This window comes from Dendrobates tinctorius, unplaced genomic scaffold (genome assembly GCF_039654945.1).
Source record: "Dendrobates tinctorius isolate UK_male_01 unplaced genomic scaffold, ASM3965494v1 ptg000103l, whole genome shotgun sequence".
Classification (NCBI taxonomy): domain Eukaryota; kingdom Metazoa; phylum Chordata; class Amphibia; order Anura; family Dendrobatidae; genus Dendrobates; species Dendrobates tinctorius.
This window is the reverse complement of record NW_027361771.1, coordinates 43,640,812-43,712,900: the sequence shown is the minus strand read 5'-3', so window position 1 is coordinate 43,712,900 and position 72,089 is coordinate 43,640,812. Positions and strand designations below refer to the sequence as shown.

Below are 72,089 nucleotides of genomic sequence, written 5' to 3'. Positions count from 1 at the left end.
CACCTCCGGCTCAGCTCCGTACACCTCGTACACAAACGGCTCCGCTCCGTACACCCCGTACACACCCGGCTCTGCTCCACTCCGCACATCTCGTACACATTCGGCTCCCCTCCGTACACCTCGTACACACACGGCTCCGCTCCGTACATCTAGTACACATCCGGCTCTGCTTCTTACACCTCGTACATACACGGCTCCACTCCGTACACTTCGTACACACATGGCTCCGCTCTGTCCACCTCATACACGCTCTGCTCCGTACACACGCGACTCCGCACCATACACCTTGAACACACATGGCTCCGCTATGTACATCTCATACACACATGGCTCCGCTCTGTACAACTCGTACACACGGCTCCACCCCGTACACCTCGTACACATGTGACTCCGCTCTGTACACCTTGTACACACACGGCTCCGCTCCATACACCTCGTACACACACAGCTCCGCACATCTCGTACACATGAGGCTCCGCTCCGTACACCTCATACACACAGGGCTCCGCTCCATACACCTCGCACACACACACAGCTCTGCTACATCCTCCCTATAAACCCCTCCTGACCCCACACGAACTTCCCTCATCCAGCACCATGACAACCAGCACAGCAGAGTCCTACAGACACCAAGAGTCAGGGATGTGCGCACAGGACCTGTGATGAGGTCACAGGAGGGGAGGAGTCAGAGGTCACATGATCAGGGGTCTGGACAGAGGATCCTGATCATGGGATCCCCTGACTCCTCCCCTCCTGTGACCTCATCACAGGTCCTGTTCGCAGAGAAGAGAGCAGCCAAGCGACGCTGTGAGTGGCTGCGGAGGGGGGTCTCTGGAGGGCGGGGATGGGGTGCATGGGGGGGCGTGGCGGCTTATCTCCCTGCTATAACCACCATGCCTGCAGAGGGCCGGCGGCATGAAGAACAGCCAGGCCAGTGGCCGCATCAGCTGGCAAGAGGCCAGATGAGCGGACGCTGCCAACATGCGGCCCACATGACAGCGGCCCAGCAGGAAAGTGCCCGGTTGGGCACATTATCAATCCAGGCCTGTGTATCACCATACCTGTAAGATGCTTCTGACTCCGGATAGTCTGTGCGGTACCTTCTCGGTGAAGAAGGTGGCTCTTTAAAGTGGGGTGGGAGCTGTACCTTCTTTTCAGTGGAACAGTAGCTGTGGTCGACATCTCTGTGCTGGACGTCTCCTCGCCTATGGTAGTGAAGCTTGGGGTTGGATCACTGGTAATCGGCATAGGCTGATCGATATGATGCTCCAGGGCTGTCATCTACGCCGGAATGTTGACAGACGTACTCTGCAACGCATTGCGCTGGATCTTGCTGCTCTAGATCTGGTCCGAGAATGCTGCTGCGTCTCTCAGAATCAGGATTCTTCATAGCTTCTAAATACTCTGCCTTAGCTATTGCAGCTGCTGTTGTCTGCCGCCAGTTTTTCTAGCTCTGCTTGCAAACGTGCAGCTTCTGCTTCTCTCTGTGCCTGCAAACAGTTTCAGCCTCTCTCTCTGCCTCGTGCTCTGCTTGTCTCAGTTTCAGATGCATCTCTCGTTCGTCGAAGGAGGATCTTGCTTTGGCTGCTTCGGCTTTGGTACGAGCAACAACAGCGAGCTCTGCTATTGATGACCTGCTGGAACTTGCTTGTGACCTTGTTTTGAGTGAGGGTGTGCTGTTTCGATACATTGTGAGTTTAGCTGCGTACTGCTGAATATACTGGCAGGAAACTGAGTCTGTTTATGGCAGGCTTCCGCGTGGTGGGAAAGATGTTGCACTTCTTGGTGGGCTGCAGTAGTGTTCTGCGGCTGTATGGCGGCTGCTGTGATACCCGTATGCGGAGCAGTGTGGGTGTTAGCGGTCCCATACAGTCTATGCAATCACCGTGTGCAACCGGCGGTCCTTTACTGATCCCTGGACTCTTATACCTGTGGCTCTATGGCGGCTGCTGTAATACCCGTATGCTGAGCAGTCTGGGTGATAGCGGTCCCGAATAGTCTGCGTAACCACCGCGTGCGACCAGCGGTCTGTTTTTACTGAGCACTGGGCTCTTATCCCCTTCGGCTGTATGGCAGCTGCTGTAGTACCCGTATGCGGAGCAGTCTGGGTGATAGCTGTCCTTTACAGCCTGTGTAACCACCGCCTGCGACCGGCGGATTCTGTTTTTACTGTTCTGCCTTCTTCCACGTATGATGCTGTGGGAATTCCAGCATACGGCTTAACCTTTTATCCACTCCCAGAAACAAGACTGTATGGGTGCTTAAGTCTATATTTATTGGGTTGATATGGACAACAATGGGAGATGATAACAGATGGTATAGTAGAACACAGTAGTAGATGAGATCAGTGGTTGTTGTACAAAGTTGTGGATGATATCAGAGATTGTTGAACACAGTTATGGATGATTCAGTAGGTTGTTGTACAAAATGTGGATGATTCTGGTAAAAACTATTAGAGACAGATAATAGAAGCCTACATAGAATATCGGAGTCAAGCAAACCTAACAAAAACTACTATTCAAAGTCACATCAGTAAAAAATTCATTTTTATTACACATTTCTTACAGAAAATATAAATTAAACAAAATGAGTCAATATCAAGGTGGAGACATATTAGAGAGACAAATCAGGTATAAGGTAAAAACACCAATCAATATTAAACCCCTAACAGAGGGGGAAAAAGATTGTCACACCCTAATTAGGACACAGGAGAGGGTGAAATGGGAGTAGATTTTTATAAACGTTTATGTATAACACACCTTCACTTGTCTGGGAACAACACATACCATGGTCACTAATAAATTCAGAAGTAAGGGCAAAATCATAGCCCAGAGTTGTTCACTCACACAGGAAGGTGAAAAGAGTAATAATCTTGTACCCATGCTCCCATTATAACAAAAACTGCAGTAGAGAGGCTCCTCAGGACCCCACATGGGTAAGGTGATGTAGATTAGTGCACTATCGATAGCACTTTAGCGGTTCCCTGACTATGGATAGCACGTGAGTGGCTTGTTATAATGGGAGCATGGGTACAAGATTATTACTCTTTTCACCTTCCTGTGTGAGTGAACAACTCTGGGCTATGATTTTGCCCTTACTTCTGAATTTATTAGTGACCATGGTATGTGTTGTTCCCAGACAAGTGAAGGTGTGTTATACATAAACGTTTATAAAAATCTACTCCCATTTCACCCTCTCCTGTGTCCTAATTAGGGTGTGACAATTTTTTTCCCCTTCTGTTAGGGGTTTAATATTGATTGGTGTTTTTACCTTATACCTGATTTGTCTCTCTAATATGTCTCCACCTTGATATTGACTCATTTTGTTTAATTTATATTTTCTGTAAGAAATGTGTAATAAAAATGAATTTTTTACTGATGTGACTTTGAATAGTAGTTTTTGTTGGGTTTGCTTGACTCCGATATTCTATGTAGGCTTCCATGTTTATGGGGAGTTACCCATTAATTTTGATGTTCTGAATAACATCACTTTTAGCAGGTATGAGCATAATTGTGTTACTAAGAGACAGATAATGCAGCATGTCAGTACTGGTAGATAATATACAATACACAAATACTGGCAGGTAATCACAGCAAATACAATGTACTATCACAACGGTAGCAATGATACAGGATGCTGTTATCTCAGTAGCATGCATTATATAGAAGCTGAGCAGTATAACATACACAGCAGTAAAGGAGAAAGATATCTAAAACAACTAATGGCTGCCAGCTTGCACTCACTGACAAGAAGATGCATATTCAGAGGATGCATATAACTATGCAGTGGAATAACATTACAGAAGCTGAACATGCATTGCAAACATCATGGGGCGCTGCATTATGGCTGCTAACACAGATGCATAACACAATTGCATTAATCTTACCGGAATCCGCTTGTATAAGCAGTGGTTTGCAGAGAGCTAAGCTGAGCACATGTGAGCTGCTCAGAAGACCGGCTCAAAATGGTTACATGTTGTTGACCAGGGAAGGAAGAAGGGCGGTTCTGAACAGCTAACCATTTAGGAAAACAAGATTCCAAACACATGAATAAGAAAGAGAAGGGCAACTTATGACATCTACTGGCTATAACTGGAACAGCACTTAAAAACATCTTGCTGCACAGAATGGGCAGAACAGCTCCCATTCCCGCAGCATATCCAGTTCAAATTACTAATACTGACCTACAAGGCCATCCATAACCTGTCTCCTCCATATGTCTCTGAACTAATCTCCAGATACTTTCCCTCACGTAATCTCCTGTCCTCCCAAGACCTCCTTCTCTCCTTCACACTTATTCGCTCCTCACCCAACTGCCTCCAAGACTTCTCCCGAATAGCCCCTATCCTCTGGAATTCTATGCCTCAACACGTCGGACTATCAACCACATTCGGATCCTTCAGACAGAACCTCAAAACCCACCTCTTAAAGATGGCTTACAGCCTGCAATGATCCCTGCTGCCTCCTCACCACTACTGGAGATATCGCTTCAACCAACACCGGAGCTGCCGCAACCTCCCAACCTACTGTCTTCTTCCTCACCATCCTGGAGAATGTAAGCCGAAAGGGCAGGGTCCTCTCTTCCCTTTATATCAGTCTGTCATTGTTAGTTTGCTTACTGTAAGTGATATCTGTAATTTGTATGTAACCCCTTCTCATGTGCAGCACCTTTCCATGGTGCTATGTAAATAAATAATAATAAAGGAATCTTTGACGCATTATTTAGTAGTGACACCAGGTGCATTGTTGTCTAACTAACAGAGAATTACTTGGGACGTCATTTCCCTGCATACTACATTGGTTGGTGTCACTGCACAATTTATTATTAGAATAAGAAGCATCTATCTTCCTAAAAAATATCCCCTGCCTATACTACCTGATGGAATGAGTCAGGGAAGAATTCCAATAAAGCTGTTAAGTTGAAATACTTTGTTAGAGGGAATCCTTCAGAAACCACCTGGTCACGGAAACGAACAATGTTCTCAAAAGACAAAACAGCTGACCAGCGTAAGGACCATATGTCTAATGAGGAGGAGGGAGGGGGACAAGAAAAAATGATTTTAAAACAGGTTACTGACCAACTTTTGCAAACTATATCCACTTGCAAAGCCTCTATGACCAGCAAAATAGAGGAAATTCCTTCTGATGTTGGCCTGCATCCGCCAGGACACGTAAGCCATGAGGAACTGTGTTTCTTTGGCTGAGTCAAGGTTGTGAGAATTCGAAGATGAAATGTTCCCTATGGCCGCAAAATTGACTAACGTTGCTCGATATATAAACTCTTGGGGCCAAAAAGCTGATGACCTAGAAAATCGGATGATAAGAAACAACATTCGGATTATAGGTCTACCAGAGCGCACAGAGGGGAAAGCAGCCTAAAATCTTCCTGGAAAATTGGCTAAAATCCACTTTGGGATATGAGGTTGTAAGAAGATGGACCGGACCGGGGGTACCTCTTTAGCGCCTGGTCCGGAACTGTCGGGGCTGTCACCATTGTTGCCCGGGGGAAAGCTTTCCGACCCAGACTGACCTTTGCACTCATCAGTAGTGGGCAGGTCTTCAATAAAAGGCGCTGTGCACGGGAAAGGGGGAGACTTGGTGGGAAGACAGAGCGCGCAGCAGTTGAATTATAGTGCTCCGTCTCTTGAGCATCGTGAGAGCGCTGGCCAGCGCTGTAGATTCCCTGAGTCCAGAGACACAGACTGTGGATAGCGATCTGCCGTGTGCCCGTTATCCCCCGTGACGGCTAGTTGCAGACTCTTCGGATCAGTGGTTGCTGCTCGCGTGCCACCTAAGACTGACCAGGTGACTCAGTTAGAACTGTGTAATTCTTCTCCCGCCTGTTACGGCCGAGCTGAGTCACGCTCTGGCAGTAACACAGACTGCTCTGCAAACCATACAACAAATCGTGGATCAAGGACCCCATTTAGGACAACGAGGACCCTCCGCCATCACTGGGAACCGGACCCCCAACTTCTTCAGGAGACCACGCGCAATTTGCGTGGGCACCACCGTTGGAACCTACAGCTCTGCAGCCAGGAAGCCGACAGACCGATAAGTTAACCCTTTCATGAACAGTTGTTTTACCATATACCTCTCCCTTTACCCATACTGTGCAAACATCACCTTACTTACCCCCCTGCTTAACTCATTATCTCTCTTGCGTGAGTATACCTCTGTTAATAAGTCTGTTAACCCTTGCTTTGCCTCCTGTCCGTCACTGCATCCCGCAACCTGCTCACACTGTGTCACCAGTATTTGCAGGAAAAAGGGCTCACAGAGACCCAGCAAAGCCCTTTCCTCCAGGCACCCGTTCTATGCCATTTCTTGCTAGGCTACTAAATTGCAAGGACAGAGATACCTTACAATTGGCCCAGCAAAAAGGTCCCATCAAGCATAAAAAATAAACGATTTCTATTTTTCTGGATTTTCCAGTGGAACTGCAAAAGCAGAGAGCTCAATGTATGGACATGAAAAGAAACTCAAGGACAGAGCGGTAACATATTCAATGACTTATCCTGCTCATCTCTGAATTGCCTTTGAAGATTCCACCATATTCTTTGCCACTCCGGATGAGGCACTGGATGTCTTCAACTACACCTAGAACCGAGAAAGGATGACTACATTTCTTTATACCGCCCATCTCCTTTTTTACAATAAATATTGGGCTTTAAATAGATATCCATACTTTGACATATGCAGGGTCTTGGATCTTGCATAACCGGAGACACAACCAGACATTGCAATGTGTCCAGTGAAGGTATCCCCTGAAGACAGAGCGATATAAGGAGTGCCGCGTTTCATTGATTTTCTTCGTTACATTGATTGTTATTGTTTTTAAGTTAAATCCTGCCATACAGTAGCTCAAAGGGTGAAAATCCCGTGGAAGCCTGCGGTACCTTGCGAATGGCAAACATCAAGTAGGGCAACAACATGTCCCAATCCCTTCTATCCTTGGAGACTACCTTCTTCAACATGTATTAGAGGGTTTTGTTGAAGCGCTCGACTAACCCATCGGTCTGAGGATGGTACACCGACGTGCGAAACTGTTTTATCTTGAGGAGCTTGCACAGTTCCTTCATCACCTTGGATATAAAAGGAGTCCCCTGATCAGTGAGGATCTCCTTTAGTAGCCCAAGGCGACAGAACATGGTAAACAACTCCCAGGCGATAAGTTTAGCCAAGGTGTGCCGAAGCGGGATGGGCTCCGGGTACCGGGTGACGTAGTCTACTATTAATATGTGCTGGTGGCCCCGGGTGGATTTTACTATTGTCCCTATCCGCTCAAAGGGTACCTCTATTTAGGGCAGAAGCACCAATGGACTCTGGTAGTTCGCGGTGTGTGAGGTTAATTGGCACTCCGGACATGTATCACAGTACCTCTGGACTTCAGCGCAGACACCAGGCCAAAAAAATGATCCAGTATGCGCTCCTGATTTTGCCCCCAAATACCCTCCCAGCATGTGAGTGTGAGCCATGTCGAGCAACTCCCGACGGTAAAATTGGGGCACTACCAGTTGTTCTACCACCTCATCCCAGATTTTATCAACCCTGTACAGTAACTCCGGGTTGATCGCGATCTGTGGGAACACCGTCTCTGGACCCAGATGGTGAGCCACCCCATTTACCTCGATTAGTCTTTCCCGTGCCCGGGTCAGAGTGGGATCCTCGAGCTTAGCTGTCCCAAACTTACCAGGGGACACTTCCAGCTCAGGGATCGTTCTGGTCTCCTCGACCTCTCTTGCTAATACGTCTAAGGGAAACCTATCGGGGTTATACTCTGTCCCTAGGATGGCGACCCCTAAGGCAGGTATCCCTGACTCGAGATCTTCGGAATAACATTTACCCTGGTAGGGTAAACCCTGGTCTCCCACAGGGACCAGAACAGGGGTAAGTCTCTTCCCAATACAGTCCCATACGGAAGAGTCTTTACCACTCCCTCTACATGTTTTATCGCTCCACACGGGGTGGAAAACGTAACCTCCGCGGTCGTGTTCTCTCCATGTATGCACACCACCCCAACCTTCCGTCCATTGGGATTGTCCCCAGCAACCAGGGACCCATGTACTAGAGTAACCTAGCTCACCAAGTCCTACGAGTACCTTGCGCAGCTGGGGGTTCGGTACCAGCAGGGCCTGTATTGGCAGTGCATACTGGCTGGGCAAACATAGACACACAGCGCATAGACCCACAGTCCATGGGTTCTGCTGTTATGGGGCAGTTGGCACCAACAGGTCCGGGCCCTTGTCATCGCCAACAATTAATAACTGCAACACAAGGGGACCTTGGTGCCAATTTAGGGGACATGGGTCTGAGGTCACTCTGCTTTCGGGATACTGCCTCAGTACGGGCTTGGTCCGGATTGGCCCCTGAGGAGGGTTGTGGACTTTTCCCAGGCTCCTGAGCTGGCGGGGCCTTACGTCACAGCCGAAGTGGAGCAGTGTCCTGTATAAAGTCCTGAGTGGCTGTATGCCGCGCAACCAGTCCAATCACCTGGTCCAGAGTGCCCTGGTCCCCTTGTTCCACCCAATGCTGTATGGCTACTGGCAGAGCCCTCACCAACCGGTCGACCTCCACCCTCTATACCATCTGGAAAGTAGTTAAGGTCTTAGGCTGGAGCCATTTTTTTACCAGCTGCAGCAAGTCATAGGTCTGAGACCTGGTGGGACTCCACAGGGCCGCCATCAGGGCACTACTGCCCTGACTGGCGTATTATGGGGCCCGATCAGCAAAGGGGGCCCGATGCCCATCAAGCCCTACGGCAGGATTCTGCCGATCAAGTAACTGAACCGAGACGCAGGTTTAGTTACTCTATTGCCGTGTGGGTCCGCAAAGCAATAAAGCTGCCAGCCAATAGGAGGCTGGCAGCTGACGTCAGCGGGTGCGTCGCCGGCGTCTGACGTCATTGTCATTTGCTGGCGAGTGCACGCTTTCAGCCTTGAGGGAAGATCGCTCGCCGCAGGAGCGCAGCAAGGTAAGGAGAAAGGGTTTTTTTTTTTTTAATTTTTATTGAAAGTGGCAAGCCGCCTGGATGGAGACATTGGGCAGGATTGGAGACACAGAGGGCAGATCATGCAGGATGGATACGATGGAGACAGATGGGCAAGATCATGGGGAAGAATGGATACTCATGAGGGCAGGATGGGAGAACATAAGGCTGGAGCCAGAAATCAGACACACGGGGGCCAGGATGGGGGATGTTATTACCATAGGGGCTAATTAAGGGATATTATTACTGCAGTGATGTATTTATTTTATTTTTTGAGGATTCTGTTTTAAATGGGGGGGGGGGCAGTCCTGTTACTATGCAGAGTGACACTGTATTGCCTTTTTTTTCTTCCTATGGTGTAGTGTAGAAATAAATAAGTCTTGTGTTCTGCAAGCGGAGCTCTAGATAACTGTGTTATTTCCTGCAGAGACGAGTCCAGGCTGGAAGAAGTGGCCGCGGTCTGTTCTGACTGAAGATGAAAGGCTTCACCTAGAGATGTCACTGGTGAGTCACTATGTTACCTGTACACTTATACAGAGGACCTGTGTACAATGTCACCAGTGATCACCGTATTACCTGTACACAGATCTCCTGTGTATAATGGCACATATGGTGATATTAGTATTGTGTTTTTTTATTACTGATGAGTATGGTAGCATTCAGTCACTATGTGGTAGTATTATGTTGTTCAGTGATGGTATTTGTTCCTTGTATGTCATATTATTCGGTCACTGTGGTGGTAATATGTGGTCTGGAGGTAGTTGTTCCTTGTATGTGGTATTATAGGTCACTATGTGTTAGGCATCAGGTTCCTGCCGCTGCACAGGAAGAATCCTGAGCCTTGCCTTCTGTGGTCTCCCATTGAGTCCCAGCCACAGAGGAGGCTGCTCAGCAAAGACATCGTTCCCAGCATCTTGCTCAGGCCAGTGCTGTCGGTTCAGTTGCTGCTGCCATCTCAGGGTCAGCTATAGCAGCCTGCACTGGTCAGCAGCAAGCAGCCCCCTGGGATTAAGCCCTTCTTTCGGGCTACTGAGCATGCCTGCGGGTTGTCCTCCCATTGGAGGCTGGGGTCACATGCTCAGGTCCTGTTGCAGCTCGGATTGGACCATCTGGAAAGTCCCGGAAGGCTGCGCCTATAAAAGGATCACACGACCGCACGCTAATATAGACTTTTGTTGGTAGTTGTCTGTATGATGATGGATGCATGAGACTGGTGACTGACTCATTAAAAACGCCCTCCCTCTGGTTGTGCTTGTATTAGGGAAATAGAGTTGGAGTCAGCACCAACTGGTGGCAATGCTTACGCCATTGTGCTCCTAGTGTCCACACCTACTAGTGTCTGATTGTGCCTACCCATACAGGGCATTTCGTACTGTGCCTAGTAACAGCAACCGCATGTGCAGCGCTGTGCGCAAGTTGTGCGCTATCTTAAGCCAACCCAGGGCAATTACTGGCGTCCGCCAGAGTGGTGCTGCACACTAGGGTGACCGCAAAAAATCGATGTCGGAATTTTGTCCGTCTGGACCCCACAAAACGATTCCCCTTTCCAGATATTGAGAGAGCCAAAATTTGAGCTCGATCAAACGACGTTAACCCGTGCCGCTCGTCGCTCAAAGTTTGAAAAAATCCAAATTGAGGTATTTTAAGATTTAGGTATTTTGCATAGTCTGTTAGACTATAAAGAATGTGACAACAACATTGCAGAAATAGCCCTGACCAAATTTTCGAACCATTTGTGGTATTTGAATGCAGAGTTGGTGGGATTATCGTTTTTTGATCCCACCATTACAGACAATGAAAAGTTGTTAATGGCTAATAAATTGCTCAGTAGCACAGATGAACCATCAGAGCACGCTAGGGTTGTAAATCCAAAAGTTAGGAAAGAAAAATTAAAAGAGGTAGGAAGTAACCGACTTTAACGACCTTCTGACAAAAGATGAAGAACAAAAGCAATATGTCCTGCAAGTTGTAAGCAAATGCCGAGCATTATATGCTGACGTTTCAAAAACTACTTTAACAAAAGCTCTAGAATAGATTAGATAACTATGTAAAATTATCAACTCATGTAGGTTAGCGTGCTCTGATGGTTCATCTGTGCTACTGAGCAATTTATTAGCCATTAACAACTTTTCATTGTCTGTAATGGTGGGATCAAAAAACGATAATCCCACCAACTCTGCATTCAAATACCACAAATGGTTCGAAAATTTGGTCAGGGCTATTTCTGCAATGTTGTTGTCACATTCTTTATAGTCTAACAGACTATGCAAAATACCTAAATCTTAAAATACCTCAATTTGGATTTTTTCAAACTTTGAGCGACGAGCGGCCCGGGTTAACGTCGTTTGATCGAGCTCAAATTTTGGCTCTCTCAATATCTGGAAAGGGGAATCGTTTTGTGGGGTCCAGACGAACAAGATTCTGACATTTTTTCCCCCCCATATGAGATCCGGTCACCCTACTGCGCACACTTGCGCGCTATATCTGTAGTGTATCTACTGCTGGCCTTGCAGTTGAGGCGCTGCGCGCTTTGCAGGTCTAGAAGGACTCTGACCCCGTGTCCGTGGGGCTGAGTTCTGTGACCATTTGCAGAGCGCTCCTCATTGCCGAGCTCTGAGAGCTTGAACAGGCTTCAGCATTTGTTTACCGGTAGTGTGGCTCTGTGAGGTAACAGAGCCCGCTTTTGTACACACCGGGTCAGCGGTTAACCCGCCGGTGTCTAGTTAGTACCACTCCATATGGTCTCCGCCATTACTGAGCAGCAGTTTTCCATCTCTGCACAGTGGACCCCGGGCTGCGAACGCACCTTATACCATCTTTATTATTTGGTGCGTTCCTCCAGCCCCTACCACTATGTGGTGGTAATATGTGGTCTGGTCATGGTACGGCGGTATTTGTCCCTTGTATGTGATTTTATTGGTCATTTTAAAAATTGAAAAATAAATAAAAATATACCTAAATTGTATTGTATATTTTAACAAATATTTAATAGGTTACAGTAGAGTAGGGCCCGGCCAAAAGAGTCTACCTTGTCGTGGTAGCGGCTTAAAAAATCTTTTGTCCAAAGCAAAAGCTGCCAACTATATGTGTGATCTGGTGATGGGAACTGTTAATGTGTGATAGGTAAGAAGTGGAGTTTTTCCAAGAGAGAGCGGTGGGACTGTGGACAGTTCGAGGGGTGGAGCCTGGGCAGGTTCTCAAGGGGGCCCCCGAAATTCCTAGTGACTGGCAGCCCTGGCACTGATAGTGACAGTCTGACAGAGCACTCAGCCCAGGAAGGCTGAGTAAAGCAAAGTTTGTTTTTTATATACAAATTGCACCTGGGAGGGAGGAGGTTCTGAAAAAGAAAAACCCATTTAAATTGTTTTGAGCAGTGTGTACTCCCTGCATACTTTCCTCACTGTACATGACATGGTAGGCCACATTTTGTGTGCCAGTAGCTCATTACCCACAAGTCCACAGGCTCTAAGGCTATGTGCACACGCTGCGGTTTTTGCTGCGGTTCCGCTGCGGTTTTGGCCCTGCGGAACCGCAGCAGTTCCGCAGACATGGTACAGTACCATGTAACCCTATGGGTTTTCAAAACCACTGTGCTCACGCTGCGGTTTTTTTTCCGCAGCATGTCAATTGTTTCTGCGGATTCTGCTGCGGTTTCACACCTTTAACATAGTAGAGGTGTGAAACTGCAGGGCAAAACCGCAGACCAAACCGCAGCAAAACCGCAGGTCACTTTACCTGCGGTTCCGCGTGAAAAAACCCGCAGGTGAATCTGCAGCGTGTGCACACAGCCTTAAGATGGAGCTGGGCCTTAGCTATTGAGCTGCAAAGGTTGCACACGTGGTATGTGCACACATAATGTACTTTCGCTGAACTGTCCACCAGTGAGATATATACAGTATTAGAATTTTCAGAAAAATATGTTTTTGACAACCCATGCGCCCTTTTAGGCCCAATCTGTACGTACATGAACACATTTTATTTAAAAATATAATCCCTCAGATATTGAACACTGGATTTACATAATTTAAACATCTTATTGGGATTTTTCTTGAGTTTGGTGTAATTAAGCATTTGCGTATTGCAACGAAAGTACAAACGATAGTGGCTGCCATGTTGCTGCAGCCTTGCAGCTGCCTCTTCCGACCACTAGAAGGAGCAATGTCCACACACAACGTCATGTGTTTTCGGAAAGCTGAACTGTCCGGTAAGCAGTGAGGAGTGTCGGTGTCTCCGGGTTGTGGTGGGGTGTGAAATGCTAAATCTGTAATTTTCCTGAAGCTTTAGAAGGGACAGCAGTACAACATAGTCATAGCCCCTCTCAACTGACAGTGCCAAAGATCACATGACTCCTCCCAGAATCCTCTGCACCGACTGTTACTTCCGTGTTCTAATCTCACATCTACTGGAGCAAAGGACTGAGCTGAATGGTAACAAAAGGTACAAGAGCCTGTAATATCGTGTATAATGTACACTGCTGAGTAAGAACCAGTAATATAATGTACACTGCTGTGTAATAACCTGTAATATAGTGTATAATGTACACTGCTGTGTAATAACCAGAAATATAGTGTATAATGTACACTGCTGTGTAATAACCTGTAATATAGTGTATAATGTACACTGCTGAGTAATAACCTGTAATATAGTGTACACTGCTGTGTAATAACCTGTAATATCATGTATAATGTACACTGCTGTGTAATAACCTGTAATATAGTGTATAATGTACACTGCTGTGTAATAACCTGTAATATAGTGTACACTGCTGTGTAATAACCTGTAATATCGTGTATAATGTACACTGCTGTGTAATAACCTGTAATATAGTGTATAATGTACACTGCTGAGTAAGAACCAGTAATATAGTGTATAATGTACACTGCTGTGTAAGAACCAGTAATATAATGTACACTGCTGAGTAATAACCAGTAATATAGTGTATAATGTACACTGCTGAGTAAGAACCAGTAATATAGTGTATAATGTACACTGCTGTGTAAGAACCAGTAATATAATGTACACTGCTGAGTAATAACCAGTAATATAGTGTATAATGTACACTGCTGTGTAATAACCTGTAATATAGTGTACACTGCTGTGTAATAACCTGTAATATAGTGTACACTGCTGTGTAATAACCTGTAATATCGTGTATAATGTACACTGCTGTGTAATAACCTGTAATATAGTGTATAATGTACACTGCTGAGTAATAACCAGTAATATAGTGTATAATGTACACTGCTGTGTAATAACCTGTAATGTAGTGTATAATGTACACTGCTGTGTAAGAACCAGTAATATAATGTACACTGCTGAGTAATAACCAGTAATATAGTGTATAATGTACACTGCTGTGTAATAACCTGTAATATAGTGTACACTGCTGTGTAATAACCTGTAATATAGTGTACACTGCTGTGTAATAACCTGTAATATCGTGTATAATGTACACTGCTGTGTAATAACCTGTAATATAGTGTATAATGTACACTGCTGAGTAAGAACCAGTAATATAGTGTATAATGTACACTGCTGTGTAAGAACCAGTAATATAATGTACACTGCTGAGTAATAACCAGTAATATAGTGTATAATGTACACTGCTGTGTAATAACCTGTAATATAGTGTACACTGCTGTGTAATAACCTGTAATATAGTGTACACTGCTGTGTAATAACCTGTAATATCGTGTATAATGTACACTGCTGTGTAATAACCTGTAATATAGTGTATAATGTACACTGCTGAGTAAGAACCAGTAATATAGTGTATAATGTACACTGCTGTGTAAGAACCAGTAATATAATGTACACTGCTGAGTAATAACCAGTAATATAGTGTATAATGTACACTGCTGTGTAATAACCTGTAATGTAGTGTACACTGCTGTGTAATAACCAGTAATATAGTGTATAATGTACACTGCTGTGTAATAACCAGTAATATAGTGTATAATGTACACTGCTGTGTAATAACCTGTAATATAGTGTATAATGTACACTGCTGTGTAATAACCTGTAATATAGTGTACACTGCTGTGTAATAACCAGTAATATCGTGTATAATGTACACTGCTGAGTAAGAACCAGTAATATAGTGTATAATGTACACTGCTGAGTAAGAACCAGTAATATAGTGTATAATGTACACTGCTGTGTAAGAACCAGTAATATAATGTACACTGCTGAGTAATAACCAGTAATATAGTGTATAATGTACACTGCTGAGTAATAACCAGTAATATAGTGTATAATGTACACTGCTGTGTAATAACCTGTAATATAGTGTACACTGCTGTGTAATAACCTGTAATATAGTGTACACTGCTGTGTAATAACCTGTAATATCGTGTATAATGTACACTGCTGTGTAATAACCTGTAATATAGTGTATAATGTACACTGCTGAGTAATAACCAGTAATATAGTGTATAATGTACACTGCTGTGTAATAACCTGTAATGTAGTGTATAATGTACACTGCTGTGTAAGAACCAGTAATATAATGTACACTGCTGAGTAATAACCAGTAATATAGTGTATAATGTACACTGCTGTGTAATAACCTGTAATATAGTGTACACTGCTGTGTAATAACCTGTAATATAGTGTACACTGCTGTGTAATAACCTGTAATATCGTGTATAATGTACACTGCTGTGTAATAACCTGTAATATAGTGTATAATGTACACTGCTGAGTAAGAACCAGTAATATAGTGTATAATGTACACTGCTGTGTAAGAACCAGTAATATAATGTACACTGCTGAGTAATAACCAGTAATATAGTGTATAATGTACACTGCTGTGTAATAACCTGTAATATAGTGTACACTGCTGTGTAATAACCTGTAATATAGTGTACACTGCTGTGTAATAACCTGTAATATCGTGTATAATGTACACTGCTGTGTAATAACCTGTAATATAGTGTATAATGTACACTGCTGAGTAAGAACCAGTAATATAGTGTATAATGTACACTGCTGTGTAAGAACCAGTAATATAATGTACACTGCTGAGTAATAACCAGTAATATAGTGTATAATGTACACTGCTGTGTAATAACCTGTAATATAGTGTACACTGCTGTGTAATAACCAGTAATATAGTGTATAATGTACACTGCTGTGTAATAACCAGTAATATAGTGTATAATGTACACTGCTGTGTAATAACCTGTAATATAGTGTATAATGTACACTGCTGTGTAATAACCTGTAATATAGTGTACACTGCTGTGTAATAACCAGTAATATCGTGTATAATGTACACTGCTGAGTAAGAACCAGTAATATAGTGTATAATGTACACTGCTGAGTAAGAACCAGTAATATAATGTACACTGCTGTGTAATAACCTGTAATATAGTGTATAATGTACACTGCTGTGTAATAACCTGTAATATAGTGTACACTGCTGTGTAATAACCAGTAATATAGTGTATAATGTACACTGCTGTGTAATAACCAGAAATATAGTGTATAATGTACACTGCTGTGTAATAACCAGAAATATAGTGTACACTGCTGTGTAATAACCTGTAATATAGTGTACACTGCTGTGTAATAACCTGTAATATAGTGTACACTGCTGTGTAATAACCTGTAATATCGTGTATAATGTACACTGCTGTGTAATAACCTGTAATATAGTGTATAATGTACACTGCTGAGTAAGAACCAGTAATATAGTGTATAATGTACACTGCTGTGTAAGAACCAGTAATATAATGTACACTGCTGAGTAATAACCAGTAATATAGTGTATAATGTACACTGCTGTGTAATAACCTGTAATATAGTGTACACTGCTGTGTAATAACCAGTAATATAGTGTATAATGTACACTGCTGTGTAATAACCAGTAATATAGTGTATAATGTACACTGCTGTGTAATAACCTGTAATATAGTGTATAATGTACACTGCTGTGTAATAACCTGTAATATAGTGTACACTGCTGTGTAATAACCAGTAATATCGTGTATAATGTACACTGCTGAGTAAGAACCAGTAATATAGTGTATAATGTACACTGCTGAGTAAGAACCAGTAATATAATGTACACTGCTGTGTAATAACCTGTAATATAGTGTATAATGTACACTGCTGTGTAATAACCTGTAATATAGTGTACACTGCTGTGTAATAACCAGTAATATAGTGTATAATGTACACTGCTGTGTAATAACCAGAAATATAGTGTATAATGTACACTGCTGTGTAATAACCTGTAATATAGTGTACACTGCTGTGTAATAACCTGTAATATAGTGTACACTGCTGTGTAATAACCTGTAATATCGTGTATAATGTACACTGCTGTGTAATAACCTGTAATATAGTGTATAATGTACACTGCTGAGTAAGAACCAGTAATATAGTGTATAATGTACACTGCTGAGTAAGAACCAGTAATATAGTGTATAATGTACACTGCTGTGTAAGAACCAGTAATATAATGTACACTGCTGTGTAATAACCAGTAATATAGTGTATAATGTACACTGCTGTGTAATAACCTGTAATATAGTGTACACTGCTGTGTAATAACCAGTAATATAGTGTATAATGTACACTGCTGTGTAATAACCAGAAATATAGTGTATAATGTACACTGCTGTGTAATAACCTGTAATATAGTGTACACTGCTGTGTAATAACCTGTAATATAGTGTACACTGCTGTGTAATAACCTGTAATATCGTGTATAATGTACACTGCTGAGTAAGAACCAGTAATATAGTGTGTAATGTACACTGCTGAGTAAGAACCAGTAATATAGTGTATAATGTACACTGCTGTGTAAGAACCAGTAATATAGTGTATAATGTACACTGCTGTGTAATAACCTGTAATATAGTGTATAATATACACTGCTGTGTAATAACCAGTAATATAGTGTATAATGTACACTGCTGAGTAAGAACCAGTAATATAGTGTATAATGTACACTGCTGTGTAATAACCTGTAATATAGTGTATAATATACACTGCTGTGTAATAACCTGTAATATAGTGTATAATGTACACTGCTGTGTAATAACCAGTAATATAGTGTATAATGTACACTGCTGTGTAAGAACCAGTAATATAGTGTATAATGTACACTGCTGTGTAAGAACCAGTAATATAGTGTATAATGTACACTGCTGTGTAATAACCTGTAATATAGTGTATAATGTACACTGCTGTGTAAGAACCAGTAATATAGTGTATAATGTACACTGCTGTGTAAGAACCAGTAATATAGTGTATAATGTACACTGCTGTGTAAGAACCTGTAATATAGTGTATAATATACACTGCTGTGTAATAACCAGTAATATAGTGTATAATGTACACTGCTGAGTAAGAACCAGTAATATAGTGTATAATGTACACTGCTGTGTAATAACCTGTAATATAGTGTATAATATACACTGCTGTGTAATAACCTGTAATATAGTGTATAATGTACACTGCTGTGTAATAACCTGTAATATAGTGTACACTGCTGTGTAATAACCAGTAATATAGTGTATAATGTACACTGCTGTGTAATAACCAGAAATATAGTGTATAATGTACACTGCTGTGTAATAACCTGTAATATAGTGTACACTGCTGTGTAATAACCTGTAATATAGTGTACACTGCTGTGTAATAACCTGTAATATCGTGTATAATGTACACTGCTGAGTAAGAACCAGTAATATAGTGTATAATGTACACTGCTGAGTAAGAACCAGTAATATAGTGTATAATGTACACTGCTGTGTAAGAACCAGTAATATAGTGTATAATGTACACTGCTGTGTAATAACCAGTAATATAGTGTATAATGTACACTGCTGAGTAAGAACCAGTAATATAGTGTATAATGTACACTGCTGTGTAATAACCTGTAATATAGTGTATAATATACACTGCTGTGTAATAACCTGTAATATAGTGTATAATGTACACTGCTGAGTAAGAACCAGTAATATAGTGTATAATGTACACTGCTGTGTAAGAACCAGAAATATAGTGTACACTGCTGTGTAATAACCTGTAATATCGTGTATAATGTACACTGCTGTGTAAGAACCAGTAATATAATGTACACTGCTGTGTAATAACCTGTAATATAGTGTATAATGTACACTGCTGTGTAATAACCTGTAATATAGTGTATAATGTACACTGCTGTGTAATAACCTGTAATATAGTGTATAATGTACACTGCTGTGTAAGAACCAGTAATATAGTGTATAATGTACACAGGTATGTAATAACCTGCAATATAATGTACACTGCTGTGTAATAACCAGTAATATAGTGTACACTGCTGTGTAATACCCTGTAATATAGTGTATAATGTACACTGCTGTGTAATAACCTGTAATATAGTGTATAATGTACACTGCTGTGTAAGAACCAGAAATATAGTGTACACTGCTGTGTAATAACCTGTAATATCGTGTATAATGTACACTGCTGAGTAAGAACCAGTAATATAGTGTATAATGTACACAGCTATGTAATAACCTGCAATATAATGTACACTGCTGTGTAATAACCAGTAATATAGTGTACACTGCTGTGTAATAACCTGTAATATCGTGTACACTCCTGTGTAATAAACTGTAATATAGTGTATAATGTACACTGCTATGTAATAACCTCCAATATAATGTATAACATACACTGCTGTGTTATTACCAGTAATATAGTGTATAATGTACACTGCTGTGTAATAACCAGTAATATAGTGTACACTGCTGTGTAATAACCTGTAATGTAGTGTATAATGTACACTGCTGTGTAATAACCAGTAATATAGTATACACTGCTGTGTAATAACCTGTAATATAGTGTATAATGTACACTGCTGTGTAATAACCAGTAATATAGTGTACACTTCTGTGTAATAACCTGTAATGTAGTGTATAATGTACACTGCTATGTAATAACCAGTAATATAGTGTACACTCCTGTGTAATAAGCTGTAATATAGTGTATAATGTACACTGCTATGTAATAACCTCCAATATAATGTATAACATACACTGCTGTGTTATAACCAGTAATATAGTGTATAATGTACACTGCTGTGTAATAACCAGTAATATAGTGTACACTGCTGTGTAATAACCTGTAATGTAGTGTATAATGTACACTGCTGTGTAATAACCAGTAATATAGTGTACACTGCTGTGTTATAACCAGTAATATAGTGTATAATGTACACTGCTGTGTAATAACCAGTAATATAGTATACACTGCCGTGTAATAACCTGTAATATAGTGTATAATGTACACTGCTGTGTAATAACCAGTAATATAGTGTACACTTCTGTGTAATAACCTGTAATGTAGTGTATAATGTACACTGCTATGTAATAACCAGTAATATAGTGTACACTCCTGTGTAATAAACTGTAATATAGTGTATAATGTACACTGCTATGTAATAACCTGTAATATAGTGTATAATGTACACTGCTGTGTAATAACCTGTAATATAGTGTATAATGTACACTGCTGTGTAATAACCTGTAATATCGTGTATAATGTACACTGCTGAGTAAGAACCAGTAATATAGTGTATAATGTACACTGCTGTGTAAGAACCAGAAATATAGTGTACACTGCTGTGTAATAACCTGTAATATCGTGTATAATGTACACTGCTGTGTAAGAACCAGTAATATAATGTACACTGCTGTGTAATAACCTGTAATATAGTGTATAATGTACACTGCTGTGTAATAACCTGTAATATAGTGTATAATGTACACTGCTGTGTAATAACCTGTAATATAGTGTATAATGTACACTGCTGTGTAATAACCTGTAATATAGTGTATAATGTACACTGCTGTGTAAGAACCAGTAATATAGTGTATAATGTACACAGGTATGTAATAACCTGCAATATAATGTACACTGCTGTGTAATAACCAGTAATATAGTGTACACTGCTGTGTAATAACCTGTAATATAGTGTATAATGTACACTGCTGTGTAATAACCTGTAATATAGTGTATAATGTACACTGCTGTGTAAGAACCAGAAATATAGTGTACACTGCTGTGTAATAACCTGTAATATCGTGTATAATGTACACTGCTGAGTAAGAACCAGTAATATAGTGTATAATGTACACAGGTATGTAATAACCTGCAATATAATGTACACTGCTGTGTAATAACCAGTAATATAGTGTACACTGCTGTGTAATAACCTGTAATATCGTGTACACTCCTGTGTAACAAACTGTAATATAGTGTATAATGTACACTGCTATGTAATAACCTCCAATATAATGTATAACATACACTGCTGTGTTATTACCAGTAATATAGTGTATAATGTACACTGCTGTGTAATAACCAGTAATATAGTGTACACTGCTGTGTAATAACCTGTAATGTAGTGTATAATGTACACTGCTGTGTAATAACCAGTAATATAGTATACACTGCTGTGTAATAACCTGTAATATAGTGTATAATGTACACTGCTGTGTAATAACCAGTAATATAGTGTACAATTCTGTGTAAGAACCAGTAATATAATGTACACTGCTGTGTAATAACCTGTAATATAGTGTATAATGTACACTGCTGTGTAATAACCTGTAATATAGTGTATAATGTACACTGCTGTGTAATAACCTGTAATATAGTGTATAATGTACACTGCTGTGTAAGAACCAGTAATATAGTGTATAATGTACACAGGTATGTAATAACCTGCAATATAATGTACACTGCTGTGTAATAACCAGTAATATAGTGTACACTGCTGTGTAATAACCTGTAATATAGTGTATAATGTACACTGCTGTGTAATAACCTGTAATATAGTGTATAATGTACACTGCTGTGTAAGAACCAGAAATATAGTGTACACTGCTGTGTAATAACCTGTAATATCGTGTATAATGTACACTACTGTGTAATAACCTGTAATATCGTGTATAATGTACACTGCTGAGTAAGAACCAGTAATATAGTGTATAATGTACACAGCTATGTAATAACCTGCAATATAATGTACACTGCTGTGTAATAACCAGTAATATAGTGTACACTGCTGTGTAATAACCTGTAATATCGTGTACACTCCTGTGTAATAAACTGTAATATAGTGTATAATGTACACTGCTATGTAATAACCTCCAATATAATGTATAACATACACTGCTGTGTTATTACCAGTAATATAGTGTATAATGTACACTGCTGTGTAATAACCAGTAATATAGTGTACACTGCTGTGTAATAACCTGTAATGTAGTGTATAATGTACACTGCTGTGTAATAACCAGTAATATAGTATACACTGCTGTGTAATAACCTGTAATATAGTGTATAATGTACACTGCTGTGTAATAACCAGTAATATAGTGTACACTTCTGTGTAATAACCTGTAATGTAGTGTATAATGTACACTGCTATGTAATAACCAGTAATATAGTGTACACTCCTGTGTAATAAGCTGTAATATAGTGTATAATGTACACTGCTATGTAATAACCTCCAATATAATGTATAACATACACTGCTGTGTTATAACCAGTAATATAGTGTATAATGTACACTGCTGTGTAATAACCAGTAATATAGTGTACACTGCTGTGTAATAACCTGTAATGTAGTGTATAATGTACACTGCTGTGTAATAACCAGTAATATAGTGTACACTGCTGTGTTATAACCAGTAATATAGTGTATAATGTACACTGCTGTGTAATAACCAGTAATATAGTATACACTGCCGTGTAATAACCTGTAATATAGTGTATAATGTACACTGCTGTGTAATAACCAGTAATATAGTGTACACTTCTGTGTAATAACCTGTAATGTAGTGTATAATGTACACTGCTATGTAATAACCAGTAATATAGTGTACACTCCTGTGTAATAAACTGTAATATAGTGTATAATGTACACTGCTATGTAATAACCTCCAATATAATGTATAATATACACTGCTGTGTAATAACCAGTAATATAGTGTATAATGTACACTGCTATGTAATAACCTGCAATATAATGTACACTGCTGTGTAATAACCAGTAATATAGTGTACACTCCTGTGTAATAAACTGTAATGTAGTGTATAATGTAAACTGCTATGTAATAACCTCCAATATAATGTATAACATACGCTGCTGTGTTATATCCAGTAATATAGTGTATAATGTACACTGCTGTGTAATAACCAGTAATATAGTATACACTGCTGTGTAATAACCTGTAATGTAGTGTATAATGTACACTGGTGTGTAATAACCAGTAATATAGTGTACACTGCTGTGTAATAACCTGTAATGTAGTGTATAATGTACACTGCTGTGTAATAACCAGTAATATAGTGTACACTGCTGTGTAATAACCTGTAATGTAGTGTATAATGTACACTGCTGTGTAATAACCAGTTATATAGTGTACACTGCTGTGTAATAGCCTGTAATATAGTGTATAATGTACACTGCTGTGTAATAACCAGTAATATAGTGTACACTGCTGTGTAATAACCTGTAATGTAGTGTATAATGTACACTGCTATGTAATAACCAGTAATATAGTGTACACTCCTGTGTAATAAACTGTAATATAGTGTATAATGTACACTGCTATGTAATAACCTCCAATATAATGTATAATATACACTGCTGTGTAATAACCAGTAATATAGTGTATAATGTACACTGCTATGTAATAACCTGCAATATAATGTACACTGCTGTGTAATAACCAGTAATATAGTGTACACTCCTGTGTAATAAACTGTAATGTAGTGTATAATGTAAACTGCTATGTAATAACCTCCAATATAATGTATAACATACGCTGCTGTGTTATATCCAGTAATATAGTGTATAATGTACACTGCTGTGTAATAACCAGTAATATAGTGTACACTGCTGTGTAATAACCAGTAATATAGTGTACAATGCTGTGTAATAACCTGTAATGTAGTGTATAATGTACACTGCTGTGTAATCAGTATTATAGTGTACACTCTTGTGTAATAAACTGTAATATAGTGTATAATGTAAACTGCTATGGAATAACCTCCAATATAATGTATAATATACACTGCTGTGTAATAACCAGTAATATAGTGTATAATGTACACTGCTATGTAATAACCTGCAATATAATGTACACTGCTGTGTAATAACCAGTAATATAGTGTACACTCCTGTGTAATAACCTGTAATATCGTGTATAATGTACACTGCTGAGTAATAACCAGTAATATAGTGTACACTGCTGTGTAATAACCAGTAATATAGTTTATAATGTACACTGCTATGTAATAACCTGCAATATAATGTATAATGTACACTGCTGTGTAATAACCAGTAATATAGTGTACACTGCTGTGTAATAACCTGTAATGTAGTGTATAATGTACACTGCTGTGTAATAACCGGTAATATAGTGTACACTGCTGTGTAATAACCTGTAATGTAGTGTATAATGTACACTGCTGTGTAATAGTAATATAGTGTACACTGCTGTGTAATAACCTGTAATGTAGTGTATAATGTACACTGCTGTGTAATAACCAGTAATAGTGTACACTCCTGTGTAATAACCTGTAATATCGTGTATAATGTACACTGCTGAGTAATAACCAGTAATATAGTGTACACTGCTGTGTAATAACCAGTAATATAGTGTATAATGTACACTGCTATGTAATAACCTGCAATATAATGTATAATGTACACTGCTGTGTAATAACCAGTAATATAGTGTACACTGCTGTGTAATAACCTGTAATGTAGTGTATAATGTACACTGCTAAGTAATAACCAGTAATATAGTGTACACTGCTGTGTAATAACCAGTAATATAGTTTATAATGTACACTGCTATGTAATAACCTGCAATATAATGTATAATGTACACTGCTGTGTAATAACCAGTAATATAGTGTACACTGCTGTGTAATAACCTGTAATGTAGTGTATAATGTACACTGCTGTGTAATAACCAGTATTATAGTGTACACGCCTGTGTAATAAACTGTAATATAGTGTATAATGTAAACTGCTATGTAATAACCTCCAATATAATGTATAATATCACTGCTGTGTAATAACCAGTAATATAGTGTATAATGTACACTGCTGTGTAATAACCAGTAATATAGTGTTCACTGCTGTGTAATAACCTGTAATGTAGTGTATAATGTACACTGCTGTGTAATAACCAGTATTATAGTGTTCACTGCTGTGTAATAACCTGTAATGTAGTGTATAATGTACACTGCTGTGTAATAACCAGTATTATAGTGTACACTCCTGTGTAATAAACTGTAATATAGTGTATAATGTAAACTGCTAGGTAATAACCTCCAATATAATGTATAATATACACTGCTGTGTAATAACCAGTAATAGTGTATGATGTACACTGCTGTGTAATAACCTGTAATATAGTGTATAATGTACACTCCTGTGTAATAACCTGTAATATAATGTACACTGCTGTGTAATAAACTGTAATATAGTGTATAATGTACACTGCTGTGTAATAACCTGTAATATAGTGTATAATGTACACTGCTGTGTAATAACCTGTAATATAGTGTATAATGTACACTCCTGTGTAATAATCTGTAATATAATGTACACTGCTGTGCAATAAACTGTAATATAGTGTATAATGTACACTGCTATGTAATAACCTGTAATATAGTGTATAATGTACACTGCTGTGTAATAACCTGTAATATAGTGTATAATGTACACTCCTGTGTAATAAACTGTAATATAGTGTATAATGTACACTGCTGTGTAATAACCAGTAATATAGTGTACACTTCTGTGTAATAACCTGTAATATAGTGTACACTGCTGTGTAATAACCTGTAATATAGTGTATACTGTACACTACTGTGTAATAACCAGTAATATAGTGTACATTCCTCTGTAATAACTTGTAATATAGTGTATGATGTACACTGCTGTGTAATAACCTGTAATATAGTGTATAATGTACACTCCTGTGTAATAACCTGTAATATAATGTACACTGCTGTGTAATAAACTGTAATATAGTGTATAATGTACACTGCTGTGTAATAACCTGTAATATAGTGTATAATGTACACTGCTGTGTAATAACCTGTAATATAGTGTATAATGTACACTCCTGTGTAATAATCTGTAATATAATGTACACTGCTGTGCAATAAACTGTAATATAGTGTATAATGTACACTGCTATGTAATAACCTGTAATATAGTGTATAATGTACACTGCTGTGTAATAACCTGTAATATAGTGTATAATGTACACTCCTGTGTAATAAACTGTAATATAGTGTATAATGTACACTGCTGTGTAATAACCAGTAATATAGTGTACACTTCTGTGTAATAACCTGTAATATAGTGTACACTGCTGTGTAATAACCTGTAATATAGTGTATACTGTACACTACTGTGTAATAACCAGTAATATAGTGTACATTCCTCTGTAATAACTTGTAATATAGTGTATAATGTACACTGCTGTGTAATAACCAGTAATATAGTGTACACTGCTGTGTAATAACCAGTAATATAGTGTACACTGCTGTGTAATAAACTGTAATATAGTGTATAATGTACACTGCTGTGTAATAATCTGTAATATAATGTACACTGCTGTGCAATAAACTGTAATATAGTGTATAATGTACACTGCTATGTAATAACCTGTAATATAGTGTATAATGTACACTGCTGTGTAATAACCTGTAATATAGTGTATAATGTACACTCCTGTGTAATAAACTGTAATATAGTGTATAATGTACACTGCTGTGTAATAACCAGTAATATAGTGTACACTTCTGTGTAATAACCTGTAATATAGTGTACACTGCTGTGTAATAACCTGTAATATAGTGTATACTGTACACTACTGTGTAATAACCAGTAATATAGTGTACATTCCTCTGTAATAACTTGTAATATAGTGTATAATGTACACTGCTGTGTAATAACCAGTAATATAGTGTACACTGCTGTGTAATAAACTGTAATATAGTGTATAATGTGCACTGCTATGTAATAACCTGCAATATTATGTATAATATACACTGCTGTGTAATAACCAGTAATATAGTGTACACTGCTGTGTAATAACCAGTAATATAGTGTACACTGCTGTGTAATAAACTGTAATATAGTGTATAATGTAAACTGCTATGTAATAACTTCCAATATAATGTATAAGGCTAAGTGCACACGTAACGGAACTCTCGCGGAAATTACCGCAAGAGTTCCGGAATTCCAGTCCGCGGGAAAATCGCATTTTAAATTCCCGCGATTTTCCCACGGAAAAACTAGCATTTTGCAAGCGGAATTAGCTTGCAGAATGCTAGCGTTTTCCAAGCGATCTGGAGCATCGCTTGGAGAACTGATTGACAGGTTGGTCACACTCGTCAAACACAGTGTTTGACGAGTGTGACCAACTTTTTACTACTGAGGCCGCCTATGCGGCATCAGTAGTAAAAGATAGGATGTAAAAAAAAATAAAAAATAGTGTTATTCTTACCCTCCGACGTCCCGCGCATCCGTTCCCAGTAATCCTTTGCGAAAATGCCCGCGATGACGTCAGTTCTCGCGGGATCGCGACGTCTCGCGGTAATTCGCGATGACGTCGCGCGAATGACCGCGAGAACGGACGTCATCGCGAGCATTTTCGCAAAGGACTACTGGGAACGGATGCGTGGAGAGAAGCGGGAAGGCTGCGCGGGACGTCGGAAGGTGAGAATAACAATATTTTTTATTTTTAAATTCTATTTTTTACAGGAATATGGTACCCAAAGCCCGGAGAACAGTCTCCTCTCCTCCGGACCGTGGGTACCATCCGCAAATGTTCTGCTTACTTTCCGCATGGTGTGCACAGCCACATGCGGAAAATAAGCGGAACAATGCATTCCTATGGGTGCGGGATCGCCGCGATTCCGCAAATTAATGAGCATGCTGCGGTTTTTACCGCGAAGCGATTCCGCCGCGGTAAAAACCGCAGCATTAGCACAGCATTGCGGAATCCCATAGGAATGCATGGGATGCTTATTTTTCGCGTTTTCGCGGCAAAATCGCGCGGTTAAAACCGCCTCGGAAACGCGAAAAAAACGCTACGTGTGAACTCAGCCTAATATACACTGCTGTGTAATAACCAGTAATATAGTGTACACTGCTGTGTAATAACCAGTAATATAGTGTACACTCCTGTGTAATAACCTGTAATATAGTGTATAATGTACACTGCTGTGTAATAACCTGTAATATAGTGTATAATGTACACTGATGTGTAATAACCAGTAATATAGTGTACACTGCTGTGTAATAAACTGTAATATAGTGTATAATGTACACTGCTATGTAATAACCTGCGATATAATGTATAATATACACTGCTGTGTAATAACCAGTAATATAGTGTACACTGCTGTATAATAACCAGTAATATAGTGTACACTGCTGTGTAATAAACTGTAATATAGTGTACACTGCTGTGTAATAACCAGTAACATAGTGTACACTCCTGTGTAATAAACTAATATAGTGTATAGTGTAAACTGCTATGTAATAACCTCCAATATAATGTATAATATACACTGCTGTGTAATAACCAGTAATATAGTGTATAATGTACACTGCTGTGTAATAACCAGTAATATAGTGTACACTGCTGTGTAATAACCTGTAATATAGTGTATAATGTACACTGCTGTGTAATAAACTGTAATATAGTGTATAATGTACACTGCTATATAATAACCAGTAATATAGTGTACACTGCTGTGTAATAACCTGTAATATAGTGTATAATGTGAACTATTGTTGAATAATAACCTGTAATATAGTGTATAATGTACACTCCTGTGTAATAACCTGTAATATAATGTACACTGCTGTGTAATAAACTGTAATATAGTGTATAATGTACACTACTATATAATAACCAGTAAGATAGTATACACTGCTGTGTAATAACCTGTAATATAGTGTATAATGTACACTGCTGTGTTATAACCAGTAATATAGTGTACACTGCTGTGTAATAACCTGTAATATAGTGTATAATGTACACTGCTCTGTAATAACCAGTAAGATAGTGTACAATGCTGTGTAATAAACTGTAATATAGTGTATAATGTACACTGCTATGTAATAACCAGTAATATAGTGTACACTCCTGTGTAATAAACTGTAATATAGTGTATAATGTACACTGCTATGTAATAACCTCCATTATTATGTATAATATACACTGCTGTGTAATAACCAGTAATATCGTGTACACTGCTGTGTAGTAACCTGTAATATAGTGTATAATGTACACTGCTGTGTAATAACCAGTAATATAGTGTACACTGCTGTGTAATAACCTGTAATATAGTGTATAATGTACACTGCTGTGTAATAAACTGTAATATAGTGTATAATGTACACTGCTATATAATAACCAGTAATATAGTGTACACTGCTGTGTAATAACCTGTAATATAGTGTATAATGTGAACTATTGTTGAATAATAACCTGTAATATAGTGTATAATGTACACTCCTGTGTAATAACCTGTAATATAATGTACACTGCTGTGTAATAAACTAATATAGTGTATAATGTACACTACTATGTAATAACCAGTAAGATAGTATACACTGCTGTGTAATAACCTGTAATATAGTGTATAATGTACACTGCTGTGTAATAACCAGTAATATAGTGTAAACTGCTGTGTAATAACCTGTAATATAGTGTATAATGTACACTGCTCTGTAATAACCAGTAAGATAGTGTACACTGCTGTGTAATAAACTGTAATATAGTGTATAATGTACACTGCTATGTAATAACCAGTAATATAGTGTACACTCCTGTGTAATAAACTGTAATATAGTGTATAATGTACACTGCTATGTAATAACCTCCATTATTATGTATAATATACACTGCTGTGTAATAACCAGTAATATAGTGTACACTGCTGTGTAATAACCAGTAATATAGTGTACACTGCTGTGTAATAACCTGTAATATAGTGTACACTGCTGTGTACTAAACTGTAATATAGTGGATAATGTACACTGCTATGTAATAACCTGCAATATAATGTATAATGTACACTGCTGTGTAATAACCAGTAATATAGTGTACACGATTGTGTAATACCCTGTAATATAGTGTACAATGCTGTGTGATAACCTGTAATAGAGTGTACACTGCTGTGTAATAATCTGTATTATGGTGTATAGGGTACTCTGCTGTTTAACAACCTGCAATATAGTATACACTGCTGTGTAATCTGTATTATGGTGTATAGTGTACACTGCTTTGTAATAACCTGTAATATAGTGTACACTGTTCAGTAATAACCTGTAATATAGTGTACACTGATGTGTAAAAACCTGTAATACAGTGTACACTGCTGTGTAATAATATGTAATATAGTGTACAGTGTACACTGCTGTGTAATCTGTAATAGTGTACAGTATACACTGCTGTGTAATAATCTGTAATATAGTGTATAGTGTACACTGCTATGTAATAACCTGTAGTATAGTGTACATTATTGTGTAATAATCGTTAATGTACTGTATAGTGTACACTGCTGTGTAATAACCTGTAGTATAGTGTACATTATTGTGTAATAATCTTTAATGTACTGTATAGTGTACACTGCTGTGTAATAACCTGTAGTATAGTGTACATTATTGTGTAATAATCTTTAATGTACTGTATAGTGTACACTGCTGTGTAATAACCTGTAATATAGTGTACACTCTTCTTTAATAACCTGTAATATATTTTACAGTGATGTGTAAGAACTTGTAATATAGTGTACACTTCTGTGTATTAACGTGTAATAATATAGTGTATAATGTACACTGTTGTGTAATAACCTTTAACAGTGTACACTGCTGTGTAATCTGTAATATAGTGTACACTGCTATGTGATGAATACACTCTATGTAATAACTTGTAAGTAATGTGTAAACTATGATTCTGTGCAATAGTCCCTTCTATGATATCCAGTATATGCCACTGTGTAATAATGCTTATATTACATTGTTCAGTATATGGTATGTGCTATGTGGCATGATAAGTATGTTCTGGTATGTGGTACACGCTGCTGCATAAGAACATGTTGTAGGCCGTATATACCTATGATGCAATGTAATAACCTGCAATGATCCAGTATTCACCATGTGTAATATTAACCCATCATATATGCTAGTACCTTCTGAATTACATAATATATGTGATGTTAGATTCTGGTATATCATATATGCTGCTGTGTAATAACATGTTATATGCTATCAGGGATTCTGGGGGGGGGTTAGTTGCCCCCAGTTGTCAGGGATTTATATATTACTAGCTGAAGAGCCCGGCGCTGCCCGGGCATAGTAACTAACTGTGGTTAGTTGTAGCAAATTAAAATTATCCTCCATCCCATAGTCCCGTGCCCATATACCCATCACACATCCTCCATCCCATAGTCCCATGCCCATATACCCATCACACATCCTCCATTCCATAGTCCCATGCCCATACACCCATCATACATATTCGCCATCCCATAGTCGAGTGCCTATATACCCATCATACATATCCACCATCCCATAGGCCCATGCCCATATACCCATCATACATATTCGCCATCCCATAGTCGAGTGCCCATATACCCATCTGTCACGGGGTCCTTCTCTGGTATCACACAATCAACAGAGCAAGCGAAGAGTGAACAATTCCAAGACCTTTATTCAGGCAAAAATACGAAAAGGTCCATATTCAGTCCACCACACAAAGGATAAGATAGTCCAGAATAAGAATGCAGTCCAGTATCAGGATAAAATGTCCAGGGAAATGAGATTCCAAAACACTCTAGCACCAGAGGATAAAAATGGATCCTTCTCTCTGAAATGCAGCCTTTTCACCATCTTGTCTCTACCGGAACTGACTTGTCCAGCTGTCGTTCTTCCCCCCACCCCCTTCCTTGTCCAGGGGTAGTCAAACAAGTTGCCTCCCCGCGGAGAACAAAAGGCCTTAGGGTACCGTTACACCTAGCGATGCACCAGCGATCCCGACCAGCGATATGACGCGGTCAGGATCGCTGGTGCATCGCTAGGTGGTCGCTAGTGAGCTGCCACACAGGCAGATCTCACCAGCGACATAGCAGGGGTCGGGGGTCGCTACTTACCTGTCACACTAGGTGATCCTGCGTCCTCCCGCCCGCCTCCACGCGTCGCTCGTCGGCGCCACAGGAAGCGCCCAACGAGAAATGGTCCAGCAGCTTCTCGCGCGATCAGCGATAATCAGCGGGGGATCCGGTCGGAGGTAAGTATCATATGCAGCGATATCGCTGCAACGTCACAAAATCGGTGACTTTACAGCGATATTGCTAGCGATATCGCAGTGTGTAACGGGGACTTTAGGGATTAATGCACTACAGGGGGTCATCAAGAGACAGTTACAGTGAGGCTGTAGACTTACAATGTAATAAGAAAAACACTATGAAAATAACTGGAATTGTTAAAAATAGGAATATACAAAAAATGACATCCACATAACATATCACACCATCACAACCTCTCCCCCCCCCATAATAAGTGAGCACGCCATGAGGTCTACACAGACCTCTGGCCTGCTCACTTTAGTCCACATTGCTCAGTTATTTATAATTCCTTGTACAGTGGCAGGGGTAGGTGGGCCTGGGGAGCCTATGGTTCTTCTTGTCGAGACAGTCCATCGGCGTTCTGGTGTTGGCTTCCTCGCTTGTATTGGATGGAGAAGCTGTAGGGTTGTAAGGACAAGCTCCACCGCAGCAATCTTCCATTGTCCCCTGATACGCGATTCAGCCATGTGAGAAGGTTGTGGTCTGTAACAATTGTAAAGTCTCTGCCATACAAGTAGGGCTGCAATTTTTTTAGCGCCCATACGATGGCAAGGCACTCCTTTTCAATAGTGGCATAGGCAACTTCCCGATCCAGTAGTTTCCGACTGGCAAAAGCAACAGGATGTTCTTCTCCGGCGGCGTTCACTTGGCTAAGTACTGCCCCAATCCCAAAGGTGGATGCATCTGTCTGCACGAGGAACCTGCGTTTATAATCCGGGGCAGCCAAGACAGGAGCAGTGACGAGGGCGGTCTTTAACGCTGAAAAGGCATCCTTGCATGCTGTCGTCCACGTCACATTCCTAGGCATGTTCTTGTGGGTCAGGTCGGTTAGGGGCTTGGCCAAGGTGCTGAAATTAGAAACAAATTTGCGATAGTAACCAGCAGTTCCTAAAAAAGCAAGTACCTGCTTTTTAGTCTGGGGTCTACACCAGTTGCTAATGGCTTCCACCTTGGCAGGCTCAGGCCTTAGTGTCCCACCCCCTACTCTATGCCCGAGGTACTGCACCTCAGCCATCCCTATTTGGCACTTATCAGGGCGAATGGTCAGTCCTGCAGTCAGGATACAGTCCAGCACTATGCCCAAGTGTTTAAGATGTTCCTCCCAGGTTGTGCTAAAAATGGTGATGTCGTCTAAGTAAGCACAGGCAAAGTCCTGACATTGTTGTAACAGTCGATCCACCAGTCTCTGGAAAGTAGCGGGGGCAGTTTTCATCCCAAAGGGCATTCCCAGGAACTCATAAAGCCCAAATGGAGTAATGAAGGCTGAGCGCTCACGAGCGTCCTCTGTTAGGGGTATCTGCCAGTATCCCTTGCTCAAGTCTAATGTGGTCACAAATTGGGCACTGGCCAGACGATCCAATACGTCATCAATCCTGGGCATGGGATAAGCAACACTCTTGGTGGCATCATTTAGTCGTCTGTAATCAACGCAGAATCGTGTTGTACCATCCTTCTTGGGGACCAGGACGACAGGAGAGGCCCAAGAACTGTGAGATGGCTGAATAACTCCCAGTTGTTTCATCTTCTCCAGTTCGTTCTTTATCATGCCTTGAACAGCCTCTGGAACCCGGTAGGTAACCTGCTGGATGGGGCGTTGTCCCGGGGTTTCCACATGGTGACTGGTGAGAGTAGTCTTCCCCGGCTTTGAGGAGAAAGCAGCAGCCCTCGGCCTTAGTACGGCGACAATATCGTCCTTTTGTATATCCGATAAATGGGAGCCCAGGGGCACTTGTTCCAGTGATCCTCCCGCTTGGGCAACCTGGAGGAGATCTGGGAGATACTCGTCGGCGGCGGTATCACTAGGGGGGTGGCAGACAGCTAGAACAGGCAGAGATCGGTCGTGGTAGTCTTTCAGCATGTTAATGTGGACGGTTTTCTGTCGTCGACCACTAGAGTCCAGGGCAATAACATAGTTAGTGTCATTAATTTTCTTGACAACCTGATAAGGGCCTTCCCACACTGCTTGAAGCTTGTTGGCAGAGGAAGCAGTAATCATGAGCACTTGCTGTCCTTCCACAAATTCCCGGTTCCTGGCATTACGGTCATACCAGGTTTTTTGTCTGGACTGAGCCATTCGCTGATGTTCTTTAGCGAAGGTAGCTAGCTGGGCGAGACGGTCTCTGAGCTCTAGAACATAGGGAACGATGGGCATTCTGGTATCTGAGATGTCTCCCTCCAAATGTTCTTTCAGAAGAGTGAGAGGCCCACGGACTTTCAGGCTAAACAGTAGTTCGAAGGGAGAGAACCCTGTGGACTCTTGGGGAACCTCCCGATAAGCGAAGAGGAGATGTGGCAGGTACTTTTCCCAGTCTTTTTCAACGTCAACAAAAGCCCTCAGCATATTTTTTAGGGTTCCATTAAAGCGTTCACATAGTCCGTTGGTCTGCGGGTGGTATGGGGTGGTGCGAATGGCTCGAACACCACAGGTATGCCATAGGGACTGGACCAGATCTGACATGAACTGAGTGCCTTGATCCGACAATATTTCACTAGTAAACCCTACCCGGGTAAAGATGGTAACAAGGGCCTCGGCTACCTTTACTGCTGTAATACTGGACAGGGCCACAGCTTCAGGATACCTAGTGGCATAATCCACCACGGTCAGGATATATTTTTTCCCTGACCTGCTGGGGTGGGCCAGAGGACCTAGGATGTCGACGGCTACACGTTGAAATGGTTCCTCAATTATGGGCAGGGATTGCAGGGGTACCTTATGTCGAGCTCCTGGATGCCGCATTCGCTGGCACACATCACAGGTGCGGCAATAATGGGCTACCGACTGCGAGACACCCGGCCAGTAAAAACTTTGGGTGAGTCTCTTTTCAGTCCTTTTTCTCCCTTGATGCCCAGCAAAGGGGATGTCATGGGCAAGTTGAAGTAGCTGTGCCCTGTACTTCTGAGGGACAATGAGTTGCCTGGTCGTTGCGTCAGGATTGCCCTGGTCACTGCCCTTTGTTACACGATAATACAGTCCGTTTTCTCGAGTGAAGCCATCCCCATTATCTTCCAAGTGCCCAGTTTCTGTCTTTCGCTTAAGGGCTGCTTAGGTAGTGTCACCCTCTATTTCTCTCCTAAACTCCTCTCTGTCCCAAGACTCTCCCAATGTAGTAGCAGCGAAAGTATTGCTTACCGACTCTGATGCGGTTCGTGGTGGTTGCTCCCAGGTGGGGTCCGGATGACGTAGTGCTTGAAGGGCCTGTAGTCGGTTGACTGCTCCCACAAATTGGCACTGTAACTCCCCAATGTCATTCCCAAGGAGGATATCTGCAGGAAGTCCTCCCATAACTCCAATCCAACACAGTTTTTCTCCACAACCATAATCCAAACGCACAGAAGCTCGCTGTATATATTTGCGGGCACCGCCCACCAGGACAATGGGAATTCCCGGACCCTGGTAAATTGCCTCGGGTCGAACCACACGGGGGTCAGCGATAGTCAAGAATGCTCCCGTGTCTCTAAATCCTGACACTTTGTATCCATCAATAAAGACATCCTGCAGGTGGCGTTGCCGTTGCTCTGAGTAGCTAAAGGACAGAGGCCGGAGTCCGTACACTCCAGGAGGGGTATCTATGGTGCCGTGGTCGGTGGTCCACTCTGGTGGGGGTGGTGGTAGCTCTTCCTCAGGTGTGGTGGAATGTTCAAGATGCACTGGACGAGGTGGGGCTGCGTGGGGCTCCCTCCGAATCCTGGAGGGACAGCCAGACTGCAAATGTCCAGGTTGCCCACACCCATAACACCTCCTCTCTGTGATACCCCCAGGTCGTGGTCGGAACTGTTGGGGCCTAGGATTGTGAGGCGTGATTGTCATCGCCTTGCGACTAGGTGGAAGGGCAGATATAATTGGAGGGGGACGGGGCGCGGGAGCAGGCCGTGGTTCATTGTCCAGAAGCCTCCTCCATTGCGGCCAGATAGTAAGGGCTTCATCGACCAGGGCTGCAGCTCTATCCACCATACACGGCGTGCGCTCCCAGACCCATTCCCGTACCTCTGCAGGGCACTTGGCAAGAAATTGTTCTATAAGGAACGCCTGTATAACATCTTCCACAGTAAAGGCGTTTTCTGCTTCCAGCCATCTCCGACATGCCTCGGACATCTTATGTGCATACATCCTAAAAGATCTCCCCGTGGTGCATGGCAGGTCTCGGAACTTGGCCCTATATGAGTCTGGGGTGATAGCATGGTAATCCAGGATAGTCCGCTTTACAATGTTATAATCCCGATTCCGCGTGCATCAATGGTTCGGTAAGCCTCCGCCAAACTTCCTTTCAGGAGCCCCACTAACAAACGCATCCAGCTAGAGTGGGGCACCTCCATCACAGCACACTGCTGCTCAAAGTCTTTGAAGAACCCCTCCACATCTCCAGAAGCCTCATCAAATGGCTTAAACTCTGTCCGGGTGATCCGTACAGGCTCCCGGATTGTTGGGGTTACACTCCACATTGCGTTACTCCCTTTTTCAAGCTTCATTGCTTCCTGTCTCCGCTGTGCCCGGCGGGCAGCCTCCTCCTTGTATTCCTGAGAGACGCCGGGGCCCAGAACCGCCATCTCTTCTTCATACCACACCAACCACTGGCTTTTCTGGATGGGGATCCCTGTCTCCAGTGCTCGTCCTTCAGACATCTGGCAGGAGGAGGCCGGGCTAGCGCCCACCAGTAGATCGATTAAGGCCTCTTTAGTCAGTCCCTGGTAGTTCAGGCCCAGGTCTCTGGCTCTCTCCTGTAAACTGCATACAGTCCAATTTCTGTACTCACTCTGTGGGTGGTTCTCCATTGGGTGACGCTCTGTTGATCCCACCGCTGCCACCAGTTGTCACGGGGTCCTTCTCTGGTATCGAGCAAGCGAAGAGTGAACAATTCCAAGACCTTTATTCAGGCAAAAATACGAAAAGGTCCATATTCAGTCCACCACACAAAGGATAAGATAGTCCAGAATAAGAATGCAGTCCAGTATCAGGATAAAATGTCCAGGGAAACGAGATTCCAAAACACTCTAGCACCAGAGGATAAAAATGGATCCTTCTCTCTGAAATGCAGCCTTTTCACCATCTTGTCTCTACCGGAACTGACTTGTCCAGCTGCCGTTCTTCCCCCCACCCCCTTCCTTGTCCAGGGGTAGTCAAACAAGTTGCCTCCCAGAGGAGAACAAAAGGCCTTAGGGATTAATGCACTACAGGGGGTCATCAAGAGACAGATACAGTGAGGCTGTAGACTTACAATGTAATAAGAAAAACACTATGAAAATAAATGGAATTGTTAAAAATAGGAATATACAAAAAATGACATCCACATAACATATCACACCATCACACATCCTTCATCTCATAGTCCCATGCCCATATACCCATCATACATATCCTCCATCCCATAGTCCCGTGCCCATATACCCATCATACATATCCGCCATCTCATAGTCCCGTGCCCATATACCCGTCATACATATCCTCCATCCCATAGTCCAGTGCCCATATACCCATCACACATCCTCCATCCCATAGTCCCGTGCCCATATACATATCCGCCATCCCATAGTCCCGTGCCCATATACCCGTCAAACATATCCTCCATCCCATAGTCAAGTGCCCATATACCCATCACACATCCTCCATCCCATAGTCCCGTGCCCATATACATATCCGCCATCCCATAGTCCCGTGCCTATATACCCGTCCTACATATCCTCCATCCCATAGTCCAGTGCCCATATACCCATCTCACATCCTCCATCCCATAGTCAACTATTATGACATCATAATGAGTGGCGGCGGGGCTTGTGACCTACGATGACATCAGCGTCGCCATGGCAACCGTTGTGACATCATAATGAGGGGCGGGGTTTGATACGCACACACTGCTTCCCCAGTATGCAAATAGGGGCATTATGACATCACAATGAGGGACGGGGCTTGACACGCACACACTTTTTCCCCCAGTATGTAGATAGGGGCAAAATTGGTGAATTGGAACGCGCGGGGTTAAAATTTCGCCTCACAACATAGCTTAGGACGCTCTCGGGGTCCAGACGTGTGACTGTGCCAAATTTTGTGGCTGTAGCTGCGACGGTGCGGATGCCTATCCCGGACATACACAAACACACACACATACATACATACATACATACACACTTTGAGCTTTATATATTAGATATATATGGTCGGGTGATATATAAATTCCCACAACTTATGTTTACCCTTTCAGCTCTCTGACGCCCCCTTACCCTTAGGTCAGTCAGGGAACTGCACCTAGGATAAGTAGTTGCTGGAAAGGCTGCCTTGTCTCGACTGGCTATCGGGCACTCTTCAGTGAGGGCGGTGTGTATATCACCAGTCTCAGGCAGGAAATACACAGATAAACCTCCGATCCGTCACTTAAAGGGTTTCCCAATACCACCAGGATGCTATGCTGCCACGAGTTCCTGGTTTGATACCAAAGACTATATCGGGTCAGAAACCAACCCACAGGTAGCGTGTTTTGGGCAAGGAGTAGTGTTGGTTCGTTTATAGAGCAAGGAAAACTAAACTAGTAACTTTTTAAGTTTATTCCAGAAAAGATGGGCAGTGTTTACAAAAATACAACTATATTACAAAGGGAGACAAAATACAGTATGTACAACAGTTACCAAATAAAAGGGATTAAAATAAGAGACTTACTCTCTCAGTCACAGATATGACATGTTAATAAAGGGGAGGAGAATCTTCCCAGGGCAAAGGGTCCTTCAGCACAGCTTTGTGTAGCTGATTCTCCAGGCATCTGACAACCCCCCAAATGAGCTTCTCGGCTTTTTCTGACATCATTAGGTGGGCAGAGTTAGGGGATGTACGCCCCTTTTTTAAAAGTTATTAAAACTTCTACTTGCCATATCTCCAGTTGGGAAGTTCACAGAGTGACGACAGGAGTATTACCTGTACTATTACGAAATTACCTTTCTTTTGAAACCAAATATGACACGTCCGCGTGCCACTGGGGAGCAGACACTGTTTTCTCGGTTTCTGATGGTGCATAGGTTGCAAACACGTTGCTGGATGTAGCCGAAATTATACTGATTCTGAAAATATGTGTTTCCTGTCTCTAGGATAAATGTTGAGTTTGAACAGACAAAGGACCATGTGGCTGAAACAAAACTGCATTTAACTGGTCAGAAGCCGTAAGGGTATGTGCACATGCTGCGGATTCTGCTGCGGATCCGCTGCGGATTCTGCTGCGGATCCGCAGCGGATTTGGCCCTGCGGATCCGCAGCGGATTTGGCCCTGCGGATCCGCAGCGGATTTGGCCCTGCGGATCCGCAGCGGAATCTGCTGCGTTGTACAGTACCATTATAACCTATGGAAAATGGAAACCGCAGTACACACGGTGCGGTTTCCAATCCGCATAAAGAATTGACGTCATTCTTTTCTGCGGATTCCGCTGCGGTTTGCCATCTCCTCCATTGTAGAGGTGATAAACCGCAGGTCAAACCCGCAGGCTAATCCGCAGGTAAACCGCAGGTCTTCTGACCGTCGGATTTACCTGCGGATTTTGCAAAATCTGCGCGGAAAAATCCGCAAACCAATCCACAGCTTGTGCACAATAGCCTAAAAGTAACCAGCAGCTGAAAAGGAGGGGGAAGGTGGATAGCATTTCACACTGGCAGAGAAGGGGGGGGAAGCTGCGAGGGGGAATTGTTTGTGAAGCTTGTCATTCACAAACCAAGGAAAGGCAACAGGCAGCTCTGGATGGGTACTTTGGTTATTTAGGAATTACCGTACACTGTGTTCCAAATTATTATGCAAAACATATTTCCTCAAATTTTCTCTAAATTACCTATATGAATTGCAGTCATTGTTATTTTCCAGTCATCTAATATTCTAGTATAATTGCAATGTTTTTGAACAAACTGCCTATGAAAACAGTATATTTTTCAAAATAAGAAACACTCAAAATGCATGTTCCAAATTATTATGCACAGCAGAGTTTTCAACCTTTTTATTTTTCTTTTGAACAAAAAAAATGGTCAATTGTGAAATTCTAAGCATTATCAGCTTATTACAAAATGAAATCAAACAGTTTTCAAGTCAAAACTTTATTCTAGGTGATGTTACATTTGCACATAGGACCCCTTGTTGGAAAGAAGCTTCTGAACTCTCTCATCCATTGAATTTGTCAGTTTTTGGATCGTTTGTGCATCAATTGTTTTGCATGTGGACAGAATACCCTCCCAGAGCTGTTGCTTAGATGTGAACTGCCTCCCGCCATCATAGACACTCCTTTTGATGATGCTCCAGAGGTTCTCAATGGGGTTGAGGTCAGGGGAAGATGGTAGCCACACCATAAGTTTGTCCTCTTTTATGCCCATAGCAGCCAGAGATGCAGATGTGTTATTTACAGCATGAGACGGTGCATTATCATGCATGAAAATGATCTTGCTGCGGAAAGCACGGTTCTTCCTCTTGAACCATGGCAGGAAGTTCTGTTTTAGAAACTCCACATAGATTATGGAGTTCATCTTTACCCCTTCAGGGATCCTAAAGGGGCCGACAATCTCTCTCCCCATGATTCCAGCCCAAAACATTACTCCACCTCCTCCTTGTTGGCGCCTTAGTCGTGTTTTCATGGGGTGTCCATCAACCAGCCATCCTCCCCTCCATCCATCTGGACCATCGAGAATTGCACGGCACTCATCGGTGAACAAAACAGTTTGGAAGTCAGTCTTCATGTATCGTTTGGCCGTTTCTGCTTGTGTGCAGTGGATAGAGGTGGTCGACAGGATGGCTTACGCACAGCTGCAAACCTCTGAAGGACCCTGCATCTTGTTGTTCGGGGGACGTTGGAGGCACCAGCAGCTTCAAAAACTTGTCTGCTGCTATGACAAGGCATTTTTGCAGCTGCTCTTTTAACCTGACGCAATTGCCTGTTGGAAAGAGTCCTCAATTTTTCCTTATCAGCACGCACACGTGTGTGCTGGGAATCAGCTACATACTTCTTGATTGTGCGATGATCACGATGAAGTGTCTTGGCAATATTGATTGTAGTTATGCCTTGACCTACATACTCCACAATTTGTTGCTTCTCAGCATCCGACACATCCTTTTTCTTTCCCATTTTGGCAAAAAATGTAGGCTGCTTAATAATGTGGAACAGCCTTCTTAAGTAGTCTTGCCTTTATTTGGACACACCGGCCAAACTAATTTGCACAGGTATCTGCAATTGCTTTCAGTGATATAAAGAGCCCTGACACACATCACCATCAATGAGTTTAAATGACAAACAAAAAAATTCTAACCTTATCACTCCTAAACTCTTTTTGCATAATAATTTGGAACACAATGTATATACTCGTGTATAAGCCGAGATTTTCACCTATTTTGTGTGCTGAAAACGCCCCCCTTGGCTTATACACGAGTCATTGTCCAGAAAGCTGGGAGCAGCGGTAGGAACCTGTGGTTGTGGCACAGTGACTTCTGCAGCTGTCGGCTTCCAGAAGACATCATACTCAGCCTCCTCACGCCGTCGCTGCATCTCCGTTCCTGCATCTCTGTCCTGGCGCCGGCAGCTCTTCCTGTGCTGAGTGGTCACTTGGTATCGCTCATTAAGGTAATTACGCATAGCAGGACAGGGATGAAGGGACAATAGATACCTGGCTTATACTCGAGTCAATAAGCTTATCCAGTTTTCCGTGGCAAAATTAGGTACCTCGGCTTATACTCGAGTATATACTGTACTTATGTTTTCCTGACATATGCCATATACACTCCTCAACATAGCAATGACAACACCAAGAAGGAAAAGTTGTGGAGATATGTAAATCACAGGATGGATAGACCTGTTACTGATATACAAATTATGAAAAATGGAAATAACATTTTCAAAACATCTCGATTTATTTATTATGGAATATGAGCTCCACATGCAGATACACGCACTTACATGCTTTGACATCATATCAGTGAGGTTATTAAAGAGAACCTGTCAGCACGATTTTGTAATGTAGCATGAAGACATGGGTATAATGGCGCTGTTAATACTGATTATAGTGACTCCTTTGGTGAAGAAATCCACTTTGTGGTTCTTCTGTAATCACCATGAGACGTTTTCTTCTAATGTGCTTTTGGTGCACGGGGGCGCTGGACTGTTGGGTCTTCTCCTCCTGCCCCGGCCCCTCCGCCTGCATCCGGTGTTTCATTGACAGGTCACTGATTTTTCAGTCGCCTGCCTCCTGTTCAAGATCCTGCACTGATACTCGGTGCTGAATAATGATATTTTGAATATTTTATTTCCACATTTTGCAGGTCAGGAACGTGTCTATTACTTCTGTGATGTCCATAAATCCACAACATTCCCTGCTTGATGTTGCAGGTTCAGTGATCAGGAGTTTGTATAGTTTAATGCAGAGTTCCCCAACTGCGGTCCTCAAGGCCCACCAACAGGTTATGTTTTCAGGATTTCCCTTGTATTCTACAGGGGATGCAATTATCACCTGTGCAATACTAAGGAAATCCTGAAAACATGACCTGTTGGTGGGCTTTGAGGACCGGAGTTGGGGAACCCTGGTTTAATGAGTCTGCAGTACGCCATATACAGTAGTATAAGTCATGTCTAATAGCCCATAATGTGTGCAAACTGTAAAGCGCTGTGGAATATGTTAGCGCTATATAAAAATAAAGATTATTATTATATAGTACATGTCAGTATATTATATATTCTATCTAATATGATCAATATGTTCATGGATATTGTATACACGGTTATGCCATATACGACTATACGTTTCTGTATAACCCATAATATGCTGTACAGTATGTGTCTGTGTAATCCTCCTCCATATGCCATATACTATATACTGCTATGTCATAGCCTGTTATACCCTGCTTCCCCGAAAATAGGGCGCCCCCCCGAAAGTAAGGCATGCTAGGGGGAGCACTGTGCCTGCTAATATAAGGCACCCCCCCCCCCCCCGAAAATAAGGCATACCTTGTTCTGTGCATGGGGCATGCAGTTGTGTCTCGCTCCCGCTGTCTGGTGCCCGCCACTGCAGCCGCACCTGTTCACAGGAGTTAACCACAGCCTCGGAGCTGTGTGCCGATCTCCGCCCATGAGCCCTGCGCCAATCACAGCGCAGGAACCATGGGCCAGCTGACGTCATCCATAGCCTCTGATTGTTCCTGCGCTCTGATTGGCCCAGGGCTCCTGCTCTCTGATTGGCCCAGGGCTCCTGCGATCTGATCGGCCCAGGGTTCCTGCACCACCAAAGCACTGACAGCAGCACCGCGGAGGAAACCAGTAAGAAAGTGAAAGTGTGTGTCTGTGTATGGGTGTGTGTGTGTGTACGGTACACACATGGGAGGCTGCAGTGGGATACTGTGATAATGGGAGGCTGCAGTGGGATACCGGGATGATGGGAGGCTGCAATACTGTACTGTAGAATGTTGGGGGCTATAATGGAATGATGGGGGTGCTGTATTGGGGATTGTAAAGGGATGATGAGGGCTGCAATGGGATGATGGGAATATTTGGGGCTGCAAAATGATGATGGGGCTGCTACGGTAAAGGAACTGCTGTGGGTGATTGTTACGGTAGCGGTACAGTGTCCAGAAAGTGTGTGGGAGCCATTTTGGAGCCCTTATGTTTTGTGGCCCAGTGTGGGAGTCAGGCAATTACAGTACCGTACCGTGTTACTTTGATTTGTTGTCTGCTTTTCTGCTGAACGATCTATATGTCTGACTACTGGTTTTGCGCTACAGAACGTTCCTTATGTAAGGGTAGAGTGCGCTGGAATGTTTCTCATGAAAATAAGACACCCCCCGAAAATAAGACACGGTGCAACTTTTGGGGCAAAAATTAATATAAGACGGTGTCTTATTTTCGGGGAGACAGGCTATTAGGTATGTGCTGCGTAATATTGAATGGTTTGTGATATATAGTATCACAGATGCAAATGTCAGTGTCCATACAATTAAAATCACTCCATCTTTATTGGAATCTATTGAAAATAGATGTGCACATCCATGCCTAAGGCTGAATTCAGATGTCCGACATTTACGGTCCATATTCTGAACAGACGCACATCTCCTGGCCCTTATGTTATTTACAATATCTCAAATTTGTAATACTGAGGAATACATAATGTTAAAAGCTCATTATTTATGCACGGAAATATTACTTTATCTTATAGCAATGATTCCAAGCTAAAGGGGATCTGTGAGTAGGATCAACCCTCCTAAGCCGGATACGTGGGCATGTATGGCATAGGAAGCTGAATAAAATGATACCTTGATTTCTGTGATTCGATGTCTTATTCCAGAGAAACCCACATCTTTCTTTGTATGTAAATGAGCTGTTAAGATCTATGGGCTGGACATAGATCTTCCCTGAGAATTTGCCTCCAGAGCTTATTTTATATGACGGGGTGTTACCAGTGTGAGACATGTAATGGCTGCTCTGCACATGTGGCTGCAGAGCTATGTGTGCTAACTAACCCAGTAAAGCAGAGCTGAGCTTTGTCTCATTGCAAACACATCTGCAGTTGTAGCTCTCCCCTCAGTGCTGTTAACTCAGCTGTACTGCGATCGCCCCACACTTACCGCCTGTGTTATTAAAGATGAAGAAGTATTCGGTCAGTATTTTACATCAGTATTTGTAGCCTTAACCAGGAGTGGGTGATAAATCCAGTAGTGGTGATGTGTTTCTATGACACTTTTACTCTGATTGCTCCCCATCTGATTTTGGCTTACAAATACTCATGTAAATACTGACCAAATATTTAACGTGTGAACGTAGCCTTAGATGTAGTCAAGCACAGCTCTGTAGCAGAGCAGACAATACTGTCAGCTGTGAGATAAGGAGAGTAGACTATCAATTATTATATGTTTCACTCTGGTAATGTCACCTTTAATTTAAATGGAATCTGTCAGGCTTTTGCTATGTAGTTTGAGAACAGCATAACGTAGGGGCTGAGACCCTTTTTCCAGCAATATGTCACGGTTGCATGCTGAAATTTTGATATAGCTACTGTTTTCTCTGCTGCAGACCCAGCAGTTAACTGAGCCCTGTTTAACTCCGCCCATACCACTGATTGGCAGCTTTCTGTGTACGCTGTACAATGTATAGAAAGCAGCTAATCGGTGGTGGGGGTGGAGTTATACAGAGCAGTTGACTAGGAGGCACGAGACATTTTGGCCTGTAATGATAATCTCCTGCTGATAAAACATTGATTTTATTGAAACACACAACTCAATAAGTGTGATACATAGCTGGAATCAGGATCTCAGCCACTACATCATGTTGCTCTCAGATTAAATAACAAAAACCTGCCGACAGATTCCCTTTAAAATATGCTCTGGTTGTAGATTCTTAGGCAGATCAGTGTTTGATCCATAGATCTTAACTGCTCATTTACATACAGGAAAACAGTGGATTTCTCTGGAATAACACATCGGATCGCAGATATCATGGCATCATTTCAATCAGCTTCCTATGACCTACATGCTCATATAGGCAGTTTAGGAGGGTTTATCCTACTGACAGATTCCCTTTAAATAGAAAACTGAGGCCATTATAAACCAATATTACATCTTACACTAAATTTAAGTAGAATCCAGTGGGCTCCATTGTCAGAGCCTGTATTCATTGTGGTCCCAGTCCCCTGCGGGCTGTTTGAGGGTTACTAGTTTATGTGCTCTGCTTGCTCATAGGAGCAGAGCAACTACAAATTTTGGCAGCCAGATTAGTCTCATGACAGATACTAGTGGCACCAGATGGACTCCATTGACTATAATGTGATCAGGTTTCGATCATGGTGTCTATCCATTTACCAGACAAACGATATACTGTTTTTTATCTTTAGCCGGATCTGAGTTGGAACCATCAGTGCCGATCTGATCAGCGCTTAAATTGGGTGCAATTCTCCCATGTACAAAATGCTTAGTGTAAGAGCAGATGGGGACGAGGAAAGGAAGACAAGAGCTTGTGAATAATTCATGTGAGCTTGATCTAATATATATTTTATGATGTGGACACGTTATTACTTGTGTCCATGTAAAATGCATTTATGTCACTGAAAAGTCTGATGGAGTGAGTGGGTTTGGGGAAGGAGCTAGGTTTTTGTTGCTGACTATTTTTTATTTGTTATTAAATATATGATTGTTTTTCTTTGACATTTTTACTGTGTGATCTGCTCACAGAGGATTGCTGGGAAGACACAGATTATGTCCACCTAGCATGCTCCTCACCTCCAGACACATCGTAGTTGCCTGTATTCAGGCTGGCAGCTTCCTGCAGTCTAGTCTCTTTGCTTCAAATATATGGGACAACTTTGGGGGGCATTTTGTATATATTTTGGGCTAAAAATATGTCTTGCAATTTGGTTTCTTTAAACATTTCCCACCATTTGATTGTTAAGACCATTTGTTACCCTGCTAATTGTTGGCTGCAGAATGAGATTAAGCACATTGAGACGTTGTGTAAATCAGTCTGAGATTGGACCACAATGCACGGACTGGCCGCTGCCCTTCCAACCCGGGCGTGACAACTTCCTTTATTTCTATGAGGCTGTCACTCTCTGGTCAGGAGAGCCGCAGCCAGTCCGTGCATTCGGTCCGATCCCAGACTGATTTACATGGATGTCAGAATGCACCCTTAGGCTGACTTCATAGATTTGTGTTTTGCGGTCTGAAAATGGATCATGATCCATTTTCCATGGGTTTCCGGACCCAAACTCAACATATATCCCTATGAGGCCGTCGATTAACAGTTGGGAGACCCTCAGGCAGTCAGTGCATCAAACCAGGAATATTAAGAATCCAATGGTGTTCTGATGGAAGTTTACAACTTTTTTATCTGTATTTTATGGACTTTCTTTCTATCAGCTCATTTATGCCCTCAGAAGACATTAAAAAGGAGAGCTGTACTTTCATGTAATTATCACTCAGATGAGAGAAGCTCCTTAAAGGGGATCTGTCACCCCATTTTTGACCTATAAGCTGCGGCCACAGCCATCAGGGGCTTATCTACATCTGTAATGCTGTAGATAAGACCCCGATGTAACCTGAAGATAAGAAAAAAGAGTTATATTATACTCACCCTGGTGTTCGGTCCGGTCCGGTGGGTGTCACGGTCCGGTCCGGCGCCTCCCATCTTCATATGATGCTGTCCTCCTTGCTTCTCGCTCGGCTCCTGCGCAGGCATACTATATCTGCTCTGTTGAGGGCAGAGTAAAGTACTGCAGTGCACAGGCGCAGGACCTCTCTGACCTTTCCCGGCGCCTGCGCACTGCAGTACTTTACTCTGCCCTCAACAGGGCAGATAAAGTACGCCTGCGCAGGAGCTGAGGGAGAAGCAAGGAGGAGGACATTGTCGTATGAAGATGGGAGGCACCGGACCGCGTCACCAACCGCACGCAACCCTGCCCCTGCGGTGAGTATAATCTAACTTGTTTTTCTTCTCTTTCAAGTGTCATTGGGGGGGGCTTATCTACAGCATTACAGAATGCTGTAGATAAGCCCCTGATGGTGGTGGCCGCAGCTTATAGGGCTAAAATGGGGTGACAGATTCCCTTTAAAAGACAGATAATAAGAGTGAAAGCACATTTACCCTGCATAATTATCAATTCCTAGTAATCTTGTAGTATAACCTGGTTGCCAATCACCTGAGTGAGCAAAATGATCATTCGTTGGGTGAAATGATCTTTTTTTTTGGTTTGCTTAAAAGATCACTGTTCTTGTCAACACATCCTGTGTAAACAGGACTTGCGCTGCTGAAAATAATGACAGCCTGTATCCATTGGACGATCTATATAACGTTTCGGCTCTGCCAGGGTCTCATTCATAATGTCACTTTAAGCAAACTGTGAATGGGCACTTCCGCGCCTTTGTCGCATGCGTTGAAACATTATATTACTTATGTGACATATTTCTGCACCCTCTTATATCTGTGCTAACGTCAATAAAAATGTTAGCTTGCCACGTGAAAAACAAGCTTTCACACAGCTTGAAAAATGACATTACAGATCTCAGAAATTTGCATCACCAACAAAAAAAAGTTTTTAAAAAATATGTGAAAGAAACAAAAATGTCAATAAAAACTGTCTCTAAAGTTCCACCTATGGGTCTGTGCTGCTTATAGAGCAAAGAGAGATACAAAACTAGAGGTGCGACTCGGTCCATTAGCCATGTCAGTAATCTGTGACTGCTGGATGGGAACCATGAGAACTGCCACGTACATGACCGCATTCATGGCTCTTCTTTTGATTAGCCGGCCTGGCATGACATCTTCATTGCGGCATGTTACAAGTTATGTTGCAGGGCCAGCTAATCAAAAAAAGAGCTGTGGATACTGTCAAGTAAGAGGTGATGTAGATAGGGAGGAGCTCTGTCTCTAGTTCCTCTCTCCTGCCATCTACATACAATCTTATCAGTAGCAGCTGCCATCTCCGATCTCGGTAATGGGAAAGTGTCTTCCCTGAATACAGATTTTGCCCAGGAATTGAGAGTTTTAGAATGACTGATCAATTCTGGCTGAGAAAAAAATCAAATGTTTCTGATAAGATATATTACAAAGTTGCTTATGTTCATGCATCCTTTGATTTATGAAATAAAGATTAAAACGATGGTTACACTTTAAAGGGATATTCCCTTCTTAGCAAGCTATCATCCATTTAAAGGGTAGCTGAGAACTTGCTGAACGGTGTGGGCTCTCCACAATCCAAAGAATAGCACTCTGAAGTCACGGCCTCACTTGAAGTGATGGTTGTGCATGTGCCTCACCGTTTCACTGTCTATGGGACTGCGGGGCATAAGTGAGTGCTACATCTGGCGGACCTATATGCCATAAAATTGGAATGGTGGCACGAACGTACAACAGGGCATTGCATAGAAACTCCATTCTCAGGTTTGGTGGAGGTATCAGCAATTAGCAAGTTACCATCTTTCATTTGGATAGGTAAATGGATCCATGGCCAAAGCCACCGTTACACACTGCGATATCGCTAGCAATATCGCTGTAAAGTCACCGATTTTGTGACGTTGCAGCGATATTGCTAGCGATATCGCTGCATGTGATACTTACCTCCGACCGGCTCCCCCGCTGGTTATCGCTGATCGCGCGAGAAGCTCCTGGACCATTCCTCGTTGGTCACTTCCTGCTGGGCATCCTGCTCTGACGACGAGCGACGCGTGGAGCCGGGCGGGAGGACGCAGGATCGCCGCGTCTGACAGGTAAGTAGCGATTCCCGTCCCCAGCGATGTCGCTGGTGAGATCTGCCTGAGTGGCAGCTGCTAGCGACCACCTAGCGATGCACCAGCGATCCTGACCGCGTCATATCGCTAGTCGGGATCGCTGGTGCATCGCTAGGTGTAACGGTACCCAGCCAAGATGGGATGACACAAGTCTGACTATGTAGATAGGAATTTCTGCATTTTACTCTAGTACAGTGTTTCTCAACTCCAGTCCTCAAGACCCACCAACAGGTCCTGTTTTCAGGATTTCCTTAGTATTGCACAGGTGATGCTGTTAATGCTTGAGCAGGTGATGAAATTATCACCTGTGCAATACTAAAGAAATCCTGTAAACTTGACCTGTTGGTGGGTCTTGAGGCCTGGAGTTGAGAAACCCTGCTCTAGTAGATTTTTTTCTGTATTATATGGTTACTATCCAGTGTATGTGATAGTAGAGCAGAACGTAATACAGGTGCTAACTTCATCCTTTTTTTATTTTCTTTTTAGTAAATCTTCTCTGTCGTCTACTTCATGATGGTGACCAGAATGGAGGTCACAAGTGAGGTGACAGAAGTTATATTAAATATCACCTTGGAAATCATCCATCTGCTAACCGGAGAGGTGAGGGTTTCTAGAAAAAAAGTCACATGAGCACATGACTATCAATAGCACAAAGTAGTAGTAGAAGAACCACAGTTAAGGGTAGAATTTTAGCATAGTCTGCTTATGAACTTACAAAACATTTTAGGATACAATCTATGACCAAGGGCTGGGATAGATCGAAACGTTGGCTGTCCTTATTTTTACCATATGCTGACTTGCCAATAAAATTCTAACCTTAAGCTGCTTGTCCACTTGAGTGCCGTGGTTCTTCTACCACGTATTGTCTGGACGGTCAATCCATACCGCAGAGTACCGCCATTGGAAAGTTATTAATGTTAACCAGAATTTTTTTTTTTAACAATGTAGAGTAGAGATATGACTGGAAAGATGAGGCATTCTGGGAATGTATATAGTGATTTTGTACATAGTCTCTCTACATACACAGGATTACACAGTAGTGAGAAAGGCATCTGGCGAGTGTGTGACCTCCAGCAACTATCCTAATATATCAAGTGGATGGCGCATGGCACAGAAGCCCATCATAGAGAACCCTCTGCCTCATTCACTGATCAATGTTAACAATGAGCAGAAGATCCTAGATCTCACCAACAAGATCATTGAGCTGCTGACCGGAGAGGTGAGCGCTGCTGGGAACACTGGGGCATTATAGAGTAATGCAAGTGATAATATGTCTGGATGATGACTGTATCATTGTGTGTCAGGTTCCTATAAGGTGTCAGGATGTTTCTGTCCATTTCTCCATGGAGGAGTGGGAGTTTATAGAAGGACACAAGGATCTGTACAAGGACGTCATGATGGAGGACCACAAGCCACTCACAATTTTAGGTAAGCATGCCCCACTCAACCTAACCATCTGTTTATGTACATTTTCATGAAATTGAGGTTGAGGGTTTCTTGGGTGTTCCTAGGTGATTGGGGACATGGTTTAAGAGCTTAGCTTGACTTGCAAAGCCAAAGTTGAGAGGAATGAGTATGAAGTTGTTTTTACCTAGTATCCAGAATATAGCCCAGGAGAGCTGTCACTATAAAAAAAACTAAGGGTTCATTCACGTCTCTAGTCATAATATTAAACATGGCTTGAAGACTCCTTGTGGACTTATTCCCCTGTGGTCAGATTTTCGGCTTCTACCTGCTAGTATGACATGCAATTCTGAAAACCGCTTAGTGAGCACCAATACAATTTAAAACTGAGTTGACATATAAGTGAATAGTTTTCCCGACAGGTGAAAATGCACTATACACTATAGCTGACATCCTGCTGCATCAATCACAATCGGTGATGGAGCTGACATCCTGCTGCATCAATCACGATCGGTGATGGCACCAACTATAGCAGTTTAACCCCTTATATGCTGATGTCTATAGTGACTACGGCATTTAGATGGTTAATAGAGTGTGGGGGTTCCCTCTTTAATCCCATCTGTACCCTGAGATGATTGTGTGGTCCTGATGTTTGCCATGGCAATTAACAGCCATATAACGGTTTTAGGGTCTGCGGCTGTAGTGACCTGTTGTGAAGTTAGAAACATTTAGGTGGAAAAAATATAATATTTTTTTCCCGTCCTGCCACTTTGCATTAATTCCAGAGAAGCACCTGAAGGATTAATAAACTAACTGGCAGCAGTTCTGAATATGATGAGGGGCGCTGTTTTTAAAATGTTATCACTTTGGGGAGGTTTCCATTATACATGTCCCACAATGACAATTCGGGGGGGAGCGCGCAGCTGAACGCGGCCGGGTGTCAGCTGATTATCACAGCTGACACCCTACACTATGTGTCAGGGGCGGTCACGGACCGACCCCGACACGTTAATCCCTGGCACACTGCGATCAAACACGATCGCAGTGTACCGTGGGTTTAGGGAAGCATCGGCAGGGACGGGGCTCCCTCCGTGCTTACCTGCGACTCCCACAGCAGCGCGATGTACAGCGCTGCTGCGGGGGTCTCCTTGCCTGCAGGTCCCCGAATCCAAAATGGCGGCGGGGACCTTCGGGGGCCTGCAGGGAGGTGGTTTCCTCATGCCTGCAAAGCGCCGGCATCAGGAAGCCTGCAGCACTGCCTGTGACAGATCGCTGATCTGTCACAGCGATCTGTGATGTGACAGATCTGTCACATGACAGTGATGTCCCCCCTGGGACAATGTAATAAAGTTAAAAAAAAAAAAAAAAAGTGTAAAAATAATTAATAAAAAATCGCTAAATAAATAAAAAAACTAATAATCTCTAATAAATTCATTTTTTGAAAATAAAAAAAAACAATAAAAGTACACATATTTGGTATCACCGCGTCCGTAACGACCGCCCTATAAAACTGTCCCACTAGTTAACCCCTTTATTGAACCCCTTAAAAAATACAAATAAAAACGGAGCAAAAAATAAAGCTTTATCATCATACCGCCGAACAAAAAGTGCATTAACGCGCGATCAAAAAGACTGATATAAATATCCATGGTACCGCTGAAAACGTCATCTTGTCCCGCAAAAAACGAGCCGCCACACAGCGTCATCAGCGAAAAAATAAAAAAGTTATAGCTCGCAGAATAAAGCGATGCAAAAATAATTATTTTATATAAAATTGTTTTCATTGCATAAAAGCGCCAAAACCTAAAAAACCGACATAAATGAGGTATCGCTGTAACGTACTGACCCGAAGAATAAAACCACCTTATCAATTTTACCACACGCAGAACGGTGTAAACGCATCCCCCAAAAGAAATTCATGAAACGCTGGTTTTTGTTCATTCTGTGTCCCAAAAATCGGAATAAAAAGCAATCAAAAAATGTTACGTGCCCGAAAATGGTACCAATAAAAACGTCAACTCGTCCCGCAAAAAATAAGACCTAACATGACTCGGTGGGTCAAAATATGGAAAAATTATAGCTCTCAAAATGTGGTGATGCATAAACTATTTTTACAATAAAAAGCGTCTTTTAGCGTGTGACAGCTGCCAAAAATAAAAACCCGCCATAAATAGTAAATCAAACCCCCATCTGAATTCCAGCCAATTTTGCAGTGAAAAAGTCAAACGGCGCTCCTTCCCTTCTGAGCTCTGCCATGCGTCCAAACAGTGGTCCCCCCACATATCAGGAATCGGCGTACTCAGGACAAATTGCACAATTTCTCCTGTTACCCTTGGTAAAATAAAATAATTGAACCTTAAGTAATTATTTTTGGGAAAAAAAGTTAACTGTTCATTTTTTTTTTTAAGTATTCAAAAAATATTAGTATTTTGTGTGCCATATCTCTGTGATTTAAGAGCATAAAAATTCAAAATTGGAAAATTGCAAAATTTTCAAAATTTTCACCAAATTTCCGTTTTTTTCACAAATAAACGTAAGTTATATGAATGAAATTTTACCACTAACATGAAGTAAAGTATGTCATGAGAAAACAATGTCAGAATCAGTGGGATCCATGGAAGCGTTCCAGAGTTATTACCTCATAATGGGACAGTGGTAAGAATTTTAAAAATTGGCCCGGGCATTAACATGCAAACCACCCTTGGGAGTAAAGGGGTTAAAGCTTCTAACATCCTAGCAAAATAAAACAACATTTTACAGATGGTGCTGATGTAAAGCAGAAATATGGGAAATGTTATTTATTAACTTTTGTGTGGTACGACTATCTGGATTAAATTATTCAAAGTTTGAAAATTGCAAATTTTTGGAAATTTGTCAAATTTCTGATTTTTTTTTGTAAATAAACGCAAAACATATCAACCTAAATTTACCATTATCGTAAAATATAATGTGTCACGAAAACACAATCTCCAAATCACTGTGATATGTTGGAACATTCCAGAGTTATTTCCACATAAAGTGACAAGTCAGATTTCAAAAATTTGGGCTTGTACCCAAGGGGTTAAGAAATCAGTCTGCCTGTAAACATGTAAGCCCTTCCAAGTGTCTCTAGTCTTAAAGAAGTTGTCCACTACTTGGACAACTTCTTCTCATTCCCCTCGCTTGGCCCCCATAAAATAATAAAGCTTCTGCTCACCTCCTGTGCTGGTGCGGTTCCCGCAGTTTTTGCACTCCGTTTCCCATGGCTCCCGTGCTGCTGTTGAGACATGTGACTGATTGGGCGCTGGCGTCACTCTCCCCGCCTTGAACAGGAAGAGGAATTCGGAGATCAGCTGCAGCCCGGACTTCCTCTTCATGTTCGATTTGTCCGAAGGCGGGGACAGTGCTGATTGGTCACCAGTGTCACAACAGCAGCACCAGAGCCCCAAGACCGCGAGTGCTTACACTGTGGGAACGGCATCAGCACGCAAAGTGTGAGTATAAGCTTTATTATTTTATGGGGGCCAAACACATGAATCAAGAAGGGGTTGTCCTAGTAGTGGACAACCCTTTGAGTAGTGTATTATCTATGCAGCCAAAGGATTGCGTGTTATACATCAACCAGTACTAGAAAGCTATATCTTTATCTTCCCGCTCGCTGTACGCTGTAAACAAAAAATGCTTTTTTTTTTTCACCTCCCAAAAAATTGTAATAAAAAGTAATCAAGAAGTCATATGCATCAGAAAAAGGTACCAGTGAAAACTGCAGCTTGTCACTCAAAAAAATGTAACCTTTATGTAGCTTTGTGGATATAGAGATGTCAACCCCTTTGCACACTGTGCCCTATGTGTATGGCACGGCTAGTATGTGCATGTATGGAGCTGGCAAAGGAGCGCTGCCTGTTCCATACATAGCCAACAATTTCCTGTAACAGTAATAGCATTGATCGCTGCTGTTTAACTACTGGAATGCTTCTGACAATCCATGACCGACATTTAAATAGTGCATTCGCCGGTGTGCCCATCTGCTCCAGCAACACGACAGCAAGTGAAGAATGTATTTCTATGGCATCCGAGGGCTTGCTGATACTTCTCTGAAGCTCAGCTACAGGCTACGTTTTTTTGTCCCCTTATGGAAAATGAAAAAAATGTGATAAAAAATTAAAAATAAAAATTATAAAAAATATAAACGTTTAACCCCTTAGTGACATGCGCCATACTAGTACTGCTCTGCGGGAGGTGCGTTCGTGCCCAGAGGAGTACTAGTACGGCGGCACGATCGCACGGCCTCTTGCGGAGCTATAACGTGTAAAAATATTTTTTTTAAAAAATCCCTAAATAGAAGAAAAAAGCAAAAACTATTTTTCTAATAAATACATTTATTTATAAATAAAAAAATACACATATTTGGTATCGCTGCGCCCCTAACGACCTGCTTTATAAAGCTGTCCCACTAGTTAATCCCTTCAGTGAACACCGTAAAAAAAATAAATAAAAAACGGGTCAAAAAGCAACGCTTTATCATCAGACCGGCGAACAAAAAGTGTAATAAAACGCGATCAAAAAGACAGATATAAATAAAAGTGGTACCGCTGAAAACGTCATCTTGTCCCGCAAAAAACAAGCCGCCATACAGCTCCATCAGCAGAAAAATAAAAAAGTTATAGGTCTCAGAATAAAGAGATGCAAAAAATAATTATTTTTTCTATAAAATAGTTTTTATTGTGTAAAAGTGCCAAAACATAAAAAAGCATAAACAGTTGTGCTCAAAAGTTTATATACCATGGCAATTTTTTTTGCTTTCTTGGCCTTTTTTCAGAGAATATGAATCATAACACCAAAACTTTTTCTCCACTCATGTTTAGTGGTTGGGTGAAGCCATTTATTGTCAAACTACTGTGTTTTCTCTTTTTAAATCATAATGACAACCCAAAGCACCCAAATGATTCTGATCAATAGGTCACATAACCTGGTGATTTTAGTCATAGTAATTAAGGTTGAAGGAAGACTTTAAGTCCATCTAGTTCAACCCATATACTATCCTAACCTTCCCTAACATGTTGATCCAGAGGAAGGCAAAAAAAAACAATGTGGCAATCAGTAAGCTTCACATTGGGGAAAGAAATACCTTCCCGACTCCACATACGGCAATCAGACTAGCTCCCTGGATCAACGCAATATCCTGATAACATGCACAAAAGTTGACACAAATGGGTTTGAATGGCTACTAAAGGTAACATCCTCACCTGTGACCTGTTTGCTTGTAATCAGTGTGTGTTCATAAAAGCTGAGTGAGTTTCTTGGATCCAGACAGACTCTTGCATCTTTCATCCAGTCACTGACGTTTCTGGATTGTGAGTCATGGGGAAAGCCAAAGCATTGTCAATGGATCTACGGAAAAAAGTAGTTGAACTGTATAAAACAGGAAAAGGATACAAAATGATATCCAAGGCATTGATAATGCCCATCAGCAGCGTTGAAATTGTGGTTAACAAATGGAAAATCAATGGCTCTGTAAAAACCAAACCACGGTCAGGGAGACCAGCAAAAATTTTGTCCACAACTGCCAGGAAAATTGTTTGGGATGCAAAGAAAAACCCACAAATAACATCAGCTGAAATACTGGACTCTCTGAAAACTAGCGGTGTAGTTGTTTCAAGATGCACAATCAGGAGGCGCTTAAAGAAAAATGGGCTGCATGGTCGAGTCGCCAGAAGAAAGCCATTTATGCGCAAATGCCACAAAGTAGCTCACCTACAATACACAAAATAACACAAGACAAGCCTCAAAACTTCTGGAACAAGGTAATTTGGAGTGATGAGACCAAAATTAAACTTTTTGGCGACATCCATAAACGTTACATTTGGAGAGAGGTCAATAAGGCCTATGATGAAAGGAACATCATTCCTACTGTAAAACACGGAGGTGGATCGCTGATGTTTTGGGGATGTGTGAGCTACAAAGGCACAGGAAACTTGGTCAAAGTTGAAGGAAAGATGAATGCAGCATGTTATCAGCAAATACTGGAGGCAAATTTGCACTCATCAGCCCGGAAGCTGCGCATGGGATATACTTGGGTGTTTCAACATGGCAACGATCCAAAACACGAGGCCAAGTCGACCTGTCATTGGCTACAGCAGAACAAATGAAGGTCCTGGAGTGGCCATCTCAGTCTCCTGACCTCAATATCATTGAGCCACTCTGAGGAGATCTCATGCGTGCAGTTCATGCTAGACAGCCCAGGAATTTACAGGAACTGGAGGGGTTTTTTTGCAAAGAAGAGTGGGATGCTTTCCATCTGAGAAAATACAGAACTTCACCCACAACTACCATAAAAGACTTTAAGCTGTCATTGATGTTACAGGGGGCAATGCACGGTATTAAGAAGTGGTTTATGTAAACTTTTGATCAGGGTCATTTGGATGTTTTGGGTTATCATTATGATTTCAAAAGAGAAAACACAGTAGTTTGACAATAAATGGCTTTACCCAACCACTAACCATGAATTGAGAAAAAGTTTTGGTGTTATCATTCATATTCTCTGAAAAAAAAGGCCAAGAAAGAAAAAATTCTGCCAAGGTATGTAAACTATTGAACACAACTGTAAATGAGGTATCACTGTAATCGCACTGACCCGAAGAATAAAGCTGCCTTACCAATTTTACCACATGCGGAACGGTATTAAAAAAATGCTGGTTTTTGATCATTCTGTCTCCCAAAAATCGGAATGGAAAGCAATCAAAAAATGTAAAAATGTCATGTGCCCGAAAATGGTACCAGTAGAAACGTCAGCTCGTCCCACAAAAAAACAAGCCCTCACATGACTCCGATGCAAAAACTAGTCTTCGCAATAAAAAGCGTCTTTTAGTGTGTGACAGCAGCCAAAAGTAAAAACCTGATATAAATCTGATATCGCTGTAATCACACCGACCCGAAGAATAAAGTTGCTTAATCACTTATAATGCACGAGGAATGGCTTAAGTAATAAATAAAACCAATTCTTGACATCTTGTTGATTTTTTTCATTCTGCCTCCCCAAGATCGCAGTAAGCTCGACGCACATTTATCCTGCGCTGAGCACTTACATCGAGATTTCCATGAAAATCTCTGAAATACGTGATTCAGACAAAACCTCTGGCTGAAGATATTCCCTATAATGAGGTAGATGGAGGCACTGTGGACACTGTCTGATCTGCGATCCGGTGGCGTCTGTCTTTTTAGGATTGCAAACAAGCACTGTCGGCCTCAGTTTTGTGGACTTCTGTAAAGGAAACCGCGGAACAGATGCCAGACGGAGTCCAGAGTAACTCTGCTGCCTCACTATAGTGAATGGATCCATCGGGTTTCATCTGAATCACGTGACTCAGAGATTTAGATGGAAATTCCAAAGTAAGTGCTCAACATAGAGCGCCGGAAAACTGTGATCCCAAACGTTATGTAAAATGTTCCCAATAAAAGCTTCCACTCAATCCGCAAAAAAAAGCAAGTCCCCACTCAGATCTGTCATCTATTAACGGAAATATAGGGGGCTTCCAAGTTACTGGTAGCACAAAGGCTCTGGAAAAGGGAAATGGCTCCTCCCACCAAAAGAAATTCAGCAAATTCTCCGCTCCCAAATCCAAAGGCCCCCCTCCCTTCTGAGCCCTAGTGTGCATAAACCACATATAGCGCCCACATGTTTGGCATCTCTGTAGTGATAAGAACCCGCCTAATTTACAGGTACTGTCTCCAGAAGCATGAGCTGGGCATAATGTACTGGTCCCTACAGCGTACTGGTCACTACAACGGCAGTTTGCAATTTTGATTCAGCAACATCCATTGCTGCTTGTTTCTGGAAAACACCCATGGAGTCAAAATCAGCAGCACTACACCTGTAGATAATTTCCCAAAGGGTTATAATTTCCAAAATGGAGTCATTTGAGGGGGGGATTCTGCTTTTCTAGCACTTAAGGGCTCTTTATATGGAATCCACAAACTAGTCTAGGAAAATCTGAGCTCCGTAAGGCAAATAGCGCTTTGTCCCTCCTGAGTCACTCCGTATGGCAAAGTAGTACTGTACAGCCACATATGGGGTATTCCTACATTCAGCAGAAATTGTGGAACAAATTCTGGTGCCATTTTTTTACCCATTTCCCAGTGTGAAAATGTAAAACTTGGGGCTAATACACAATCTTGTGTGACGCTAATCACTTCTCACAGCCAAGCCATGAGTCAGAGTGGTCAAGGAGACCAAGGTCAGAAGCCAGGAGGGTATGTCATAAACAGAAGGAAGAGACAAAAGCGTAGTCTGGTAATGTTCCGAGGTCAAAATGGATCAGAGCTGAAGGGGTTAAACAGGCGGATGGCCAGTACAAGTCCAAGGTCAGGCAACAGATCAAGCATACAGAACTCAAGGCACAAGAAAGCACAGCACAAACCTCACAATATGAATGTACGTCTGGCAGTGTTCTGGCAAACACAGCTCATTTAAGAAGCATGGCCATTAACTGGAATAATGAACACGAGACAGCCGACACCTCACAGTCTCAGACTGGATAGTTGAGCTGTCAATCAACACTGACATCTCAGCACACCCCTGTACCAGATTGGATGGCCAAGCTGTCAATCAAAGTACTGACAGCTTCTGCAAACCCCTATACCAGATTGGATTGCCAAGCTGTCAATAACTGCATCGCAGACACACTGAGGGGTGGAACTGTGACATCTTGGTAGTAAAAATGTAATTGATTTTTTCTTCACTGCCCAGTGGTATAAAAGTTTGTGACACACCTGTGGTGTCAATATAATTACTGTATCCCTAGACCAATTCATTGAGAGGTTTAATTGGTAAAATGAAGTCACTTATGGGAGGGTTCTGCTGTTCTGGCACATCAGGGGCTCTGCCAATGTAACATGGCACCCTCAAACAAGTGCAACAAAATCTGCACTGTAATATGGCGCTACTTCCCTTTTGAGCTTAGCACTGTTCCTCAAAAGTAGTTTTTGACCATATATAGGGTATCGGTGAACTCGGGAGAAATTGCACAACAAAATTTGGGGTCCATTTTCTCCTTTTGCCCTTGTGAAAATACAAACTTTGTAGCTAAAAAAGATTTGTGTGGGAAAATTTTTTTTATTATTTTTACGGCTTAACATTTCAACTTCAGTGAAGCACCTGGTGGTTCAAGGTACTCAATACACATCTAGATAAGGTCCCAAAAGAGTCTAGTTTCCAAAATGGTGTCCCTTTTGGGGGGTTTCCACTGTTTAGGCACATCACGGACTATTCAAACGAGACATGGCATCTGCTAATTATTCCATCAAATTTTGCATACAAAAATTCACTTGCAACCCTGCCGTGTGCCCAAACAGTAGTATTCCCCAACATATGGTGTATCGGCATGCTCAGGATAAATTGCACAACAAATTGTACTGAACAATTTCTCCTGTTCGGCTCTACGCTATAAACTTCTGTGAAGCACCTGTGGATTCAAGATGCTCAATACACATCTAAATAAGTTCCCTAAGGGGTCTAGTTTCCAAAATGGTGTCACTTATGGGGGGTTTCCAATGTTTAGGCACATCAGGGGCTCTTGAAATGGGACATGGCAATTGCTAATTACTGTATATACTCTTGTATAAGCTGAGTTTATCAGCACATTTTTTTGTGCTGAAAACGGCCCCCCTCGATTTATACACGAGTCAATTGTCCCAGAGGTCTGGCAGAGTTTGGGGGAGCGGCGGAGCAGCAGGTCACAGGAGGCAGGAGCTGGCGGCTGCGGCTGTCACTGTGCACGCACAGTGACACCCGATGCCGCCGGTTTCCAGAAGACATCCTACTCACCCTCCTGCGCGCCCTCATGGAGTCCCTGCATCTCGTTGGTCCCGGCAACTCTTCCTGTGCCAAGCGATCACGTGGCCCCGCTCATTAAGGTAATGAATATGCACGCCTCTCCACTCCCATAGGCGTGTAGGGAATATTCATTACCTTAATGAGCGGGGTCAATTGATCGCTCGGCAGGAAGAGCTGCTGGCGCCGGAACGAGATACATCCAGGGCGTGCAGGTAGGGGAGTAGGATGTTTGTTTTTTTTATATGAAACATGCATACAACGACAGGGACCGGGGAGCCATGCATACAACGACAGCGATGGGGGATAAGGAGGCATGCATTCAAGGATAGGGACGGGATAGCCATGCATACAACAACAGGGATGACGGGACAATGCATACCCGGCTTATACTTGAGTCAATAAGCTTACCCAGTTTTCATGGCAAAATTAGGTGCCTCGGCTTATACTCGGGTCGGCTTATACTCAAGTATATATGGTATTCCAACATATTTTACATTCAAAAAGTCAAATGGCGCTCCTTCCCTTCGGAGTCCTGTTGTGTGCCAAAACTGTAGATTTCCCCCACATATGGAGTATCGGCATGCTCAGGAAACATTGTACAACAAAATGTATGATTTTTCTCCTGTTACCCTTGCGAAAGTAAAAAAAAAAAATAGGTCTAAAATTAGGAAAATTTTTGTGAAAGAAAAGTAAATGTTTATTTTTTCCTTCCACATTCCAAAAATTCCTGTGACGCACGTGAAGGGTTAATAAACTTGTTCAGTGTGGTTTTGAGCACCTTTAGGGGTGCAGTTTTTATAATGGTGTCACTTTTGGGTATTTTCTTTCATATTGACTTCATATGTGATGTATTCCCTAAAAAACGTAGTTTGTAAAATTTGTTAAAAAAAAATGAAAAATCGCTGGTCAACTTTTAACCCTTATAACGTCCTAACATAAAAAAAAATGTGGTTCCAAAATTGTGCTGATGTAAAGTAGACATGTGGGAAATGTTATTTGTGCGATATGACGGATTTAAGGGAATAAAAATTCAAATTTTAAAAATTGCTACATTTTTGCCAAATTTCCGTTTTTTCACAAATAAATGCAAGTCATATCAAAGAAATGTTACCGCTATCATAAAGTACAATATGTCACGAGAAAACATTTTCAGAATCACCAGGGTACGTTGAAGCGTTCCAGAGTTGTAACCTCATAAAGTGACAGTGGTCAGAATTGTAAAAATTGGCCTGGTCATTAAGGTGGAAACAGGCTTTTCTCTGAAAGGGGTTAAATCACCTTCCGTTCCCCAGTTTTCAAATAAAAAAAAATAAACATCTGTAAAAGTCTGATCTATTAAAATGCAAAAAAATTTTAAAACAACTTGAACGCTGAAAAAAAAACTGGAACGCCAGATTTCTGGCTTTTCAGACACTACAAATCCCCCAAAAATGCAATAAAAATTGATCAATTTGTTGATGTACTAAAAAAATTAACTACAGCTTGGCACACAAAATACAAGCTCTCTTCCAGCTCCATTGAAGGACAAATAAAAAAAAGATACACGTCTCATACAGCAGTGATACAAATTTGGCATCTCTGTAATCATACTGACCTAGAGAATCATGTTTCCAGGTCCTTCTTTTCTTACTTCACAATGAACTTTGAAAAAGCAAAACCTAAAAAACAATGATCGTGTTGCAGTTTTTTTCTGAAATACAAAAAATGTGCCTAAGCATTAACAGTCAGGTAGTTGCTACTTGCCTGAATGTTGTGCACGTCGCTGTTCTTCCCCAGCAAAATGTGGTCATAGACTGCTCCCGTTGGCGATTCAGCTGCATATGCTAACGTCACATCGACAAAGCGGCAAATTATTTTCCACTCGCTCTATCGACAGGGCAGGACTTCCCGTATCATTCTAATTTGCAATTGGATTCCCGCTGCCTAACTGGGGGTGCTGGCTGTGGATCATAGTGACGTCAGAAGTTAAGCTCATCCCACCACTCTGTCTATGTGACGTCAACAGAGGCAGCTGAATCACTGACAGGAGCGGTCTGTGTCTGCTCTGTGCCAGGAAAAAACAGCGCTGTGCAGAACAGGCAGGTAAGTAGCAACTACCTGCTTGTTAATGCTTAGGCATATTTGTAGTTTTTCAGAAAGTCCCTGGTGTACCCTTTAAAGGGGTATAGACTGGTGAATCTTCACATCACGCACACTGTGAGAATTCTCTGGTGGCAGACGCTTTACCAAAAGTATGTGATTTGCATACATGTGTTCATTTGTCGACTAGATGGGCGCAGTCTTGTTCTATGCAAGTGTATTGAGTGAGGTCAGACACGTATAGTCGGAATGTGGCCTGAAGTATTCAAATTGTATAGTTGTGGTCACAGGGTCGCCCGCTCCGGCGAATCCGCACAGTGCACATAGAGTGACTGTAGGCTTATAGCTTAAGGCCAGAAAATCCCTTTAAGGGTCTCAAAATGACGACACCAGAAGAGAATAATTAATTTTTTAATACAATGTATTTATTGTATAAAAATAATAAAACTACCGTATTTTTCGGACCATAAGATGCACTTTTTTCCCAAAAATTTTTTTGGGAAAGTGGGGGGTGCATCTTATGGTCGCAATATACTCATGTGGCTGGTGGCGCGTACGGCGGGGCTCTGTGATGTGGTGGTTGCGGCGGCGGGCTGTGCTCCGGTGCAGGGGTAGCTGCTCTCTGTTCTCCGTGGGGCTGCTCCGCCGGCATTTCCTCAATCCTCAAAGCCCGGAGGCCTCGCACATCTGTTGCTGCCATGTTGCGGTGGCCTCTGGGAACATGGACGCCGGGAAGATGGCCGCCGGTCCAGTGATGGCGCATGCTCAGGTTCAGATCTCATCTCGAGATCTCGGGAGATGAAATCTTGGGACGAGATCTCGTTGCCGAGATTTGAATCTCGTCTCCCGAGATCTCGGGATGATATCTGATCCTGAGCATGCGCTCAGACCGGCGGCCATCTTCCTGGCGTCCATGTTCCCGGAGGCCACCGCAACATGGCAGTAACAGATGTGCGGGGCCTCAGGGCTTTGATGAAATGCCGGCGGAGCCGCCGCCCCTGCATCGGAGCACAGCGCCCCAGCAGAGCAGCACCGGGCCCCTGCACAACACCCCAGCACAGTGCCCCTGCACCGGAGCACAGCAGCACAGTGCCCCTGCTCAGCACAGCACAGCAGCATAGTGCACCTGAACAGCACCCCAGCACAGCGCCCCTGCACCAGAGCACAGCACCCCAGCACAGCGCCCCTGCACCAGAGCACAGCAGCACAGTGCCCCTGCACAGCACCCCAGCACAGTGCCACTGCACAACACCCCAGCACAGTGCCCCTGCTCAGCACCCCAGCACAGCGACCCTGCACAGCACCAGAGCACAGCGCCCCTGCACCAGAGCACGGCACCCCAGCACAGCGCCCCTGCACCAGAGCACAGCAGCACAGTGCCCCTGCACAGCACCCTAGCAGAGCACCCTTGCACTAGAGCACAGTGCCCCAGCACAGCTCCCTTCCCCAGCACAGTGCCCCAGCACAGCCCCCCTGCCCCAGCACAGTGCCCCAGCACAGCCCCCCTGCCCCAGCACAAAGCCTCCACCGCACCAGCTTGGGATGGGATTTCCTGGAGGCCACTCACCAGCCTGGAACACCGAACGACCCCTGTGACCACTCCTCCTCCTGCGTCGGATCCCTTCCCTGGTAAGCTGAATTCGGACTGTAAGACGGACCCCCATTTAACACATTATTTTTTTCCCTATTTTCCTTCTGAAAATTTGGGGTGCGTCTTATGGTCCGGTGTGTCTTATAGTCCGAAAAATACGGTATATAAATTTGGTATGGCCTTAATTGGACTGACCGACATAATAAGGTTAACACTTTCTTTATGCAGCATATGAAAAGTGTAAAAAGTCAAAAGCAACAGCAAATTACTAATCTTTTTCTGATTTTCCCCAAAAATGGCACAAATGATAACAACAATCCATGCCATAATAATTAGCAAACCCTCATACAGCTATGTAGGCGAAGAAATGGAAATATAACCCCAAAACATGGCAACTGGAATGCGACGAAAAAAGATGTTTGTTTATTAAGGCCAAATTAGGCCTGGTCTATAAGGGTTAACATATATAATATTAGAAGTTATGGGTGCTAGATCTTGGAGTTGCGACTTTGGTCCAGCGATTTTATTCTGATTGCCATACACTGATATATGAAAAGGAATTTTGCCACTTATACTGTATTTACCAATTAGCATCTGTGTTTGGGTTCTTTAGCCTACTTCTAGATCAAAACATTATGACCCTGAATTATCAAAGTTTTTTCACCAGATTCTGATAAGTTACAAAATTTTGGCATAACTCGAGGTTGTGCAAAAATGTTGTGACTTTGTGTTTTCACATCAGTTTCACACAGCTTCACCAAAATGTGTAGGATGGAGGTATGATGCCACAGCTCGCTCATGATGTCAGTTAAAATGAGCTGTGGTGAACTTTATGCCAGAGATCTTACTACTGTCCCTGACTAGAGTAAAATTTGTGTCAAGATGCACGCTACTTTTCAGATGCATTCATGCACCTCTTAATGAATAAGTAGCATTTGACTCCAGTACCCCCAGCCCTTCTTCCCCATCAAGATCGACATGAGCAATGGCAGTCCTGATGTATTGGGGTCTAGGTTTAAAGGCTGGACTGGTAGAACCGATGTATTATTTTTTTGTCTGTTTTTTCAAACTTATTTATAAAACACTACAGCATTAAACAAAATGAGAATTAAAAAACAATTTAATTTATATTTTCCAGGTTACATTCATGACAACACATCACATAAAGACGGTTCTTGTTTCTCTAACCAACCAAATGACTTTATTTGGAGCCATTTAAGAAATGAGATGAAGAGTTCCACAAAAAATATAACCAAAGTTTCATGTGATAGAAGAACTTTAAGATACATCAGCAATTATGCACCCATAAATCCAGCAGAAAATCCATTTACTGTGGAGGAACCTGTCTCGTGTATTGAAGGAACCATTATAGAAACTATTGATTCTCCATCCATAGATCATACACAAAAGTATCCTTCTACAAACATTATGGATGAATCAGTCTTATATAATGGAGGGACCCTGAGAGACATAAACATTTCTTCACCCACCGATAATACACAATATCCTACAAATATCATGGATGAATCAGTACCATATAATGGAAGACCCCTCAGAGACAATATTTCTTCAATCACAAATGATACACAATATTCCACACATAATATGGATGAATCAGATTCATGTAAAGGAGGAAATTTCCAAGATGTTTCTTCACCCACAGATGGTACACAATATCTATCAATACATACTATGGATGACTCAGTCCCATATAATGAAGAAACTCTCGGACACATTGTTTTTTCACCCACAGGTGATGCACAATATGCACCTACACATATTATGAAGGAACCAGTCTTATGTGATGAAGAAAACCTTACAGATCCTGATATTCATAAACCTTCTGATAATACACAGTTGTGTCCTTCTTTTCATGTAAAAGAGGAACCCATGTCAGATGATGACGATTTCATAGAATCAAACAGTTATACTCCTACAGACTATTTACATTATCACTCTGCTGATATTAAGGAGGAACTAATTTCCTCTGATGAAGAAAACTTCACAGACTTCAACATTTATACACCCTCAGATCATAAACAACAATATCCAGCTCCTCAAATTAAGGAGGAACAGGCAACGTGCAATGACCACAACAGTTGTACACTCACCAATCGATATGCCTTTATTAAAGAGGAACCAGACTCCTATGATGGTGGAAACATCACCCATCCTCAGATTTATACACCGAGAGTCCATGAACATACTACATTACATCATGTTAAAGAGGAACCAGTCTCATGTGAAGTCAGAAGCATTACATACCCTAACCATTATGTACCCACATACGCACAACAATATCCATCTGCACATATTAAGGTTGAACCAATGTTATCTGATGTAAGAGACTTCACACACCTCAGCAACTACCGTACACAATATCAATCTTCACATATTAAGGAGGAACCAGTGTCATGTCGCGGCAATACCAAATGTCAATTTGCTCAACCGTGTGAAGAAACAACTTCCAGTCATTTGGGATACCTGAAAGAGACTGATTTGTACAATTCTACAGAAAAATGTCCACCTACTTCTTTTAAGGATACATGTGCTGACCAACATTTGCCATCTTTAGTTCACACAGATGTAAAACCAGAAAGCTCGCCCCCCACGAAGGTTATAGTACTAGCTCACTTAGTAGACATCAATGAGACTAAACCAGGTAGCACGAGTATATTCAGATATCGTTCTAGGTCATTAAAAATTCCTGAAGCAGGTAAAACATTTGGTGATATTTCCAATCTTACAAAATATTCAAGGGCTCACTCCAAAAAGAAGACCCTCCAATGTTCAGAATGTGGACAGTATTTTTTGAGGAAGCTGCAACTTGAAGCCCACCTAAGAATGCACACAATGCAGAAGTCATTTAAATGTTCAGAATGTGGAAAATACTTTTACGATGCTAAACTACTGGATCGAAAGAAACACCCTGGAGAAGCCAAATTTCAGTGTCCTGTTTGTAGGGAACGTTGTGACACTAAACTAAATCTTCTTACCGATGAGAAAAATCAAAAAGAAGAGAAACCATTCCAATGTCTTGAATGTGGCAAAAGTTTTAGCATCTACTATCAACTCTATGTTCATAAAAAGACTCATACAGAAGACTTCTGATATTGGTGAGCTTCTGAAAGAATGGACAAACCTAAGCTGGATGTTAACACCACATGGGTATTAAACCATGTGATTGTTCAGAGGGTGTGAGAGATTTTAGAAATAATTATCTAGAAAGTCCTCAACAATCAACTCGCCGTCGACTACCTGGTACTGCCTGAAATCCGGGAAAGATCCAAGGTCGAAATAACCTAAAACAAAGATGTTTTAGTCTATGTGGGCTTCCATCCACAACAGAAGACACAATGCTCTGCTGGATCTGTCATATGTTGGTGTGATATCAGTTGTTTTCATGGGAAAATACCTCTTTCCATTTTGAAATGTAGGACTGTGTGTGCAGGGGGGACTATATACAGTTACTTGCGAAAGTATTCAGCCCCCTGGAACTTTTCAACCTTTCCCACATGTCATGCTTCAAACATAAAGATACCAAATGTAAATTTTTGGTGAAAAATCAACAACAAGTGAAACACAATTGTGAAGTTGAATGAAATTTATTGGTTATTTTAAATTTTTGTGGAAATTAAAATACTGAAAAGTGGGGCGTGCAATATTATTCGGCCCCTTTACTTTCAGTGCAGCAAACTCACTCCAGAAGTTCATTGTGAATCTCGGAATGATCCAATGTTGTCCTAAATGACTATTGATGATAAATATAATCTACCTGTGTGTAACCAAGTCTCCGTATAAATGCACCTGATCTGTGATAGTCTCAAGGTTCTGTTTGAAGCACAGAGCATCAAGAAGACCAAGGAACACAACAGGCAGGTCCGTAATACTGGTGTGGAGAAGTTTAAAGCCGGATTTGGATACAAAATGATTTCCAAAACTTTAAACATCCCAAGGAGCACTGTGCAAGCGATCATATTGAAATGGAAGGAGTATCATACCACTGCAAATCTACCAAGACCCGGCCGTCCCTCTAAACTTTCATCTCAAACAAGGAGAAGTCTGATCAGAGATACAGCCAAGAGGCCCATGATCACTCTGGATGAACTGCAGAGATCTACAGCTGAGATGGGACAGTCTGTCCATAGGACAACAGTCAGTCGTACACTGCACAAATCTGGCCTTTATGGAAGAGTGGCAAGAAGAAAGCCATTTCTCAAAGATATCCATAAAAAGTGGAATTTAAAGTTTGCAACAAGCCACCTGGGAGACATTCCAGACATGTGGTGGTCAGATGATACCAAAATCGAACTTCTTGGCAACAATGCCAAACAATATGTTTGGCGTAAAGGCAACACAGCTCATCACCCTGAACACACCATCCCCACTGTCAAACATGGTGGTGGCAGCATCATGGTTTGGGGCTGCTTTTCTTCAGCAGGGAAAGGGAAGATGGTTACAATTGATGGGAAGATGGATGGAGCCAAATACAGGACCATTCTTGAAGAAAACCTGTTGGAGTCTGCAAAAGACCTGAGACTGGGACGGAGATATGTCTTCCAAGAAGACAATGATCCCAAACATAAAGCAAAATCTACAATGGAATGGTTCACAAATAAACGTATCCAGGTGTTAGAATGGCCAAGTCAAAGTCCAGACCTGAATCCAATCGAGAATCTGTGGAAAGAGCTGAAAACTGCTGCTCACAAACGATCTCCATCCAACCTCACTGAGCTCGAGCTGTTTGCCAAGGAAGAATGGGCAAGAATTTCAGTCTCTCGATGTACAAAACTGATGGAGACATACCCCAAGCGACTTGCAGCTGTAATCGCAGCAAAAGGTGGCGCAACAAAGTATTAAGTTAAAGGGGCCGAATAATATTGCTCGCCCCAATTTTCAGTTTTTGACTTTCCCCAAAAATTTTAAATAACCAATAAATTTCGTTCAACTTCCCAATTGTGTCCCACTTGTTGTTGATTCTTCACCAAAAATTTACATTTGGAATCTTTATGTTTGAATCATGATATGTGGGGAAAAGGTTGAAAAGTTCCAGGGGGCCGAATACTTTCGTAAGGCATTGTATATTAAAACGCTGCACTGTGCCCACTGGTATCTGAAAATGGCCTTGTGATCAGTAAACACTATACAAAGCTTAGCGTTGAACTGTTAAGTGAAGTTGTCCATTATATAGATTTCTTCTTTACAATATGGTATTGAATAACGTCATATTGGGTTTTTTTTAAAGGGAACCTGTCACCCCCCAGGCATTTTTAAGTAAAAGACCCATCTTTTGCAGCACTAATGCTGCATTCTGTCAAGGTGGCTCTTTTATTTAGCGCCCCTTCCACCGCCGAAATAATCGTTTTTAAAATTGGTCAGACATACCTGAATTTTGACAGGGGGGCAGGTCTTTACCCCCCGGACACAGACGCCTCACATACGTCAGTCATGTCCTGCTTTTGAATTTGGCACCACCTCCTCAGCGTTCATTTCTTTTTCTCGCTCCTGTGCTGTAATATTCTTTCTTGGGCATGCGCAGTTAGCGCTGCCCGTCCTATGACATCACATGATGTGACACCATGTGACCAGGAGGGGCGGAGCTCAGCAGAGTAGTGGTGCAGCAGGACCTGTGATGACGTCGCACCATGTGACTAGGAGGGGCGGAGCTCAGCAGAGCAGTGGTGCAGCAGGACCTGTGATGACGTCAGCACCATGTGACCAGGAGGGGCGGAGCTCAGCAGAGCAGTGGTGCAGCAGGACCTGTGATGACGTCAGAATATTACAGCGCAGGCGCGAGAAAAAGAAATGAATGCTGAGAGGCGGCGCCGCCAAATTCAAAAGCAGGACATGACTGACGTATGTGAGGCGTATGTGTCCGGGGAGAAAGATCTGCCCCCCTGTCAAAATTCAGGTATGTCTGACCAATTTTAAAAACGATTATTTCGGCGGTGGAAGGGATGCTAAACAAAAGAGCCACCTTGACAGAATGCAGCATTAGTGCTGCAGAAGGTGGCTCTTTTACTTAAAAACACCTGGGGGGAGGTGACAGGTTCCCTTTTAAAGTACAGTCATATGTAAAAGTTTGGGCACCCCTATTAATGTTAACCTTTTTTCTTTATAACAATTTTGGTTTTTGCAACAGCTATTTCAGTTTCATATATCTAATAACTGATGGACTCAGTTATATTTCTGGATTCAAATGAGGTTTATTGTACTAACAGAAAATGTGCAATCTGCATTTAAACAAAATTTGACCGGTTCAAAAGTATGGGCACCCTTATCATTTTCTTGATTTGAACACTCCTAACTACTTTTTACTGACTTCCTGAAGCACTAAATTGGTTTTGTAACCTCATTAAGCTTTGAACTTCAAAGTCAGGTGTATCAAATCATGAGAAAAGGTATTTAAAGTGGCCACTTGCAAGTAGTTCTCCTATTAGATTCTCCTATGAAGAGTGGCATCATGGGCTCCTCAAAACAACTCTCAAATGATCTGAAAATAAAGATTATTCAACATAGCTTTTCAGGGGAAGGATACAAAAAGTTGTCTCAGAGATTTAACCTGTCAGTTTCCACTGTGAGGAACATAGTAAGGAAATGGAAGAACACAGGTACAGTTCTTGTTAAGCCCAGAAGTGGCAGGCCAAGAAAAATATCAGAAAGGCAGAGGAGAAGAATGGTGAGAACAGTCAAGGACAATCCACAGACCACCTCCAAAGACCTGCAGCATCATCTTGCTGCAGATGGTGTCACTGTGCATCGGTCAACAATACAGCGCACTTTGCACAAGGAGAAGCTGTATGGGAGAGTGATGCGAAAGAAGCCGTTTCTGCAAGCACGCCACAAACAGAGTCACCTGAGGTATGCAAAAGCACATTTGGACAAGCCAGTTACATTTTGGAAGAAGGTCCTGTGGACTGATGAAACAAAGATTGAGTTGTTTGGTCATACAAAAAGGCGTTATGCATGCGCTGTATTGTTGACCGATGCACAGTGACACCATCTGCAGCAAGATGATGCTGCAGGTCTTTGGAGGTGGTCTGTGGATTGTCCTTGACTGTTCTCACCATTCTTCTTCTCTGCCTTTCTGATATTTTTCTTGGCCTGCCACTTCTGGGCTTAACAAGAACTGTACCTGTGTTCTTCCATTTCCTAACTATGTTCCTCACAGTGGAAACTGACAGGTTAAATCTCTGAGACAACTTTTTGTATCCTTCCCCTGAAAAGCTATGTTGAATAATCTTTGTTTTCAGATCATTTGAGAGTTGTTTTGAGGAGCCCATGATGCCACTCTTCATAGGAGAATCAAATAGGAGAACTACTTGCAAGTGGCCACTTTAAATACCTTTTCTCATGATTTGATACACCTGGCTATGAAGTTCAAAGCTCAATGAGGTTACAAAACCAATTTAGTGCTTCAGGAAGTCAGTAAAAAGTAGTTAGGAGTGTTCAATCAAGAAAATGATAAGGGTGCCCATACTTTTGCACCGGTCAAATTTTGTTTAAATGCAGATTGCACATTTTCTGTTAGTACAATAAACCTCATTTGAATCCAGAAATATAACTGAGTCCATCAGTTATTAGATATATGAAACTGAAATAGCTG

The 72,089-nt window shown here is 41.9% G+C and overlaps 1 protein-coding gene across 1 annotated transcript; it reads left to right on the top strand.

The window, feature by feature from the left end:
- Positions 1-13,188: 13,188 nt before the first annotated feature.
- On the top strand, positions 13,189-69,439 carry LOC141100100 (uncharacterized). The gene is made up of 5 exons (XM_073588322.1): positions 13,189-13,425; positions 50,085-50,198; positions 50,626-50,817; positions 50,903-51,026; positions 65,622-69,439. Exons 2-5 carry the CDS (start codon positions 50,109-50,111, stop codon positions 67,592-67,594), a joined length of 2,379 nt encoding a protein of 792 aa, XP_073444423.1. The 5' UTR covers positions 13,189-13,425; positions 50,085-50,108; the 3' UTR covers positions 67,595-69,439.
- The last annotated feature ends 2,650 nt before the right edge of the window (positions 69,440-72,089 follow it).

Coding starts and splice junctions, on each gene's coding strand:
- LOC141100100 (XM_073588322.1), top strand. CDS start 50,109: ATGATGGTGACCAGAATGGAGGTCACAAGTGAGGTGACAGAAGTTATA. Junction 50,818..50,902: donor TTGAGCTGCTGACCGGAGAG/GTGAGCGCTGCT, acceptor ATTGTGTGTCAG/GTTCCTATAAGGTGTCAGGA. Junction 51,027..65,621: donor CAAGCCACTCACAATTTTAG/GTAAGCATGCCC, acceptor TATATTTTCCAG/GTTACATTCATGACAACACA.